Below are 72,089 nucleotides of genomic sequence, written 5' to 3' on the forward strand. Positions count from 1 at the left end.
ATTGGCCTACCCATGAGAGGGGAAGATTTTACCCAAGTCCCTGATGTCCCCCATGGGATTGTAGTAGAGAGCCGGATTGCCTATTCTTAGAGATATGTTGGGCATCATGTAGTCATTCCAACATATTTTCAGGTGTGCGGTGGACAACTACAAATTTCTTCTTTTGCTGCATAGGAGGTTAGGTGTCTCTCATTATTAGTGACCACCACTGCACACTTTACTAGTGATGGGAAGCACATTAGTTGCCCTCTTTTGTATTATGTCAATTCTTTGATTCAGGGACCACGATGTATCAGATGGTTTGCCATTTTTGAGGAAGTTTTGTATGGCTTTAGATAGATGTTGTGCGATGATACATGGGAGGATGAGCTTCTTCCTTTCTCTTTAGAGATTTTTTATTTATTTTTTGAGAGGTTTCTAGAGACGAGGCCTACATTTGACCGTTTCCCTCTTAGGCCAATGACTGAGATCCAGATGTGTATGTGAGGCCAAATGATTCCCAAGAGAGGCTTGTTGAAGTATCCGACCAAGGTTTTTTCCCAGGCACTGGCACTACTAGCCAGTGAGGATGACCATCTGTTTATCTTGTTTTCATTTATGTACATGGGTATTGATTGGAGACAGTGTCCCAACATTATCTTCACACTGGATGAGCCTGTAGATAATAAAGGTAATATTATTGTTTTCTTTAAACTAAATCTAGTTTCATTTTATTGTCTTAATTAATTAGAATACAATTTATTCTATCATGTTCTTTAACTTATTTTATTAAATTGTTTAATGAAATTGTCTAATTATTGTTGTGTACTATATATTTTGTAGACATTGGCACATTCCTTGGGGACATGCATCCTCCCCAACTGGAGGGAATAGATGAGGAGATGGGCGAGGCCCAAGAGGGTCAAGCACATCCTCAAGGGAGCATGGGCATCCTAGCCCGTAAGGCTGGTATGAGATTTGGGATGCAATACTAATGTCCTAAGTTTTGGTTGAGGATGGAGTTCGCCCTACTAGGGCTCGAGACATTAGCATAGATCCTTGGTTCATGGATCTTTATAAGTAATGTATGTGCGAGATGATGACTCTTATGCATCATATCGTCGGAGCTAGTAGGCTACTGGCAACGATGAAGGATTCAGGGCATGCAACGCAAGATATGTCAGATAAACCTTCATGCAATGCTACCCCGTCAGATCATGACGATGAGGGTGGTGATCATGCTTCTAGTAGTACTACCCCATTGGATCATGGTTGGGGTGTCGGTGATCCTTTTGGTAGTACACCTCCTCCTCATTCACCTGATGATCAGATGCCAGAGCTAGAGGATGTGCCTCATGTTTCTCTTAAGAGAGAAGACCAATCACCTCCCCCACCTCAGATTTTGACAGATGTTGAGGCAATAGTTGACCATCCATCCTCTTTTGTTGCAGACTAGCCACCTCCTCTCGCACCTCAGAGTTCATTAGACATTGAGGCAGTAGTTGACCATCTATCGTCTTCTGTTGCAAACCAAGCTGACACTACTATGTCTATTGTATCAGATATTTGATTACAATCATTTGACTTGATGTGTGTGTATATATATATATATATATATATATATATATATATATATATATATGGTGCAATTATTTTGTTCATGTTTATGTACTTAATTTATATGTTGGTGTTGATGTGTATATATTAGGTCATGTTAGATATGTTCATTTAATGTGCTTGCAGTTAGATGTGTATGTGATAGCAGTTATTGGACATGAGATGTATATTAATTTGAGGATGTGTGTGGTGAAGATGTTAGATTACAATGTTTTTTTTTTGTTAGATGTGATCATGATGATGGTTCCCTATTAGGTTATTAGATTTGTGTGCTAGCTAATGACGTTTCTATGTCCTATAGGTGTATATAATTAGATTATGGTAGTGAATTTGAATGTGTATCTTAGATGATGTTTATGTTTGTTAGATGGTTATCATCATGATGTTTATTTTTATGAAATAATATTTATTATAGATTATGTATTGGTGAACTTATATCAAAATTTTATATATGAAATTGCATGCAAAACAACTTGCTTAAAAAAAAAAAAATGCAAAGGTATTTTTATAAATTACAAAGTTTAGTATGGTTAAATCTATGATAATAAAATTATGATAAATATTTTTCTATTGCTTAGATAGTTCATTCATATTCATTCTAACTTAATTACTAAAATATTTCAATACTCACAAGGAAAAATAATTAAAGGTAAAATAATTTAGTTAGTTCTTAATAAGACGAAAATGTGTAACTCATTCAATTTTTAATATAAAATATTAATAATAATAAATTATTCAAAAATAAAATTTAACCAATGAAAATTTACACTATGGTCGATCTATATATAGAGATAGAAAATTAGTACTATAGATCCATTTTAATCATAGATTTATCAATCACCAAAAGAGACTAAATCTTTTAACATGTACATCTCTTTCAATTTTTACATTCTAAAAATAAATTTTCATATAATGAGATTTGATCCCTATCAGTTCTTGGTAGATCCGTTGCTAAGATGGATCTATATTGGTTTTAAATTATATCTATTGTTAAATTTAAAAAGCTTAAGTCATATTTTTTATATAATTAATTAGATTTTTTTTTTTTCTCGATAACACTGAGCTATTTATATTACAAAAAGTCAAAAATATTACAAAAATTACATCTGGGCCATAGCCCTGTACCTTCAGAGAAGATATCAGTCATTGCTACCTTGCATAGCAGAACGACACGTAACATACGGTAATTGACACGGTGGATTCATTACATGACACGGTGAGTATCCAAACTGACACGATGGATGCATTACTGGACAAAGTGAGCACAAATCGACACGCTGTGGATGGAAAACGACATGATGAACATGTTGAACGACGCGTGGGCTGAAACTATGGTGATATGGACGAAATTACAGACATGAACTCCATAATCGATATACAAAATTATGAAAATGAAAAGGTCAGAGAAATTCATTCCTTGCTGCCCAGACTTGGCGACTGCTGAGTTAATCGTCATCCGTGGTGTGAGGTTCATCAGATGCTGGACCCTTGAGCTTTTCCGCCGCATCCTTACCCGGCTCGAGCTCCCTTGAGCAGGTTCCTTACCCTGACGCGAGCTTTCTGAACAGGTTCGCTGGGGCCTGCTTCATCCGTCTGAACCGGACGCGTGAAGTCTACAGTGGGAGTCTCCATGTCGACCCGCGGGACAGTCACCGTATCCAAACGCCCACGAGCACTGCTACAATGCTCCACAGTAACCGACACTATCAGAGTGTTATCAGCAAAAGCACAGGGAATTCTATAACGAATGGCCGGATGTTCCGAGTGACCACACTCCGGATTGCCCCAATTGCCTCTGGCATTGCGGCCTGGAGGCCTGTATTGCTCAGAGGTAAATTCAACTGAGGACGATGGAGAAATCTCAGGCCTCTGAGAGGCAGAATGCCCTCTAGCCATTCCCCTGCGACTGCTCATCCTGAGCCTCTCCCTTGGCATTTGGCTGTAGCTTCCCTCACCTACAGTGCCTCCAGAAACCTTGTTCCAAGCAATAACCCACTCAAACGGCCTGGTTTGCGGCAGAGAGGTCAAGGAGGCAACCTTAATAGCTTCCATGCTCCTCGAATGTTGCAGCGCATTGAATGGCACCTGCAACCTCCTGTACATTCCCCCATCGTTCCTCTGCTCCAGACTAGACAGCCTAACTGCATTCCTCTCCTCGCAATGCATTGCGAAATAACTGATTGCCTCGCCTTCCGGCGAATTTAAGGAGCCTGCTCCTTGGCTTGGCGTGGCTTGTCCGGGCTGACAGAGGCCCATGTGACAAGCCACATGCCTCATTACTGCTCTAACACGCGGCATGGGCGGTGATGTCACCCGCATCCGGGATAATTAATTAGATTTTATGCATGCATAAGACCTCCTTTTAGTTTAAATAATGTTGCAAGAGCTATGATTTAAATATAGTAACCATGACTTTACCTCTCATGTCAAGAATTCAATCTTACATATTAATACATATTTTTTTCATTGTTAAAATCTTTATAGAGTTATCACTACGTGATTTATATTGATTTTGAATTGAACAAGAAGAAAAAGCATGTGAATTGATTAATAAACCAATAAGTATCTAAATCGAGAATAAATCTTCAACGTTGTTTCTAAATTCAGTATTTTCTCGTTTTGGTTATATTCTTCTCCTTTTCCTATTTGAGAATGATTGTGATATTGAATCCTTATTATCTTATATATATATATATATATATATATATATATATATATATATATATATATATATATATATATATATATATATATATATATATATATATATATATATATATATATATATTGTACACAAATGGAAATACTTAGTAAAGTGTAAAAATGTTTCTGCTATAAAAAAACGTGTAAAAACGTTTGTGAATATTACTGATTATATAAAATGGCAACAAGACGAATAAAAAAATAATATAATTAGCGTAATAAAGTAAACAATGACATACAACAATAGTATAAATCATGAAATAACACAAGTAAATATCACTCTCTGTTATCATCACCCTAATTATCTTCCTTGCTTGGCATGATAACATTATTGTTCTCAAAAATATGTTTTGATCTAGGGTCGTGTCTTAATACGAACCACCAATCCCTATCCAACACATATGGGTAAAAAAACACATGGTTGCAATGTTTTGGGAAAACATAAGGCTCCCTGGCTTCGTGCCACATCTTTCTAGAGTTGATAGATATCATCTCAATATCATCATATTCCTTTACATTATTTTGATCAAAGGTGTCCCACCACTTGCACCTAAAAATAACACATTGGAACGAAGATAAGTCCACTTGAATCATCTCTTGTATCTTTCCAACATAACCTAATGTCCCTTGTATTAGGTTTTGATCGTGGTGGCTAGCATGACTAGATTGGTCGAACTCGACTTCCACTCCACAGTCTTGTGTCATGCATCCATCATCGACATCCTCCATGCGAAAATGATGTCCATATGCTCACATAGAGGGGAACAAATGCACCAAGAAAAAGGTGAAAAAAAATCACAGTATCGTGTGTCTAATAACCCAAACATAATTAAAAATATAAAATATATATAGATGTTACAATTCAAAGGTGCAGTGTGAAGTTAAAAATGTACAGAAAGAGATTATAATTACCGAGTTGTTGCACCCAATCCCTATGTTTAGCGCATCCTCTTCAGCACGTGGGTAATAACCAAATGCACCATATTTCTCTCTGACTTGATCAACAACCCAACTGTTAGGGCATGTCATTGGCATATTTTCTTTTAAATGATCAGGATAAGAAACACTTCTACCATTCAACCATTTGAATTCTTTTGTCGCTATCACATTTCCTCCTCTTCTTCTCATACAATGTGATGCATGGTTGTTTCTCTTCCATATTGTAAAGAATGAATTTGTTGATGGCTTCAATTTATGAATTTGTTGATGAAATCAAACCAACATATATAGTACATATGAGATCAAAATATGCATTAGTATGAAGTTCAGTGTGAATAGTTACTGTGTAGAAATTTGACAAATGATAAGCCACTTACTCTTTATCATGCGCCTCTTTCCATTCGTTTCAGGAAGCTTCCCTTCTCTTTGTTGTAAAATCAGAAAGGCAATAAATATTTTCTCGATATTGATAATTACTTGTGATGTTTCTTATTATTACAATTATTTATATCTTTTTTCTTTAGTTCATCAAGCAATTACCAAAAGCAGCAACACATAAAACAATGAACACAAGATGTAGGCACATGCCAGGGAAAAACCCCCCTAGAGGGGAAAACCCAGTCAAAGTAATTATTCCTTTCAATAGTATTCTTTGAGACTCTTCACCCTAGACCTTGACCAGACCTTCCCTCCACACCAAGTCAGCCTCCAAAAGATTGACCTCTTCCCAGCAACTTCGACTATGCAGCAACTTGCAGCAGCCAGCAACTTCCGGCAATAATCCAACTTGGAAGACTTCATTCTCCCAATCCAGAGCATGAAATAGAGTGATACCACCACCAAAATTTCGATTTTTCTCTTCTCCTTAGACTCCCCCAAACTCGCATTCACTTTGGCTTCTCGACAATAGACTTTCCCAACTATCCACTTCACACTTCTTCCCAGCAACAAGATTTTCGTACTTCTTCCCAGTAGATGAGAATATGAGAAGTGATGCTCCAAATGAATTCATAGTCCTTCATTTTATAGGCTTCTTATGGGGTAGAATGGGTCCTTAGGCTGACTTGATCTTCTCTTAGGTCAACATGGTGTGGAGGTTACATAATTCATATTTGACTCAATACTTAACCAATTTACATGATTCAAAAGCCCAAGAAGGGTCTCTTTAAATGTACAATAATTCCATAGACCCAAAATAAATCCTAGAAGTCCTCAATGGGGACATTGACCTAAATCATGATGACCCAAGCATGAAACCCATGTTTTAATAAGTCACAATAATAATAATAATTATTATTTTTTTTATCCTTTTGACAAGTACATTAGATAATGACTCAAGTACAATATTGAGGACCGAACATAGTTACTTTTTCCAATACTCTTTTATCTTCATCCCTTTCGTCATCCCAAATCGCCACACCTAGTGTGTTGTTAATTTGCTTGATGTACTCACTGGCATAATAGAAAGACTCATATGATATATACCGCTCTTCCATAGACCCCTCAGGTTTTGCCTTTTGTCAAACAAAACCTTTCAATTTATTCATGTACCTCTCTAAGAAGAACATCCAACGACAAGAAACCACCCCAACTAATTCAACCTCATCTATTAGGTGAATTAGAAGATGAACCTGCAAGTTCATGAAACTCATCGACAGTTCCTTCTCAAACATACAAACAATCTCAGTTATCTCTTGATGCCACCATGGAATGCTAGCCATATGAATATCCTTTGATGTGATTCAACATACAAATGCAGATAATTTAGATATGGCACGCCGTAGGTCTTGGGGGAAGTCATAGCTCAGACACCCACGCATAAGCAGAGGATAATGAAAATGCATAGTAAATAGTACATTATACAAAAATTAATTATAAAATATCTCATTACATAATAATAATAATAATAATAAAATCATGTTTTTGGCATACGTACTCTTAGAAGGCTTAAATGGTCATGCAATTTCAACCCCAGCAAACGGTCTTCCATAGTGAAGTAGCATCGTGGTGAAAACCCATATAAAGAAGACACCCTCACACTCATATAACATCCTTTGCTAAAGAAAGATCATATTTTTTTAAAATCCATGGGACGTCACCTTCTTTGAAATACTAAGAGGGAACAACCTCTCCTCTATTTTCTTGTCTTGGCGAATGTTTCTTTTTAGTTTTTTAAGAAATAAGATCTCTTCTAACAACTAATGTGTCATTTTCTTTTGATAATATGTGCCTCCAAAAGTAAGATGAAACATTTTTAAATATATGCATGGGATATAGTAAGTGGGAAATCTTAAGATGCTCCCAATATGGGAGCTCATAAAAGATAGATTTCATTTTCATCCCAATGGGAAATTTTTCAACATAGGTGTCAGAGAATTCTATATCATCGAACATAGGCTCCCCATTTGAATTGAACATTTCTACAAACTCCTCCTTCTCTCTCTCATGTGCTCTAAGCCATTCAGATGGTGTCATTATTGCAAGCCTTTGGATTCTCTCTAGTTTACCATTGAAAGCGGATGTTGCTTTGTTGTAAGGGTGTTCTTATGGGAGGAATACCTGGGAGAATTCATACATTGTCTTTCGTAGGTGGCCAGACCACCTATCCTTTAAATAAGGTCCACAAAATTTACATCCATGATACCCTTTTGTTACAAGGCCTATGAAGTTATTATGTACAGTCCTACTAATTAGCAACCATGAATATTAGAACAATTGCAGGGAGTTAAATTAAATATATGCGAAACATTATTGTTACGTATATAAACAAATCAATAAAAATGTAGTTTACCAAAGGAAATTCCTAAGCCTGGATAATCATGTATGGTGTAATCACATATGTCATACAATGTAAAACTCCTCTCTGTTGTGATGGGTCTTGATACATCATACACATGTATCCCTTCCAATAATTTCTTCAATGTGTTTACCAATGGTTGTAAGTAGACATCCATATTCTTCACTTATCTTCTACTAGGTACTATGAAAGCCAACATAAGATATTCATTCTTCACAAACAACCATGGGGGGGTATTTTTATTGATCACTACTATAGTTGTTGTTTTGGAGGGAATATAAGTTGACACCATCCATGGATATGCTGAGTCGTAGACTTCATACTTCATCCTTGAATTTTTTAGGCCATGTATCCTCTATATGCTTCATGGATATTGAATCTATTAGGATTTGTATAACTCATGACTCACTTATGTTTGAGGCATGTCATCCCTACAACTTAACTAAGTATTTGCAATGAAAGATCCTTTGAATCCTTGGGATTATAGGCATGTGCCTCAATATCTTATGAGGACCATGTCATTTACCCCTTTTTTTTAATTACGGTACTTGTCATGCTTACATTTTGGACATATCTCTTTGTTTGCATATTCTCCTTTATATAGAATACAATCATTCATACATGCATGATATGATATGTACTCAACACCCAACATTGTTTTGCCTCTTCATAGCTAGCCGACAAGAAATTATCACTCAAAAGAACCTGATCTTTCAATAACCTACAGTTGGTGGGGAATATAATTGTACAATGTCAATATTTAACATTCATAAAATTGACCATTTTTAATGTTGATTGTGTGAAAATATTTCTTAAAATATAGCAGACTTGATCAGTCATGCAAGGGAATTATCTTGATATTGCCAAACTTTTCTTTCAAGTTGTACATAAACATCATTATCCCCAACTGATTTGACTTTACTTTTCCGCTAGGTCCAAAGAGAGGGGTGGTGGAAGTATATTTCAGGCTTTCAAATAAGGTATCAGTGATATGAGCATCATCCCCTAGCTCATCATTCTAGAATGCATCTAAAAACATTGCCTCTATGGTAGTCATATCGTATAAATAATCATCCATACCAACCTCTATTTGATTGCCTCCATTGCCAACTTGTGATGAAGAACTATTACTGTTGTAGTCATTCCTAATTGGTGAATCTGGACAAAGTGGGAATTGAATAGGTGGTTGATTCAATCATTATTTGTATGCTTCCTCTCCAATTATTGTTCTTAATGCAACCTTCTCTCATGTTGATGTTGTAGTGGGGTGCAGCAGAAGATGGCAAGTGGGTCACTCATCATCACTAGAATCCTAATTTCAGAAAATATTGAATGTCATTAGTACAATATCAATGATATTAGTAAGCACATCAATTCAATTGGTTTTTTGAAATTATTTTATACCAAACAATTATTACCATCATTGATCCAAGATTGTGGCTGGAAGATGCCATGTTCCAATCAGAAGGGTGAAAAGGTTATACATTTTCATCTACCAACTTCTTGCGATACGTTGCTTTTGATAAGAGCTTTCGATGTTTTTGAAATGGAGGAATTTTTTTGCATCTGAACTCGATTCTAAATGAGGATCCTGCAAATTTATATTATTTTTTATTCAAAATTATATGGATTAAAAATAATTTCAATTAAATAATCGAAATATAAATAAAATTTGAACTTACTAGAGATGGAAAGGTATAACTCCGCAAAGAAATTTGATCAGCAATATGGAATGCGCTACAATTTGAAGAATTGGTCATTTTATATTTTTGAGATTTTTTCTGCATTTGAGAAAAATTAGAATAAATTTTTTTGTGCATATCTAAAATTAATTTTGAGAACCATATAACCACAATCTGAATTTCAATATAGTTTTCAAACCATTTTTCAAGAATAAGGTGACTTTAAGTGGAAAATGTATACTATGAACTACTGTAATTCATGTGGATGTGTCTTAAAGGATAATTTGAGATTAATATGTCATTTTATGTGAAAATAAAATTTCAGATAGCTTTTAAACCCTATTGATGCGCTTATTAGAACAAATCACACTGATGCATTTAAATCATAACAGCATCGGGTCGTTCAAATAATACTCGCATTGGTTTCCCACGTTATGAAAAATATAAAATATGTTATCATATTGGTGCTCTTGTAAAAAACTACACCAATGTGTTTAAATAAAAACAACATCGATACACACCTATTTCTGGAATTTTGAAAATAAAAACGAATTCTACCATGTCGATGCTCTTATAACAATTACAATGCTGATACATTTAAATACAAACCACATTGTTGTGTTAAAATATTAATCGCACCATTTCGGGATTTCAAAAATTAATATATATAACATGTTGGGGCATTGAAAAAAAAATTGTGCCCCGACAATGTCGATGAGTTTTACTTGTCAACACGCTAGTGTTCTTTACTATCGAACGCACTAATGTTCGAAAAAAAAAACAAACAAACAAACACTCACACTTACATTTTTTTAAATTCAAAAATGAGCGGCAATTGATTTTTTTAAATCTAATTTCATAGTCTTTTAAATGCTAGAAATTTATTCACTATTTCGTTATTTTTCCTAAAATTTAAAGGGAGTGATTTGCAAGAGAAACATACCAGGAACATTGTGCAACAACAAATTATTTGGGAGCAGTGTAACTATTCAGAAGATCAAAAGTTGAAAGGTATGCTGATTCATTCAAAACACTACATAGTAAAAATATTAAATTTTACTGTTGATTTTACTAATAAAATTTGTTTACAATTTCTATTAGGATTTAATTAAAAGAGAAATCATTTACAAAATAAACATATTGGGAGCACTGTGGAGCAACAAAATATTTTGGAACCACAGGAAGATCAGAATTTGAAAAGTATGGTTATTCACTCAAAACGGTGCATAGAAAAAAATTTAAATTTTATTATTAAATTTTTTCACAATTTATGTTGGATTTATTCACAATTCATAATTAAAAAAAAACCGTGTATAACACAAAATTTATTATTGATTGTATTATTAAAAAAATTTACGATCTTTGTTAGTATTTAAATTTAATTAAAATTCAAAAAATAAAACAAACAAACAAAACAAATACTTAACTTAAACCCTTGTTTTTTCTTGCTTATGTGACTGCAAATTTTCACCTTAGGATTTAACTCCCTCTACCACTTCACAATCAGTGTTTTTCATTTTAGGCATTTTAGATTTAGTAGGTTTGTGTACTTACTATATATAATTTGTTTGTTATATAAAGTAGGGGGATCACTTATTGAATTAGATCCAATCCCTGTCGGCCTTGTTTATTTTTTTTAAATGACGTATGTTTCGCGGTGCGCTAATGTAATATAATGCATTGGTGTGCCATTTGTAATACAATGCATTGGTGTATTAGAACCCTGTCGGTTTTGTCCAATCTATTCATTGGTGCTCCTGGTGTAATATAACGCATCGACACACCTCTGCCAAACAGTATCGTTAAGTCATTGTGATGTGTTTATCATTACAAATCACACTATCATAATTTACAATTATTTTAAAATTTTAATTTCATTGATGGTGTTGAACAAATAAATGCCCAATGTGTCTATTCAAACAAATGCGGTGCATTTATTTAAACAAACGCGGTGGGTTTATTCAAATAAACGCATCGATTACCACAACTATTTTTGGCTTAAAATATATTTCATTTATTTATAAAATATATTTAATGGTTTTTGTATTGAATGGTACAAGTTGTAAATTGATAAAAAAATGTTTGAAAATGTGTCAAGTAATAAAGATATTGATCGACACAATAATAACACATCGAAAAAAACAGATAAGAAACTTTCTTTCTCAATTCTTTACAAAATTAATATGCTTGAACTATATGTAAGTTTACCTAACATGTATTGATTAGTGCGTGTCATGCATACCCACAAAATGAAGAAGGTCGATAAGATTATTTCTAATCTATGTGCAAAGAGCATAAAATCTTGATAGAAAAAATGTAGAAGGGTGAATAACGTGAATGAAAAAATATTATTCAATATGAGTTTTTTTTTTATTTTCATTAATAATATACTTAATAATATTAGATAACATGTTTCAAACAATATATTAATTCATATATATTTAATTTTCTATAGGGAGAAACAATGAAAGAAAATATCAATGTCATTCTAAGAAAAGAAAAATTATAGAACATGTAAATGACGATGAATTGGTCCTTAGCTCATCTAGAGTGGTGTTGGAGGTTAATGAAAGGGAAAACTTTTTTTTACAAAACTATGAGGGATCTAGTGGAACGAACGTATAGACGTACTTTCCACTTACAATACAAAAATCAATCCAATGATTACAAGAACTAAATTATATCTCTACTATAAAAAGTGTTTCCAAAGCAATGGTCAACCAGACACGTTAGACTTGCAATAACAAAAACATACAACAAGAAAAAAAAATCATTCAAAAGGTAATATTCCTAATTAAAATGATTTTCTAGAATTATATGTATATATTACTACAAACCATTCATTTATTAATATCAATTTTGTTATAATAGATTTTATATATAAATAAAAAATAGTTTATTACTTTTTTTAAGAAGATTATGAAATTTTCAAATGATCAACGAACTCGTATCGGAAACACGCCAGTAGGAATGTCCAAAAAAGTATATAATGAGATGGTCAAAGAAATGGACATAATTGCATCACAAGAGGAGCCATTTCAACAACAACGTGCTTCAATTGTATGTAATCATGATTGACTTTGTACATATAAAAAATAATTTAACATTAAATATTAATTTTCAGATATTTTCTTACAGAAAATAAAACAAAATGGAATTCATTCAGCACATAAACATGACGACAAGGAAGAAAATGGTTGATATCAAAGTTTTTGAGTAATTGTTAATATTTCCTTATAACAACTCAATATTAATAATGTAAACTATCAAACGGGGAGTATACCAAGTACTCGCTTTTTTGATGTAGCAAAAAATCATCCAATTTTGAAACGTGTTGATGCAATATCAACACCATTTTTAAGAAGACTTACTTTTGATACTTTAAATTTTCTAATGTATTAACTGTGGATAATTATTTTTTAAATTTAATAATTTTTGAAGTAGTCGTCATCTTTTTCTTCTTCTTCCCTAAGATATTTATTTTTTAAGTGTTTTCAGGTTTGTGTTTTTTGTTTTTCTTTTCTTTTCTTTTTTGTAGTGAGATCTTCATTTTTTTGCATAGTATATTTTAAAATTGTGATTTTCTATATATTTATATATTATTAATTAATATTTCAATGCACATCAAATGATTGTCACTAAAAAAACAACATTTTTTAACATTTGACATAAAAATGCACATTTTGAGAGTTTTTTGATAAAAATAACATGCCAAATAAATGATTTTTAAGGGAAAATTTTAACAAACAAACAAAAAATAAAAATAGCGATTTTTATGAATTTTATGTCAAAAAATAATAATAATCATGGTTTTTTTCAAAAACTAATGATTCACGTAAAATTAAAGTGAAAATCACATAATAAAAATATTAAACATATAACAACAATAAATGAATACTTATTCTTCTCATAAAATCTCAAAATCAAACTATTACAAGTATAGCTATTGAATAGTTCCAAAAAATGAGCTTGATTTGCAAGGATAACTTAAATTTAATCAATAATATCATATATTCCATGTTCATCATATTCTAGAGTTTCATTATTGTCTTCTTCCATAATATTTTGTGCTTCAATTTGGTCATTTCTCTCTTCTGATGAATCTTTGATGTCTGCAAATCTCCTAAATTTTCTTTTGATGGATATTTGATGTCTAAAAACCTCGTCCCCGCAACGCCCAGGGGAATTGCATGCCCAAGGTCGATTTCGGGCACTGGTCCTAGGCGCTTAGGGTCGTGAGCCTTGGAGGGGGTTCCTCAAATCAACCCTAGGCAATTGTTAGAATCAACCCTGACCTTGTGTACCTAGAGGCCATTCCCGAAATCGACCTTGGGCAATTCCTAGAATCAACCCTGGGCGATTCTTGGAATCGACCTAGGGTGATTCTCGAAATCGAGCCTAGGCAATTCTCGGAATAGACCCTTAGCGATTCTCGGAATCGACCTTGGGCAATTCTTGGAATCGAACCTGGCCATGGGTGCCCAGTGGGAATTCCCAAAATCGACCATGGGCAATTCCTAGACTCGACCCTAGGTTCTCAGGCGTGATCCCCAAAATCAACCTTAGGCGATTCCCAGAATCAGCCCTGGGTGATTCCTAGAATCAACTCTCGCCCTAGGTGACGAGGAATAATTCCCATATATGACCCTAGGTGATTCCTGGAGTCAACCCTAGCCTTGGGCCCAGAATCGACCCTAGTGACACCTTGGGCACTTCCTGGAATCGACCCTGGGTTGTTCTCGGAATCAAGCCTGGGCGGTTCGCGGAATAGACTATATGCAGTTCCTGGAATCAAACTTGGGAGATACCCATAATTGACCCTGGATGATTTTGGGAATCAACCCTAAGTGATTCTGGGAATCAACCCTGGATGATTTCCGAAATTGACCCAATGTGATTCCTCGAATCGACCCTAGATGATTCCTGGAATCGATACCCTCGAAGATACCCGGAATCAACCTTGGGCGATTCCCGGAATCAAACTTGGGCAACACCCTGGGCACCCAGGGATGATTCCTAGAATTGACCCTTGGAGATACCTGCAATCAACCCCAGAGATACCCAAAATCGACACTAGGCAATGTAGAAAATCTATTGTGTAGGTTAACTCAGTAATGCAATATAAATCAAAGCAGAATACTATAACCTACTTCTACTATCAATTTGTGGAAGCTTAAAGATCAAGCTGAACAATATAACTAGAAGAAGAAGAATCAATACACAATACACATGAAAATACTTTGGGGAAAGCCTTAGCTAAAAACCCCACTATTTGTATTATCATACAAGGTGGAAATACATAGGAATTATACAAAGCCTTAGCTCTCACAGCTAACTAGCTCTCAGTACAATCCTCACAGATGCTCACAGGCAATCCTGGCTTCTCTCAAGCCTTCCTCTCTACCCTCCAAGCTCCTATTTCCTTATGTTGTTCCTCTAAGATAATTCACCTTCAACCAAGTGGAACACTCTAATCTCACACATTGTCATAACTGCGCAATCCTCGAGGAATGATTCCTTGACTGCATGCATGAGTTTTTGATGAGGGAATCTTCAGTTAAATGGAGTACGCTAGTTGAGTGCATGCATGCATCAACTGATTGTTAACTCTGTATTAGTTCATCAAACAGTTTGGAACTAATTTAACTAGACTTAACTCAGTAAACTGAGTTAACTAATTACAAATCAAATATAACTCAATATTATCTCCTTAATTTAAGACTTATATCCTTAATATAAGGGATAACTCTTTCATGAATTCAGAAAGACTTCTAACTTGAATTTCTCCAACTAATTAAGTCAAAATAACTTAATTAATTATTTCCAAGTAGCTGTTGAGACTAAGGTTGATTTTAATTCACAATTTAATTCAAGGACAAATTAAATTGGAATATGCTTGTTGCCACATTTCAACACTCCTTCTCAACAAGAAATCGATTATCAGCCACCCCGATCCTGTCTTTATGGAACTTCAATTTACAATTTGACAATGCCTTTGTCAAAATGTCAGCATCTTGCTCCTCTGTCGAAATATACTGCAGCAACATGATCCTCCCATCATCAGCAGCTTGCTTTACCTTGTAAAGCCAACGGGAACTCACAACTAACTTATTCTTCGATCTAGGAACCACGTCCCAAACACTGTTACGAACTATGGAGTCATACTCCTCCACCATAGCATCAACTCAAATCGGTCTCAACACATTCCCTAGCAAGGGCCATGTATCATGTGTACCGCTCAGGTGACCTCCTCTATCTTCGCTGAAAAAATGGTGCTCCCACATTCTCTCTCGCACCCTCCAACAATTTTTCAGCTTCTCTTGTGCGCTTTCGTCCATCTTTGGAAGACTCTTCTTGAGTGGATGTCTCCACTCTTGGGACCTCTGCATGCGGCTGCTCCACTTCAGTCTGAGGCTCTTCCTCCTTAGGAACCAACAGTTCCTCCACAGCCTGTAGTTGGAGCTCGCTCTCAAGGGAAACTTGCATGCCCTTCTGCTCATCAAACTTGAAATCTTTGTGAACCATTGTCCTCTGACTGGTAGGCAAGTACACCTGATAGTTGTGAGGTGTATTAGTGTACCCCACAAGTATCCCCAACTCTGTTTTCAGCTCAAGATTCTTCGGTGCATCTTTTGTCACATGGAAATATACCGATGAGCCAAAGATCCCGAAGTGACCCACATCTGGTCTCTTACCAGAGAAAGATTCCTCTAGTGTCTTCATCCCCCTGTATGAAATGTGGGCTTCTATTCTGCAAATAGATCGTTGTGTTGCATGCCTCAGCCCACAAGTGAAGTGGTAGGCCTTGGTCATGTAGCATTGCCCATGTTGCCCCTACAATAGTTATGTTCTTCCTCTCGGCCACCCCATTCTGTTGTGAGTTATGAGGTGTCATCAACTCTCGTTTAATTCTTTCCGGTGCACAAAAGTCCTTAGACTCTTGAGAGACATATTCTCCACCGTTGTCGCTTCTCAAGGCCTTGATCTTCTTCCCTGACTCTTTCTCAACCAAGTCTTTGAACTCACAAAACTTTGTAAAGGTTTGGTCCTTCTTCTGCATGAAATAAATCTAGCATTTACGAAAATAATCATCAATGAAAATCACATAATACCTTTACTTTGTTGTGGAGCCGTCGAGAATAGTCGACACATATCAGTATGAACTCGCTCTAAGATAGCCTTTGCTCAACTGTCTCGATCATGAAAGGAAGAATTGGTGTACTTTCCAAGGTACAACCTTTGCATGTGTCAACTTGCTCAAGTTTACCTTTGGGAAGTCTTGTAGATATTTGTTACATTATCTTCAAAGCCCCATGATGCAAATGGCTCAACCACCTGTGCCACAACTCGCCAATTTCTTGGCTTTGCACCAATTATGCTTTCATACTCAATGCTACATAATAATCTACCTCTAGTCTATAGATATTCTTCACTCGAATCCCTATCCTCTTAGTCTGACCCATGGCTATGTGTCTTAAGAACACCTTTCCTTTACTAAAGACAACATCGTAGCCTTTGTCCTCCAACATCACGGCCGATACCAAGTTTTTCTTCAGTGCCGGCACATACATCACATCAGTCAAGGTGAGAGAAGCTCCATTCTCCCTCTCAAAAGAAACCGTGCCCACTCCTGAAACACTATACCTTATGTCGTCACCCATCTCTATGCACATCTTGAGGTCTTTCTCCTCCAAGGCACTGAATAAATTTTTATCACCGGTCATGTGGAATGAAGCTCCACTATCAAGATACCAAACATAACCCATCATCGATGACACCATGCATGTAATGAGGGTAAAGTCCATTTCGAACTGAGAGGCTAATGCCTCACCTTCCAATCCTACCGAGGATCCCTTCTTAGACTTCTTCGATGGGAAATTAGTCGCATAATGTCCCATCTCGTGACAATTAAAGCATCTCACTTTAGACTTGTCACCCTTCTTCCCTCCATGAGAAGAATTCGATTTGGAATGGGAATCCTTCCCCTTCCCTTTCCTTGCCTTACTTGCTAAGGCTAGATTTTCTTCATCATCATCCATGAATGAAGAACCATCTCGTGTGCTCCTCCTAATCTCCTCCTGCATAAGATTCGACCATAGTCGTTCCCAATCTGATAGTTTCTCCCTTCCATTCATAGAGTGTTGGTAGTTATTCCAACTCTTTGGAATGCCAAGGAAAGCAAGGCTTACCATATCCTCATCGGCAATAGTTATTCCCACACTGCCAAGCTCATCTCTACAGGTGGTGAGCTTGTTCAGATATATGGAAATAGTATCGCCCTTCTCCATCTTGATTCTTCGAAGCTTGTCCTTGAGCGTCAATTTCCTCTGGTCGCTATTGTTCTGGTAGAGGTCCTTCGATGTCTTCCACATTGAAAATGGAGTATCCTTCCCATGGGGACTCAAGACAATATGGTCTCGAACCCCCTCAAGGATAATCCGTCTCGCCTTCGCCACACACTTCTTCCACTCAGCCAACTCTTGTGCATTAGTTGAAGCTGGCTTTTCGATTTCTTGATCAATGAATTCTTTCACGCCATTATCTTCTAATATAGCCTCCATTCTATCTTTCCATGCTATGTAATTTGAACTACCTTCCAAGGCATACTCGAGTCTCAAGCCATAGAACACCATTGGCCAACCTTGAAGTATGATATGAATTCGATTTGTACCTGCAACCCCGAACTTCAAAATTCGAATTCTCTTCTTAGTATATTGTTCACAGCGTCGTTACCCTGTAGAAAATTTCTACAAATCTCGCTCTGATACCATGTAGAAAATATGTTGTGTAGGTTAACCCGATAATGCAATATAAATCAAAGAAGAATACTATAACCTACTTCTACTACGAATTTGTGGAAGCTTAAAGATCAAGCTGAACAATATAACCACAAGAAGAAGAATCAATGCACAATACACATGAAAATACTTTGGGGAAAGCCTTAGCTAAAAACCCCACTATCTGTATTATCATACAAGGTGGAAATACATAGGAATTATACAAAGCCTTAACTCTCACAGCTAGCCAACGCCCAGTACAATCCTCACAGAAGCTCACAGGAAATCTTGGCTTCTCTCAAGTCTTCCTCTCTACCCTCCAAGATCCTATTTCCTTGCGTTGTTCCTTTGGGATGATTCACCTTCAACCAAGTGGAACACTCTAATCTCACACACTGTCAGAACTACGCATCCTCAAGGAATGATTCCTTGACTGCATGCATGAGTTTTCTTTATAATAAAACACATGCCACTGATAGTACACTATCCTTGACTTTAATCTCAATTGGGTATTTCTCATAATAGACATGCATGAGTTTCTAATGAGGGAATATTTAGTTAACTGGTGTACACTAGTGAAAATACTTTGGGGAAAGCCTTAGCTAAAAACCCCACTATCTGTATTATCATACAAGGTGGAAATACATAGGAATTATACAAAGCCTTAACTCTCACAGCTAGCCAGCTCTCAGTACAATCCTCACAGATGCTCACAGGAAATCTTGGCTTCTCTCAAGCCTTCCTCTCTACCCTCCAAGCTCCTATTTCCTTGCGTTGTTCCTCTGGGATGATTCACCTTCAACCAAGTGGAACACTCTGATCTCACACACTGTCAGAACTACGCAATCCTCAAGGAATGATTCCTTGACTACATGCATGAGTTTTCTTTATAATAAAACACATGCAACTGATATTACACTATCCTTGACTTTAATCTCAACTGGGTATTTCTCATAATAAACATGCATGAGTTTCTGATGAGGGAATATTTAGTTAACTGGTGTACACTAGTTGAATGCATACATGCATCAACTAACTGTTAACTCTCTATTAGTTCCTCAAACAATTTGGAACTAATTTAACTGAACTTAACTCAGTAAACTAAGTTAACTAATTACAACTCAAATATAGCTCAATCTTATCTCCTTAATTTAAGACTTATCTCCTTAATTTAAGGGATAACTCTCCTTAATTTAAGGGATAACTCTTACATGACTTCAGAAAGACTTCTAACTTGAATTTCTCCAACTAATTAAGTAAAAATAACTTAATTAATTATTTCCAAGTAGTTGTTAAGACTAAATTCGAGAGAGCTGCGCGGCGATAGGGTTTCTGGCCCTGCTTCCGTCATTTGGGTTGTGGCGGCCGGGCCGCCCCTGGTCTGGCGACCCTTCCTTCGCTCTCGTTTTGACATCGACGCCATACCCTTCTGCAGGTCTGCTGCTATCTGTTGGGGTTTTTGCGCGTTGAATCGTCTGAGGTGGCGCTTCAATCGGTACCTGCTCCCTCCTTTCGACTCTGTGGTACCTGTCTCGGCGGCCCACTGTCTTGTGCTCTGATCAGCTGTGATCCGGGGCCCTCCATCGCACCTATCGGGTGGCTGCGAAGCACCTTATAGGTTTCGGCGGTCCTTTCTTCCGGGCGGCTCTTCTGGGCGGATTTGCTCTGTTTCCTTTGGGTTCTTGACAGCGCGGCGGATCGGGGGAGATTTTTGGACTTGGGCGTTCTTGAGCTGAGCCGCGGAGTGGGTGCGAGGGTTTTGTTGGGTTTCTCGATACTCTTCGTGGGGGCGAGGTGGCTGCCCTAGCCGCCTCTGCCCCCGGAATCGATCCGTCTCTGCTTTGTTGGGACCTGATGGGTTCCCTTGCTGAGGCTTTGGGTCCTTTTTTGGCAGCTTGCTGGTTTTCCTCTGCAGTTTATATGGAGCGTTGAGGGATCTGAGGTGTGGAGTCTGTCTCTGCATCGATTCGTGCCGCTTTCATCATGGCTGTACCTGGATGTTTTCTTCTGGTTTCTGAGGATGTATGGGTGGTATCTTCCCTTGGTTTCTTCGGTTTCAGGAGCAGAGTTTGAGGGGGTGGAGGAGGTCTCCTCCATTTCGTGCCTCTCCTCCTTATCATGGCGGCCATTTCGAATTTTCTGCTCATTACTCAGGAGCTATGTGGTTTTTTTTCTGTTATTTTTGTTTGGGGATGGGTTGGGGTATCCTCCTGTTGGGGTTTACACACCCATTTACTTGCTGCCCTCTCTGAGGGCTCTTCTGCATACTTCTCTTGAAGTATTGCTTTTGTAAGTGGTTTACCCACACTACAGCATATGCGTTCAGCATCTACAACATGTAATTTTCTGATTTAATTAAAATTACGAATTCTCTTCTTCGGAAAAAAAAATACTAAATTCGATTTTAATTCACAATTTAATTAAAGGACAAATTAAACTAGAATATTCTTGATGCCACATTTCTACAAGCATCACCTGCAATCGACCCTGGTTGATACCCATAATCAACCCTAGGCGATACCCAGAATAGACTCTGGGTGATCCCTGGAATTGACCCTAGGCGATTCCTAGAATTGGCCCTAAGTGATACTCGGAATCGATACCTTAGGTGATACCCATAATTTTTACCCTGCGCGATACCCATAATCAATCGTTAATGATACCTTGGGCAATTCCTGGAATTGACCCTCGATGATACCTTGGGTGCCCAAGGGCGATTCCCAAAATCAGTCTTGGGAGATACCCTAGGTGCCTAGGGGCGATTCAAAGAATCGACCCTGGGCGATTCTAAGAATTGACCCTGGGCGATTCTAAGAATCGACCCAGGGCGATTCTAAGAATCGACCATGGGATATTTGAAAAATAGACCCTGGCCCTAGGCCCAGAATTGACCCTAGGCGCTTCTTAGAATTGACCATGTGTGATTCCCAAAATCAACCTTGGCCCTGGGTGCCCAAGGGTGATTCCCAAAATCGACCCTGATCAATACTTGGAATCAACCCTCGGTGATTTCTGCAATCGACCCTGGACGATTCCCCAAATCGGTACCCTAGGCGATACCCGGGATAGACCTTGGGCGATTCTCAGAATCAACCCTAAGCGATACCCTCAGTGTCGAGAGGTGATTCCAGGACTCGACCCTAGGTGATACACAGAATCAACCCTAGGCAATTATCAAAATCGACCTTGGGCGATTCCCGGAATCGACCCTAGCTCTGGGCACCAAGGGGCGATTCTCATAATCAACCCAAGGCAATCCTTAGAATCAACCACAAGTGATTCCCGGAATCGACCCTAGGCAATTCCCGAAGTCGACCCTCCGCGATTCCCGGAATCAACCCTGGCCCTGGGCACTCAAGAGCGATTCTTGGAATCAGCCCTAACTGATTCCTAGAATTGACCCTGGGTAACTCTCGGAATTGGTCTGGGGCACCCAAGGGTGATTCCCAGAATCGACCCTAGGCGATTCCTAGAATTGACTCTGGGTGACTCCCGGAATCAGCCTGGGGCACCCATTGCCTATACTTCGTAGCCCTAGGTGGGGGTGCTCGCAGCGCAAGGGCCCTAAGCACCAAGTTCGATTCCGGGAATCGGCCCAGGGCCAATTCCACGAATCAACCCTCGGTAGCCCGAGCCCCTAGGCTGCGAGCTTAGATAGGGACACCTCACCCTCCCCTACCCAAGCTCGTTGCCCAGGGACCCTAGGCACTTAAGGGTGATTCCTTGAATTGACCCTAGGCTGCAGGCCTGGGAAAGGGCGCCTCACTCGCCCGCACTCAAGCTCGCAACCCAGGGGCCCTAGGCGCCTAGTTCCCTTAGGCCACAGGGGTGGATGGGAGCGCCTTGCTCGACCCCACCTATGCCCACGACCCAGACGCCCTAAAGAAGAGCCATCAGAAGCACTGATTGATATTGATTTAAATATGGGTTTTGAGTATATGTTGTCATATCACAAATTAATTGTAAAATTTGTAAGTATCTACGTTGTTTTACTTCCCTGGATTTATAATTAATAGAACAAAAAATTGTTTTGTATTAAATCTATGATTTATAATGGGATTTAAAACATGTAGGAAACGAAGTATGGAACTACCCCAGCAGAAAACTTGTTGCAACAAGACATGAGACTTGATTTTGAAACCATGTGTACAGTTTATGAGTCACTTATTGCCATGGTACATTGCTATTCGATTTACATTGATGTATATTATTTATTTCAATTTTTCATTATTCTCACCACTGTAGATATACTCATTACACTTTATTTTTATGTTTGCAAATGAAACAAGATCAAGAAGACGAAACAATCAATGCAATCAACAAAGCATTCATCCAAATAACCCAAGTCATGGAAGTAGCTCGAGCACTAACATCATTTCCAACGAAGAATGATTATTTGTTTGGATATAATGCAACCTATTGTATTTTTTGAAATAATTTTCTGTGAAAATTAGATGTTTTGTTTAATGTAATGGACATAGTGTCCTAATTGAAAGACAAGGGGTTACCAATAACAATCCCACTGTGTATGCTAAAGAGTCTCTTATTGATATATAATAAGATAATTTTTTAATATTTTCTATTGTGTTACCCAACGTCGCTGTGAAATGTTACACCACTGATTAAATATTATAATGAAGTGATGTAAAATCTGATAATATAACAAATTAATCCAAACATCATATACAAATGCACTAATCAATTTTTTATTTAAATTTATATTTTTATAAGATATATGTTGATTGTTTTATGAAAATGGATTTTAAAAATTACAATAGTTGCACTGTCACGGGTCGATGTTTCCAAGAAAAAGAAAGTATCATACAAAACATTGAGGCAACCATAACATAAAGACGCACTGGTGTGTTATGTTATATAAAATCACCGTGACGACATCCTTTTTGCATGATTGGTTCCTTTTCAAAAAATGACAACATCGGGGTGTTTAGTTCTTCAAGCACTAATAATGTTTGCAAATAACGCCCTGGTGCATTTCAATTCTTGAAGCACGAGTGCTTTCATAGAACTAATACCACGGTCCTACAAAATATTATTTCTAGCCCTGGTGCATTACTAAAGTTAATAACAACAGTTATTTTATAATTTTAGCACACCGGTGCATTTATACAAACAAAACACATCGGCACTTAGTTTAAATAAAAGCACCGAGTCTGCGATATTTTTTTGCATGCCCCGGTGTCGTTCCTTAAAATAACGCCCTAGAGCATTTTTTTATGTATATGCACCAAGGCAATAAACATTTCAGGGATCGATGTTTGATGTTCTTTTCATTCAATACCTTGGTGCTTTTAGTTATGTATGCAACGTCAGTGATTTTGATATATGTAGCGCACCAGTGTTACTTTTTCCATTAAGCGCACCGCAAAAAAAAACATCCGCTAAACCCTCCAGTGGTCTAGATTTTTTAGTTGTGATCAAGTTTCATTCTAAACTCTGCTAAAACATCCACTATCACAAACAGATGTTTTAGCGGATGTGTTTTTGACAATTTTCGTCAATTTTATAGCACTAAAAACTTCTATTATAACCTTCGCTAGAAAGTATTTTCCTTGTAGTGTATGATCCTTGTAGGCTCTACTATATCTAAATATTCCAATGATGGATCTATTCTCCACCTTTGTAAAGGTGGACCTTCCCGTTTTGGAGGAAGATTCTAATGTCTACAAGAACGATAAAGAATTTGGTTGGCCATAGTGAATTAAAGTGTTTGAAAATGAAACAAAACATCCTATTGAAAACTAGACTCAATCCAAAGAGCACACCTCTCGGAAACTAAAGTTACACAACCAAAAAACAAGTGGATATAGAAGCCTTTTGTAGATCAACCTAGGACGACCAGTGCCTAGATCGAACAAATGAAGGTGAGAGAAATTGTTCTACCAACCTCCAAATACAAACCTTTATTGGCACAATTGTCCCCACAAGTTGCACAAAGAAACATGACCTACGAGCACCAGTATGATGATATAATGTTTATCTCAGGTACTGCAAGCGCTTCCCACATATAGTCACCTAGGTAAATTTGCCGTAAAGAATGGTCACTACGGTACCACCTTGCAATCGAAAAACTAGGGGAAATAGTCATGTGTGAATACCATATGCATGGACAAGGAATTAACTATGCCCAAAACCTCACCAAGGGATTGTTCACGGAGAACTATGCCCCTTGAGAGATCCTTGTATTCATAGTGGTCCAATGGACAACAAAAACAAATGGAGTCGAGAGATCACTCCCTGTGTCGTCAATGCGACCTTATGCTTAACTGATGTGTTATAGTAGCTTCTTGGTTAGTGATATTTACTATGAATGGATTTGGTCACTCGCTAGTAATAGATAGTTCTGGTTTTGTGACCTTGGAGAGTTTACTCTCCAATCTTATTCAAAGGCCCTACACCCTAACTAATGTTGGTTTGCAACAAATACAAGATTGTTTAATACATTTTAATTAACACTTGTATTTTATGTTTTTGTTACCCAAGGGTATATAGTGAAACTTAATGAAATTCTATGACCCTTCACAACGCTAGTGTATGCAACAATGTACGACAAGTGCAAATGTTATAATTTGATAAATTCTAAACATGGGAGGAAAGAAATATTCTTCACTTTTTCAACAAAAAACTTGAATCCTCACACACACTTAATATTCAATTTGAACAACAAAGTACTTAACAACAAAAAATTGATCCAACACACTCATGCCCAAACAATATTCCATCGAAACTTTACAAGGAAAAAATAGTCAAAAGCAACAAACAATTTTTTGCACGGAAATGTCAAATTTCACCTATGTAATGAGGTAAAGAAAGCACCTATGTAGTTAGGTAAAGAAACACACACACTTAGCTAGGAAGATGGAGTTCAAGTTTGCTAAAAAACAGTGGTAGACCATGAACTAGAAACCCCAATGTATCCATAAGGAAACAAACCCAAACCTAAAGTGAGATCTAGCCAAGCAATGCAATTTTTCCAATTTCACTTTGAAAATAAATGAAACAATTAGCAATAACTTAGCCAAATCCTGGATCAAAAACTTAAGCCCTCTCAAGGTCATCGTTCACTAGCCAATACACTTAAGCCAACAAGATAAGGAAAATGCACCCAAATTGCATGCTTAAAACACATTCTAATTCACAAATCCTTTTGAGATCTAAGAAGAAGAAGGTGTTACAAGTTAATAACAGAGGTATATAACCCTATATGGGCTCTAAAATCTAGATATCGACCAAAATAGAGAGAAAACTATAATTTTTACTCAAAACCCCCACCCATAGGCTTCATTCCTCTTTCTAGGAGAATAATGACCAATTCATCACCTTATTTACACCAACAATAAGCAATGATTAGGTTTCCATCACTTTGTTCAAGCCAATGAGGAGCGATAAAAGGAAAAAATGATTTTTTTTCTCATATTGAGATCACATCCGACAAATCTAGGAGTTAACTACCCCAACTAGAGTTAGAAAAGGACAATAAGCTATAAACAAAACTAATAAAGATAAAATAACAAAGAAATTACACAAAATGATAAAGAACCAATAGATTCTTCTACAATGGAGTCACCACTTCTAAGACTCTGTGATAGATAAGAAAAGAGAGAAGGTTGATGATTGCATACTTTGTCTCTGAAGTCTAGTAATGTCCCTAACCGATGTTGCTATAGAGGGTCCCGCTCCAACTCCCAGAGATATTTTCTTCGCTACTAACACTTATATCTTGCACATAAGACAACAAGAGAAACTCGATCTACTCTCATAACATAAATTCATTAAATATCTACACAAGATGTATTCCAGATTATTCAAGCTAATTAATATCCAATTAGATTCATATATTGACAACAAGAATTGGCTGAAACCATGAAATCTATATTAACAAAGAAAGGATCAACATATAGATATACCTTGGATGTACAGACCCCTCTCAGGTTCTTGGTCCAAACACCTCCTTGGTTAACAATTACTAGTAAGGCTACCTATTGAATGCAAGGAGTCTCTCTCGGAAATTTTGTATCATTTCATTACATAATTGTGTCTCCTCCTCCCTGCTAAGAATACCCTCCTTACATAGATTTGATAAGGGGATGAGAGGATGAAAATACAAACCTAGGTCTTAGTGAGATTAGATTCTACTACAAACTCCTAGGCCATTTGACAAGGCATCCCGTCATCCTTCTTAAATAGATCTCCTCGGGAAAATGAGCAAAACTAGAAGGTTTACAAAGTCATCGGCTATTGCTAGTTTATTTGGGGTCATCATCAATCTTTGTAAGTGAGCAATGAACAATGCATCACTTTCTACTAGTGTGGCAGGAGTGATGGAGCTCTAAAATTGGCCTTTTAAAGGTTTGAAATCCATGTCTCAACGTTCTAAGTAAGTAGGTCTCTCACATAATATAAGGGTGGACAAATAAGGTTATAACGATGGAAGCCCCTAATTTTTTCTCAAGATTGAAAAGCATTCTCTTGTTTGCCATTAACTCTACTTGACTATTGAGATAACAGAGAATATGATAGTACTCAACCAAGTCAAAATACATTACAATTCCTTGGATTATTGCGATTACTCTAGCTAGACATAACAACTTTGAGGAGGACAAATCTCTAATTTGAAAAATAATAATTGAAAGAATCCCCAATGACAATGAGGTTCCTAACTTGCCTTGCTCTAAAAATTTTGATTCCTTGATAATAAGCCAACACTTCTACCTCATTGTTGGAGGTTACTCCCAAACTCTATGAATAGATTAATTTACATTCTCCCTCAAGGTTGTCAACAAACCCCCCTACACTAGGCTCCCCCAGTGCCCACCACCCCACCTCCCTTCATTGTGGCCCATCCAACATCTTCCACCCTAACACTACACTACCCCTAAGCATGCAATCTAATTATTATTGTCTTTGCAATAATTAAACTATATTCTTTGCAGTAATTAAACTATATTGACTACCAAAAGTAGTAACAAAAATATTGCTAATGCTAGGGAGGATGAAAGTTAAAACAATTTTCCACTCATCTCTCGACTCGGATGTTAAGTTGCAAGTTCTGCTAGCAAAGCATATGAAACTTATTAAGAGCAAGCTAATCTTGTAGTAAATGGGTCTCCTTTCCTGTGCCAAACCTCCTATGACAAAAATTTTAGGTGATCGTATAACTCTACCATGATCTAAGGCTCATAAAAAATTAACAAAAATATTGCTAACCAAGGAAATTTTATGGGCAAAATTTTTCCAATTGGTTATTTTTTGGATATTTTCTAAAAAAATATATTTGTCCATTTAGTTAAACATTCACCTCAAAAGACTAAGAGTTAATACTAAATTACATGTTTTTAATTGAATATTGCTCTACATATATATGCGTGGATTTTCAAACAAGCATACATAGGCATAATATTTGAATACCTAAAAAATAGCCTATTGCTAATGCTAATGCTAATGAGGACGGAATTTGAAACCTTTGTCCAATGATGTCCCAACTTAGGTGTTAAACTACAAGTTTATACTAGCAAGCATATGAAAAAATTAAGAATAAACTAATATTGTAACAAAGGGATCCTCTTTCTTGTAACAAACCTGATAAGAATCTAACAAAAAAATTAGGCAAGGGTCTACCATGCCCTGAGCCTTATGCATGGTGAAACAAATTACAGTGTTCCTAGGAGGTTTTACGAAATTTTGAATCAACCTAAACTGTTAAGTTGATAGGAATTCTATAGCACTAAACCCTCGTAACGAAAAAAATATCTCGAAAAAGTACTCAATTATATGCACTTTCTAAACAAAAACAAAACCTTTATTAATTTATCATTGAAAAATCCTAAAGCATAAAGACATTGTCCAAAGCATTATCATTGTGTAACTCCAAAATAGTGACAATCAAGTTAAAGCAACAGATATATACAATGCTATAAGGTCATTGATGTATGAAGCAATGCATCCACCCTCTTTGAAACCTTTGTCCAATGATCTCTCAACTTAGGTGTTAAACTACAAGTTTTTACTAGCAAGCATATAAACAAATTAAGAATAAACTAATCTTGTAGCAAAGGGATCCTCTTTCTTGTAAAAAACATGATAAGAATCTAACAAAAAATTTAGGCAAGAGCCATAGGAATTCTATAACACTAAACCCTCCTAACTAAAAAATGCCTCGATACAAGTGCTAACTTTATATGCATTTTCTAGACAAAAACAAAACATTTATTAATTTATCATTAAAAAATCCTAAAACATAAAGACATTGTCAAAAGCATTATCACTATCACTATGTGACTCCAAAATAGTGAATTTATCAAAAATAAATAAATAAATACACAAAAATATTAAAACTATTAATATAAAAAAATGGTGATATAACTTACAAATATATTAATAATATTCTTATTTTTACTTTCACTTTTTAAATAAAATAGGTTATTAAGTTATAAACTTTTATTTTTAATTATTTTCCATTTTCATAAATAATCTAAATAAGTTTAATTTATTTTTTTCCATCTTCATACGTAATCCAAATATTTTTGTCCATTTTCATAAATAACCCAAATAAAATAGATTATTAATGTTATTAACTTTTACATTCTCTTCATTTTTCATATACAATAAAAATCAAGAAAATAATTTTTTTTTATTATATAATTTTATTTTGTTTTACTATTAAAAAAATAAAAAATTATCTATTCAAACGATCAAATTAAGGCCACATATATATACAATGTTATTGCTCGCCATTAATATATGGAGCAGTACACCGACCCACTCGTTAGATTTAAGCAACTATATTATACTACCCCAGCATTAATGATCCTATAGCATTGTATTTGAAATTTTTTACCTGCATATTTTATGTGAGAAAAGTTGAGACATTCGAGCGCTAGATCATGTGTATTTGGAACTCTAAATGTTATTTTATTTTATTTTATTCAAATCAACTTTGAGCAACTTCGTTCGGATAGGGTTGCATGTCGTGCACAGAGCGGCGATAAACAATGCGTTAATAGTTCTCTCATCTTCCTGGCTGTATATAATTCGTTCTATTATCTCAGGAGCAGCATATAGCCAGAAGGAAGAACAACTAAAGAATAGTGTTTTATGTCGTCCTTTGGAAAAGCGTAAGGATTCCTGTAAGCATCCCATAAGTAATTGAAAAAAAAAAAAATTATGGGTTATTTGTAAATTGATTTTAAACACTAAAATTTAGATGTTTGAGTTGGCCATGAACTTACTTTAATAATATTTGTATTTTTTTATAGTATTGATATCTTCTTATACTACAGTGGTATGGGTAAGGCTTCTAAAAATTTGAAAACAGTAAAACTACTTGCAAATCAATTACAAACACCAAAAACTCAAGAAGCCAGAATTGGTAATAAATCTTGCTTTCATATTACTTGTAAGCTAACCTTTAAAACTTAAAACCAAACCAACCATTACAAGGTGTAAAACATTATTGCTATTTACCACCTTTGCTTTACCTTTCATTTTTTAAACTTTATAAACGATCCAAACATTTTAACAAAATGACCCAAGAACCCAAAAAAAAAAAAAATAACATTTCATTTTATAAATCTTATAAAAGAGTATCGCAAAACGAAGCAATCATGTTATTTATTTAAATATTTCCCGCAATTATCTTTCATCTCTTAATCCAAACACCCTCTTTGAAAGTTTTCTTTAAAAGAGCAGCATCTATTTTGCAATTGAAATCATTGTTACCACGAGTGAAGATAATATCTTGGAAATCACTTCTGAATACCTGAAAGCTGTTCATAAGAAACCTAAAAACCAGATTTGTGATACCGCTCTTGCCATTTTACTAATCAAACGGTAAGACTGTTATAATTATTTTATTAATGTGATAAACCTAAAAACCATATTAGTGATACTGTTATAGTTATTTTATTGAATACAAGTTAAGAAATTCTAAAAAAAAATATGATTGACTTCACAACGGATTCACAGGTTCTCACCAATTTATACCAAAATTCCCTTTCTGATATTCCAAGTTTACTCACAGACCAACCATTTCAAAGGCACTGCTTTTTTTCAATACATTTAAACCACTTTTTAAAAGATTTAACTCCTTGCCTAATCCATGCTATTGGATCCCTGGAGTCCAATTAGTTAGATCTCCATTACCTTCCCCACAATCTTTTGTTAAATCACACTAATATTTTAATAGGATATTTTAATAGGAAAATAAAACTTTGGGTAATTTTTAAAAATTTATGTTATTTTTTTTGTTAAGAACTGATAAATAAAAATTTGAATTATAAAATATAATTCGATAATTCTTTTACCATTTTTAATATGATTTAGATTATCAAATTTTTAAAAATACATCACAAAAAACAAAATTCTCCACAATATTCCCCAAAAAATCACTTCAAATTTTTAAATTTAGGAATGTGTTTACTCTCACCAGATAATTTTAATTAGTCCCACTGGCTATTATTGGTGGGTGAATAAACTTTTCACAATAAACTTTTCATTATTAATTTCCACTCAAAGTATGAATTTTTCAACATATACATCTTCGGAAAGTAGTAGATGTACAAGTATGGGTTCGATATTAATTCAAACATCTACAAACTTCAATTTTTATAAACAATAAATGAAAAAAATATGAAAAAAATATGTTTATGAGTTTTGGATAAATGGTGATGGAGTCTGATGTTACAATATTTATTCTTAAATTTTTATAGTATTATTTTTGACCCTTTTAAATATAAAAAAAATTACATAACTAAGATATAGTTTCACCTATACAAAACTTTAAAATAATAATAATAATAAATAAATATTATTTCAATTTATTAAATAATAACCTGTAAATTCAAATTCTAAAATTTCTTAAAATTACAGGATCAGTAGGATGACTATATCTATCAATGTTAATTTGTTAACTCATTAATAAAAAAAGGATCAATGGCTTACCACATTATGGTAGAAGGTAAGCCATTGATCCTTCCAAGTTTTAACACCCTATCTAGAACAATTTTCCTCGCAACAAAGCTCCCACACTAACTATATAGGCTATGCATAAAAATATGTTTGTTTAACACTCGAGGCGATTTTGTCAAGCAGGTATTTCGAACTGCCAAAGAAAAGTTGAAAACCCTGCCTGTGACCTATGATTTCCAAAACATAAAATGTTTTGGCCCTTATGATCTGGGAGCCTGAAGAATAGTTTTCCACAACGGCATTCAAAAATCAGAAGGCTTTTCCCATATTTGTTGCAGGTTAGACACAACATTCTACTCTTTTGGTCTATCAGCCCTCAGGAATTCTGCAGCTGATAATCTCAAAGCATAAGTGGCCCATAATTTTTGGTTAGATGTTTTACCTGATCAACTTTGAATTGATCACAAGAAGCCAGGCCATATTTAATCCCCCAAGGCTCCTGGCAGCATTAACCCAGCTTTCCAGACTGGTCACCTTTAACCAGAGAACCTTTGGGTGAGAAAGAAATCTCCCAAATCTATTACAAAAAGTTTAAGTATGCAAATCTACAAATTTGCTCACAAGGAGCAAATCAGGATTCCTGTTGGTTTCCAGGATATATTAAAACAAGAGTTAAAAAGGAGAGCATTAATCTCCATGCAATGAGTATAACTTGTAAATCAAAATTATGTACAAGTAATCAAGCTGTGCAAACTTGGCCCAAGCTGGCTGGCATCATACATATATATATTTATATAAAATTCTGTTAGAGAAACATCAACCATCCATCAATTTCTTTTTTAGTTTCAGGTCTGTGGCTTCTCTTTTCTCAAGTCCACCACCACCACAGTGATGTTGTCAGAGCTACCACGCTGAAAAGCCATCCTGGAAAGATGCTCCGCTACTGCTTGCATGCATGGATCCATTTCTTCTGCCCTTCTATCTCTCCATGACTTCGATTTAGAAGATGATGAGCTAGTTGCAGCATTATTATTATTATGCAGCCACTTGGCAAGGCATCTGCGAGTTATTTCGCAAACCTCTTCATTGGAGAGTACATCCCATAATCCATCACTGGCCAATATCAAGCATTCATCTTCATCGGTTCTCTGAGTAAATGTAATCTCTGGCTCAGATGTGAGGTATGGCTTCAGGTAGTGGTCACCTGTATGACGTAACAATTCGTATCAGTAACTTTCATCTGGTCATGACATCTCTGGGAAAACGAGCACAGCAGAACTACTGCATGCAATGCAACAAAAACAGTAATGCTTGATGGCGTATTAAAATTACTTTCAAATTGGTAGCAAAGATTTTGGGATTAACAGCATCCATTTTTATTGTTGGACGTTATAGACCAACAACTGAGGCTCTTTTCGGATTAACTTTGACTCAGGCATGAATATGATAGTCTATAGCTCGTGATTTTGGGCAGTTATATTTAGTGCTAAAGAAACCAAATACAATTAACTTAATACTATGAGCCACAAAACTATATGGCAAGAATCACTAGCTATAAACTATCATTCCCCGGTCAAAATTAATCCTAACAAGTCCACCAAACTTTTCCTCCTTATAATAAATTTCATTGATTAATCCAAATATCACTTAACTCTTTTTTAATATTAATCCAAGTCTCACTAAACCTTTTTTTAATGATAAATTTTAGTGATTGATCCAAAACATTCATCAATAAAAATGGATGCAGTAAATCAAAAAGTCTTTACTAACAACATTATTTAAACTCTTTTTTAATAATAAACTTTACTTGTTGGTTCTAAACTCTTTTTTAATAATAAACTTTACTTGTTGGTTCAAAGCATTGGATACAGTAAATCCAAAAATCTTTACTACCAACCTTATTTTTAGCAAAAGTCTCAAATTGTTTTAACTTTTCTAATTATATTTTTGATGTTAAATACCATGCAAGCAATACCAAAACAGAACCAAAACAAGCAAAACCAAAACAGTATTCTCAAATAATAAATCACTTTTGAACTGTTGTGGAAATTTTAGCTTTATAATTTGGTGTGCTCCTCAACATATTCACTGGTTATGGAAATCTTTATTCTACAATTGGATGTGCTCCTCAACATATGTACTGATCGTGAGAAATTTCATTTTATATTCGAGTGTGCTCTTGAAAACCTGCACTGGTTATTTTATGTTTATAATTTGGTTTGCTCATCAACATATGCGCTCGGTATGGAAATTTCTATATAATGTGGTGTGTTCCTCAACATTCACGAAATTTCATTTTATATTCGAGTGTGCTCTTGAAAACCTGCACTGGTTATTTTATGTTTATAATTTGGTTTGCTCATCAACATATGCGCTCGGTATGGAAATTTCTATATAATGTGGTGTGTTCCTCAACATATGCGCTCGGTATGGAAATTTCTATATAATGTGGTGTGTTCCTCAACATATGCATTGGCTGTGGAAATCTCATTTTATAATTGGGTGTACTTTTGAAAACATGCAGTGGTTATTTTATGTTTTTATGTTTGGGTTGGTGGAGAAATTTTCATTTTACAAGTAGTTGTGTTCTTGAAAATGTGCACTTTGTTGTGCTATTAGCATTTTCCTTTCCCACAAAAATAACTTCAAATTGGCAAAATGCCCAGTATTTGAAACTGGTAATATTTGAAACTGGTAAGTAAGCAATGCTTAATTAAAGAAATAATGAACACAATTTTCCATTTTGGAAAATGTTTTCCTACATTTAGCCAAAAACAAATACGTACTGAATTCAACTAACCTAGCATGAGAGGAAACAAAATTTTCGGACCCTAGTAAAATATATAAACCCTATGTGTGAAAAGAGTAAGCAGAGTAAGCAGCATACCAATGGCCCTCGACATAGCAAGCACTCCAAACACACGATATCCGTTCCACTGTATGACTTTCCCTCCCGCAGCCTCAATCCTTGTCATTTCGTCCTCCCGTTCAGGCTGCATTAATGAAACCAGTTCCCAAGATTAGTAACTCAGAGGTTTAAACACAGTTGGGAAAAAATAGAATGAAAGAAGTCAATGTCAATTGGGTTTATATTGAGTGGTTAGTGGTTAGAGAAATAATTGTGATGCTTCTATATTGAGTGGTTAGTGGTTAGAGAAATAATTGTGATGCTTCTAATTTAGTAGGAATAATTGTCATCTTTTCCACTCAAACAAATAGTATAATCTGAAATAATGGTCCTTCTTCCCACTCAAATACGGTTCCAACCAATAACATAATCACACAAATACAATTCCAACAAATGACATAATAATAACACAAATGACATATAAAAATTATCAATAAATGTTCAACCATAAAGTACTTAATAATCTAAAATATATAATATTAATATAAAAATATTTCTCATTAGGAATAATTTAACGAGTTCACAATTTTTGCCAGAAAATAGTCGAAACTCGTGTAGAAAAGTCCTATCAAGTTTCAAGATTTTAGGTGTCCATGAGATTTTTAATAGTGAAAAGTTTCAAGATTTTAGGTGTCCATGAGATTTTTAATAGTGAAAAATTTCAGGATTTTAAGTATCCATGAGGGTTTTTAATGGTGATAGTGCTAATCTATTTCTACCCTTAAAAATTGAATCTATTTCTCCCATTAAAAATTGAATCTATTTCTACACTTAAAAATTCAAACATTCCTATAGCTAATTCAAACATTCCTATAACTAAATTTTTTCATTTTTTTGGGAAAAAATTGACCAAATTACCACCCAAAAAAATGAAATTGTGGCTTGTAACCTGGATAGAAAAGGTCTTTTTCATTAAGAAAAAAATATATGTAGAATATTTTCATATTATACCATAGTAATTTCCCTTTATGTCAAATATATCCATAATAAGCCATACATATTTCAATTTATATAGCATTAATTATTACTTTAATGCATAATCCTTAATAATAATAATTGCAGGAATTAAATATTCTTATCCTACTTTATGGTCGACCGAAAGCGCAGTAGCATGGCCACCTCTCGACAGAACCACTCTCGAATCCCCACAATTTGACACGATTATCTGAGATGACCCGACCACAGCAACAACAGCTGTCGATCCAACAGCGTCCGCAGGGGCAGCTTCAGGGGCAGCACGGGCAGACGACTCATCGTTTCCTCTTCCACCCACTTCTTGCTCTCCATTTTCACATCTCAGATTTCTGGGTTCCACTCCTCCGATCTCAGCATCCACTTTGTTGAAACAGGCAACAAAAGCCCTTTCCCATTGCCTCTGCCAGCTGCATTCACCCTCACCTCTGTCACCCTCTCTCATTTCTGCCTCCAACTCCTCAATTAGAGCTCCATGGAGGCGCTCTTTGCAGAAATTTGCTACCTGCCCATACAATTTCCATTCCAGCAAAATACTATTAATTCAAGAACAGAAAACTATGGATACACCATTTTGGTCAAATATTACTGGGTTACTCACACTGAGAAGTTGTAACTCTAAAATCATGACCAGTCCTCTAAACTTGCAAATAAAGAACAAAAAAGACCAAGCATACTAACCTGAGAGCCCCCATGTCCATCATAAACTCCAAACAGATGTAGGGCTGATTTCCCAGTAGAACTTTCCAAGTCCCCCACAGTTTCAGACGCCACAGACAGAAATCCTGGCAGTGCTGTAACGGCATCCTCCATTTCCCGCCTCCTACCACAAATGGAAGCATAACCCCAACGAATAACATGCTCTTCTAACCCAAAACTGCTTTTGCTACACAACCCATCATCCAAACCGCTGGTATTGTCTCCAGTACTGCCACTCCCAACCAACCCAATGCCAGAGCATGCAATGGCCGTTTGAGAATCCACTGTTTCTATGCTCCCATCATTTTTCTCACAAACACTCTTAATCCCACATGTCAAAGAACAAGTACCTTGAGAAGAAGCAGCAAAAACATGAGCATCATCCAATGTTAGTGCTGTGCTAGCAATGGCAAGGTGTCTGGGACGTTTGCAATAACGCTCTCCACTGGTAGCAGCAGCAGCAGCATGTGCTATTTCTTTCAGTTTTCTGATTTCCATTCTTCTTCTCCTTGCTTCTCTTGCTGGATTGTCCAAACCACCTTTCACTGTGCCTGGTTTATCACAAACTGCTGCTTCCATTTCCTCCATGCCTGCACACAATCTTTCACTATTGTTATGCCAATCCTTTTTCACCACAACTGAAAATTCCCACCTTTCCTCTCTCACCCTTGTTACTGCTTCTTCCCTATATGTTGTTGCATAATGAAGACACAGTGGTTTCTCCGTAGAGGCACCTGGGGGAGAAGCAACAGTGAGGGTCTTTGCGTTGAACGGTGTGTGTTGGGGGTGAGCAAGAATTAGTAAAAGATGGTACCGAAATCACTTACATACCGTCTGCACGTACGGCATTTCTCTCTCTCTTACTTTGAGTCTGCAGTGTGGCGTCGTCTCAGGTTTGTACGAAACCGCCATGTGACCGCCAGCTCACGATACTTCAAACGTCCTTTTCAAAGAATCTGAGCGCTTGCCGTTTGATGGTAAACCGAGCTGTAAACATCCTCGCCACTCCGCTGTCCTTTTCTCTCTTAAATTTTGGTATGTGTATGGCGGTCATTACCCCTACCTCTTACCCTAAACAGAGAAGAGTTGACTAAGACTGCTTCACTTCCTAGTTCCCAGTTCCCACCCCAGTCTCGTCACCCCTCACCCCCACCGGGTACCTTTTTAAGCGTGGCTTTGTGTGCATGAGTGCTACACCTCATTCCATTCTGGTTTTTACCCCCGTGGATGAAGATCTGTGAGGACACGGAGATGATTCGTGGGGAAATACTGAGGTCGAGAAGCAATGATGCAAGGAAAAAGTAAATTGCCGAGAGGATCGAGGGAGATTTATTACTAGATTTGGTTAGGAAAATAATATCAAATGAAAAAAGTATATGGCTGAGGATAGATTTAATGATTTTATCATTATTTTACAAAATATAAATATATAGCATTATTTTACAAAAATATAAATATATAGCATTATTTTACTTATCTGTTTATAAATGGGAAAATCTAACATAATAGAATGGCTTAGTCAGTCTTTGAGACAAGCATATGAAAACTAGTATGGCTTAGTCAGTCTTTGAGACAAGCATATGAAAACTGGTAGGAGTATATATATTAAGAGTTATATAGGTATATAATTTTAGGATTTTTAAATTTTTTTTAATTGTAAATATTTAATTCTGTCTCCAAGGTTTAGTATAGTAGAGATATTGATATTTTATTGTTGGGGAGTTAAGATGGATCTAGGCATGTTTAAATAAATTTAAAGTTAAAATGAAATTATGCTTAACATTTTGACTAGGTCAAGATTAAAATTAAAATTAAATGGTGATTCTCATTGTACTCTTCTCTCATGGAGCCTATTTTTCGCATGGTATTATTAAACCATGTTTTTCCCCATGGTATTTTTCTCTAATGTGCATTATTTAAAGGCTAATGTAACACCCCTCCATACTAAGTAAAACAAAAATTTACTTTATAGAATAGTACATTCCACAAAATTTAATGCCACACCCTTTACATCAAGGCAACACCATTATTTCTCATTAAAAATTGGGTTAGTAGCTTTACAACTCAAAATTGTTTAAATAATTAATTTGACATACAAATATTATTCGATCCAAATAACATTATATCCAATAAATGATTTGTGTTACTCACAGCCACATCAAGCACTCACAGATTTGGTCCTAACCTAAGGTGTTATGAAACCAGCTCACAAAAGATAGAAAAGAAATATAAACGCCTTAGAATTCAACCTCTTCGAGGGGACAACCTCCTTTACATTACACAAATGAATAATTTTTTAATGCTACAAATGACAAGACCTCCTTTCTATATATAGGAGTCTAAGGGGTCATAATATAATGAGAGCCAACATAACAATAATAATATAAGGGCACAACAATAACAATAGTGGACTTCTATGGGGCACAATAATAACAATATGGAGACTACATATGTACAACAATATAATAAGGGGGTTGAACTAATAACAATAGGGGTTACTCTACTAATATAGGGACCTAACATAAGGTTTAAACATTACAAGTTTAATCTCTCGGTTGAATATTACATTGGAGATGTTATTATGTTTCATTCGAATTATTGGGAAACTTCTCGAACCCTCACCTGGTTGCCCGTGTGATGGACACTTGGGTTTTGATACACCATTGATTTGTCGATGATCGAACGACTCTGGTGAGGGAGAAGGTGGTTAGGGTATTACCCCCTCCTAAACCCTCGTTCTGATTTTCATTTGTCGTCATTCCGAAGGATGGTGCTGCTCTGCACTCATGACATGTCCGTTCACTTAACACCTGCAACACTACATCACCAGCGTGATCTGCGAGAGATTGAGGAATTCCCTTGTTTCTGGTTTGTCTCTGTACCCATTTTACACCTTGGACAGGTCTCAGTGATCCGCCGCTAGCTACCATGGAGTTGTGACATAATCTTCTACAAGTAATGAGTAAAGTGGGTTTCCTGCATTTTTTTTACATTGTTTAACAGAGAAACTAAGAGGGTTTTGCCCCACAGGTTCTGGTTAGGTCAGTTGTCGCTCCACCTGCTAAAGGTATATCGACTCTGTCAAATTACAAATATTTCCTTTTGAATTGTTTGGGTTCATCGATTGTTTACATATACGCATATCTGATTTGTTCTTCCATTGATTCAATTGTTACAGGTATAGCATACAAACCATGTTTTTTTGTTTGGTCTCAACACAAATCCCTTGTGCAGAGGAGAGGGATTAACTATTGGCTCCTATTCTGGGTATTCTCGGAACTCGTGAGGGTTTGACATCGCCTTTAAAATCTTCTCGCGTTCACCTACCTCTCTGGTTGCTAGACCGACATTTGAATTGGGGCTTTTTGTCCCATAGAGTTCCTGAAATTTAATGGTTTCATAGCCCGCGACTTCCTGTGTAAAGGGATATAATTTCCTCATTCTCTAGAATACCCATATTAACTTAAGACGAATATTTAAACATTCTGATTGCTCTATTATTTACGGAGTTGTCTATAATGCGGCGGAAGAAATTGAGATGAAATCATGATTTGTTGCAGTTAAAATGGTTTTTTAACTGCATATTCGGATTCAGCACCCTGAAAAACCCCACGGTTTCATTGTGCAGAAATTAGCTATCAAACTTGGATTCCGATAAATTACTGCCGGATTTTCACCGGAAAAAATCGCCGGAAAGGCTTTCAAAAAGTCGCGTTAAAGAATACTGCATTATTTACAATTATGCTCTTTGTTTCTGTGGAGTTATAATCGCGATGAGTATTATTGAATGTAATGTCTTAGTTTTATAGTTTACATTCTCATAGTTTTTATGGGTTCTAAGATTCATTTATGCTAGTGCTTGTAGCAACAGTCCTTATCGAATTTTCTTAAATATTATGGTAACGGTTGTGTCAAGAACTCGAATTTCTGGGAGTGTAATAATGGTTAGCTATATTTTGTTTTCGTGATATTCTTTTTAAATTTCTATGATGTTTCATCCCAAAAAGGGGTTTACCATTACGGTGTTGAATTCGACTCTTATTTCAGCTTTTCTTGCGAGGCATCAACATTACATAGAATATTGGTTTCCTACTCAGTGTAACTTCTGAATTTGTTTATATTACGCATTCCATACATAACCTCATGTTAAGTGATAATTCTGTTTTGATTATTATCTGTTGTAGATATTAAATATTCCCCAATAGGGTTTACTATTATTTTTCCTTCCACATTTTCTACCTATTTTACAGTTTCTGTCAAGGGTATTTGATTGTCTGGCTTCAGATCTCAACCTCATGATTAGACTAAGTAGTACTGACATCAAGGTCCTATCGCATTTATCATATTTTATTCTTGTAATGTAACTAGGTCAATTTCCCCATGGGCACCAAATCTAATAGTCTTTATCGGACAATACCTATTGTATAGTCCTACTACAAGTTTGATACATCAATATTCATTCAGCTGAAATGTATACCTCTACTATTCTTTTCATCTATAAGCAATTACATAATTTCATACCAAAACCACAACCCATACAAGTAATACAGTAAACGAACATCAATACTTATAGTCATAAAAGAAGACTAATTATGTAAAAAATTTGTAAAGTATTTTTCTGCATGATAATAATCTAGAAAACTCAATCAGAAGAGCACCCTCCACCCTTCCAATGAGATCGGCAATGACATCTGAATCTGCCCCCGAGCTTTCCAACTACCAATACAGTTTCCCAATCCGGGTCAACTTTGTAGACCTTAAGACCCCTTTTTGCGTCCAATCCAAAGTTATTTATATGAGGTATTCCACTGGGTCCAACCCAACTTAGGAAATTCCCTCCACCTGTAGTATACAATTGCGCTTTCTTGGTTGAATATTATTTACCTCCTCTCCTCTCAAAGAAAAGTTGGAAAAAAGAAAGAACCCCCTTCCTCTCCACCGAGATCCATTTATCTCCAAAGAGAGGAAAACTAAGAATCATAATAGTTTAATTGTTTGGTAGTTAGATAACTTTGTTTAGGGTCTCTCCCTTTTGAGTTTCTAGTCATATATATATATATATATAACTTCAACAAGTATAATTACGTACATATGTAAATATATTCATGAGTAATTAAATAGTTTTATTTTCTTTCAATCTCATAGGCTTTCCTCCTAAGCCAAGTATTAAAATCTCATAAACAAAATAATTAACCAGAGTTATAGTAACCAAAACAAACAATTACCAAATACTCATGTATCGTGGTGTGACATATTCCCCCTCTTGTTTGAAACACAATCCCCGATGTTTTAAGTTTGTCCACAAAACAGGTCAAGGTACACCTGTCGCATTAATTCCTGATCCTCCCAAGTAGCCTCCTTCGGGCTAAATTTCTTCCACTACACTTTAACTTGGGTGATAACTCGCCTCCGCAACATTGTTTCTCTCCGTTCTAAAATACGTAAGGGCTCTACCAAAAACTCTCCGTCTTGTTCGACCTGCATATCATGTATAATATAGTTTTTAGTTCCATCAAGTTATTAACTTAAAAAGAACAAGCATACATCATGAGACTTACTCAAATACATGTACATCTTGCCAATTTATGATGTGTTTGGTGTTGGAAATAATACTGAGAGAGGGGGTGAATCAATATTATCAGATCAAGAATTTTTCTTTTTCATAATTAGATTTATATATGCTACTTCAGAGACGGGAACTAGCATGTACACGCAACTGTCTTTGAGGCAACTAACGTTTATGCAGTAAACTAATGATTCAGTTAATTCATCATATGTTGATTTATAATCAGTGCATCAGTACTTCATCAATCATTAAACAGTAACCATGTGCAGTATAAACATAATAAACCATTATACATAAGCAACACACATGAACACCAAGATTTAAGATGGAAACCCAATGTGGGTGAAAACCACCTGTTGTTATCGTCTCTGTCTTCTTTTAATAATAAGAAAATCTATTTACAATCTTGTATTGGTGAAAACTCATACCAGTACGCAGGCTTCTACCTGCAGAAGGTTACAACCTTCTCTCATCCTCCAGCTTCTACTGGAAGGGAGCTACAACCCCCTAGCTCTTGTACTAGCCAATATGTTTACTAGTACGTAGGTGCCAGCCTATAGAAAACTCCACTCTTCCACCAGGGACCATGTTTCATGAATTTTCAGGCTGGATGCTCCTGGCACATATCAAGACATATGAAGACCTTGACTCATCAATAACCCATCAGAAATTTAGAAACTCAAACTTCATCAACCAACATGCAGTGAATCTGAAACAATCAGATCACTACCATCAAAACACTATGCTAAACCCAGAAACCTATATCAACATTCATAACCAACTGAAACCTCAAAAATTCATGTGTTAGATTGTATACGCTACTTCAATGAAGTAAACTTGCGTGTATACGCTACTTCCTTCAACCCAACCTGTGTATACCTCTAAAGATTCTGAATCATAAAATCTCTGAATCACAAACTGTACAAACCAGCAGTGTACTGAACATCTAGAAATTTACACAGATAGGCAACATAAAATACTTCTTATCACTTATACAATCAGTCAAATATCAACCTCATTATGCATTCAAATTTACATTCAAATCTAAGAAGACTTCATTGACAGGCAACAGTAAAATAGCAGCAACAATAAATCAGCAATATTGATCTAATAGATTAGTCATCTCTGAACATCAAGCCTTTCTTTTGTATACGCTACTTGAAAGAACAGAACTTGCATGTATACGCTCTTTTTCCAAGATGAACCTGCGTACATATCTGCAAATATTGACTTAGAACTTTGCTTCAATTCCAGACTTCAGAAAAACCTAGATCATGAAAGATAACGAATAAAACAGACGCAAAACATCATATCTAGCCTCAACCTCAGATCATTCAAGAATAAGTCATTTCAGGTCTCATGATCCTGATCTAATATTAAACTCAAGGTGCACATAAATATTACAGATCTAGTCCCAAACATAACCCTGCAACATAAAATATACTTCAGATAGAAGTATTCCTTAGAATCTTATTCACTTGCTCATTTGGTCTTATGATCCTCTCTTCTTTATATAGTTTTTGGTCTTTCTCAATACCATGGACCGAATCCACTTAGGACCAATACCTTGGATCAAATACCATGGACCAAATACCTCAGACTAAATACCTAGGGTCAATATCATGGTCCAAAGATACCTTGGACCAAATACCTCAGACCAAAACCATGGTTTTCAACATGTACGCGCTTTGCCTTCTGTGGGAGTGCATGTGTACGTTATACGCTATTTCTGTTCTGAGTACCTGCATGTATACGCTGCTTGGACTAAGTGAACCTGTGTGTATCTCTTAAACTACTCTTACATCATCTTCTTCCTTCAACTTCTTTATTATGATCAATAGACCTTAGTTCCATCTTCATGATCCTCTGCACCACTACCCTATTCCCTCTGAATATTCTTGTTAGCCTCTTATGAAAACTGAGTTGACCTGTAGAGTTGCCATCAAGGACAATACTTGTATCATAATGCCAACAATCTCCCCATTTGGACTCGATGGAAACCATGATGGTGTTGACTACTGCAAGCTGTAAAGACTATTAGAGATACCATACAACACCAAAATACCAAAATACTCTCCCCCTTTGACATTAAGGGAAAAGGACGGATCACTCTACTCTCCTCCTTTACATGATGCCATCCATACTTCCCCTTAGTACATGCCGAGTCTGTAGAGAGATGATTCAATATAATAACATGACACTATAACTAAACAAAGTGAGTATGACCTCCCTATGACCACGAAGTCATACATACATCCATCACCCAACCAAGTGGGGATACACCATATTTGACTCATCTGCCCAACCAAGTGGGGATATACCAAAGTTTATACATGACAGAAATACAACAATTATTACATCATCCATCCCAAGGATATTGGGGAAATAAATTACATCATATGACCAATAGAACTCATTGAAATATAGACCATGAAAGAAGAAGTTATATCACACTAATGACTGATGCAACTAAGAAATAGTTGAGTTCAACAACTATAATGCCAACAATGTGGAATGGAACACTCCCCCTGAACCTATGCTAACACTATTTTTTTTTTGTTAGAAAAAAATATACGCACTTTTAGTGAAGGCAACCCGTGTGTACTCGCGCATATACTTCATGAAACCAACGTGTAGTAAACTTCCTCTAAAAAACTGGATTTAACAGCATGATGATGCAGCAACAACTCCCAACTTTTGTTTGAGATATTCAAATGTTTATTTGGGCAGTGGTTTAGTGAATATATCAGCAACCTGTTCTTTGGAGGGGACATACTCCAATTTGACCTTTTGTTCAAGCACTTGTTCTCATAGAAAATGGTACTTGATGGGTATGTGCTTGGTCTTGGAGTGCATGACTGGATTCTTTGAAATACTGATGGCACTTGTATTATCACATAGAATGGAGATGGGTGGAGTACATGTGATCTAAATGTCTTGCAAAGTTTGCATCATCCAAAGTAGTTGTGTGCAGCAAGATGCAGCAGCCACATATTCTGCTTCAGCTGTAGATAAAGCAATTGAACTTTGTTTCTTGCTGAACCAAGACACTAACTTGGAACCCATATAGAATGCACCACCACTAGTGCTTTTTCTATCATCAACACTTCCTGCCCAATCTGCATCTATATATGCATGAAGAGTAAGATCTGCATCTCTAGGATACCATAGTCCAAATTCCTGAGTTCCTTGAAGATATTTGAAAATTATTTTGACTACCTGAAGGTGTGATTCCTTTGGATTTGCTTGGAATCTTCCAACTATTCCTACTGCATGCATGATGTCAGGTCGGGTACCTGTTAGATAAAGCAGACTGCCAATCATGGATCTGTAAGTTGGTTGATGTACTGCTGTTGATTCATCATTTGAGCTGAGATTGCATCCATCTTTAGTTTACTGAACTTGTAGACCAAGAATATAGGTAAGTTCACCAAGCAAGGACATTTCAAATTCTTGTTGCATTACTGAAGCAAAATTCTGACTCATGGATTCTTCATTGCTACCAAAAATGATATCATCAACATAAACGATAATAATTAGCAATTTATCATTTTCAATATTTGTATATAATTTGCTATCTGCAAAACCTTTTGTAAAACCTTGTTGGTGTAGATATTTGTCAAGGTGATAATACCAAGCCCTTGCAGATTGTTTCAGACCATAGAGAGCCTTTTTGAGTCTCCATACAGGTTTTGCATCATTTCCAAGAATGAATCCTTCTTGTTGTTCAATATAAACTTATTCTTCTAAATCTCCATTAAGGAAGGTTGATTTTACATCCATTTGGTATACTTTGAATTTTCGAAAACTAGAAAGAGTAAGAAATATTCTTATGGCTTCAAGTCTGGCAACAGGTGCAAAAGTTTATTCAAAATCTATACCTTCTTGTTGAGCATACCCTTTACAAACAAGTCTGGCCTTGTTTCTAATGACTTCTCCATTTTCATTTGGCTTGTTCTTGAATATCCATTTAGTTCCTATAATATTTTTATCATGAGGTCTAGGAACTAATTCCCAAGTGTCATTCTTTTCAATTTTCTCAAGTTCTTCATCCATGGCCTTGACTCAACATTCATCTTTGCATGCTTCATTTACATTTATATCCTTTACTTTTGGAATAATAACCAAGAAGAATCCCTTCATCTGCTCTGGGTTCAAACTTACCAAGTTTTTCATCTGTCCTTTTGATAAAACATTTTCTTCCAAAAACTTTAAAGTATTTTACAGTAGGAGTCTTACCATACCAAAGTTCATGTGGAGTTTGAGTGCTATTTACCCGAACATTTGCTTTGTTGAGAATAGTCACGACAGCGAATGCAGCTTCACCCCAGAAGGTTGCAGGAGTTCCAGATTCATCTAGCATGGCTCGAGCCATTTGTTGAACTATTTTTTTCATCCTTTCTACTACACCATTTTGCTGAGGCATTCTTGCAGTGGAGAATTCCCTTTTTATTCCATGTTTTTCACAAAAGTCAAAGAATTCATCTTATATAAATTCCCCTCCTCGATCAGATCTGAGGCATTTGATTTTTCGATCTAATTCATTTTCAACCAAAGCTTTGAAGGCTTGGATCTTTTTCAAATGCTTCATCTTTATGCTTTAGAAGAACAATCCAACACATTTTGGAAAAATCATCAATGAACAAACTAAAGTATTCTTCTCCACGAGGTGACTTTTTCCTTGATGGTCCACATAAATCAGTATGGATAAGTTCAAGAGGCTTACTAGCTGACCCTTCTTTTTCCATGAAGTGAACTCTGGTTTGCTTACCGATTTGACATGGTTTGAATATTGTATTTTTTGGGATGCTAATATCTGGAAGATCACGAACAACCTTGAGTCTGCGTGCTTTTCTTATTTGAGAAAAGCTTAGCTGTCCCAATCTTCTATGCCACAACTAGGTTTCATCTTAGATAGCACTATTGTTGTCGTCCTTTGAGTATGTATAAGTTGTTTGGAGTTCTTGTACCTTTGATCACGGTCTCTCCTATATCAAGCTCACGAACAACACATCCGTTTGATCGAAACACCACTTCATTTCCTTGATCACACATTTGACTGACACTCAACAGGTTATGCTTTAAACCATCTACATACATAAAATTTCCATCTTGAACCTTTTGTTTCAAGAAAACAGAACCTTTACCTTTTATGACAGCTAGAGTGTCATTTCCAAATGAGACATTCTTTTTCTTTTCTAAGGCATTATATGAGTGAAGTTTCTCTTTGTCACCTGTCATATGTTTAGAGCATCCATTGTCGATGTACCATTAATTTTCTTGTGCTTCTACATACAAGGCTATACCACATCTTTCTATTTGAGATTCTTTCCTTCTCCATATCTTGGGATTTAATGGTGTTTGCTCCTTTTGAATTGTTTGCTAAAATTTGCTCCTGCACTCAGTTTCTTCATAACCAAAGTTGTTACAAATTGAGCATTCTATTTTATTTTCAAGAGGAGAAAAGTTATTATAGGAACTTCTCTTGATCCCTGTTACATTCCTTTGATTTCGTGATTCTCTAGTCATGATGGTTTTGTAAGCAACTCATTGAGCTTCTTTGTGCCCAAAATTATGACATGAAAAACATTACCCATTAAAGAAGTTTCTGCGACTATCGAATCTATTTACCTGTTGATTGTAGTTTCTATTGATATTCATCTTTGGAGAAAATTGAGTATGATTTGCCTGAGGTTGGTTATGGCTTCTATTGATATTCATCCTTGGAGCAAATTGAGTATGATTTACCTGGTGATCAGCTTTATGCCTTTGCTGATGATTGTCATATTGTTCACTGGTCTTTGCTGCATCAAGATAGCTTTTGGTGGAGGTTGACGGCTTCTGTGATTGAGATGCTTCTTCAGTATATCCAAGACTTGTCTTTATCAAAGGAGAATGCTAAACTTTGATAATTTCATTTAAAGTTTCTGATCCTTTAGCAAATCTAAGATTGAGAGATTTTGTTTTCTCAAGATCTTTTCTTAGACCCACAATTTCACATTCTAGTTTTTCATTGTGTTTTTCTTTTTCAGCAAGTTGGTATGTCAAGGTATCTATGATCATATTATTTTCTTCTAAACAGATTTTGAGTTTAGAGATTTCTTCATGAAATTTTTCCTCTTCTAAAGCATCCCAAAAATCATCATTGTCATAAGCCATGAGAAGTTTATAATCTTGACCAGTTTCATCTTCATCACTATTAGATAAACCATCACTATCTTCATGAGTATAGTAACTCCTTCACATTTATCTTTATGAGGATATCTAGCAACATAATGATCGACTCTACCATAAGAAAAGCATTTGAAAGGTAGCTTACCTCTAAACCTTCCAGAACCCCGTTGAAGCTTCTTGACAAAATTTACCTCATCTTCTTCTTCTTAAATGTGTCCTAATTCAATGTGTTCTTCCTTTTCTTTTCCTTTTGCTGAAGCTTTAAATGCGGCTTCTCTCATATCTGATGGACCTCATTTTCTCATCCCAAAAGCAGTTAGGATTCCGTGAAGTTGTGTGGTGGGCTCCAGTATTGTAGCAATAATGCTACAACTCCTGGGACTCCCTTCTTTAATCTTATCAACCCGGTAGTTCGTAACAAACTTGGAAGCGACGGTGCTATATGCACAAGTACTAGCTCTTGCCGCAGCTGTCACTTGGTCAGCTGGCACAAGTCCACTAGGAGCTTAAGCCAACTTCTATGAGCTCTTAGAAGAAGCTTTTTAATTGATGGATGAGAGCTAACTCGAAGGAAGCTAATCTAATTGCAAAAAGGAAACTGAAAGTCAAAAAGAAACGCAAACCCTAGCAAACCCTAATTCTATCAGCTAGTCCTACTGACGCAAAGGAGAGCATGCAAACTACTGAAAGAGATGCCATTACTTCTATGAAGGTAAAATACATGTGTCTAGACTACCTCTATCTGAAGAAAACGTCTTTTTTTATATTTTTGATTAAGTTGTTGGGATTATCATGCATGTGCTTTCAACTATTTTTGACTGTGCAGAGGTGGATAAAGGAGGAAGAAGGCTTGGAAAAGGTTGGGAAGGTTCAGAGGGGGTCTAAGGAGTCCCTAACACCCTTCTAGAGAATTTCACAACATTTGGCTATCAAGGAACCTCATTTGTGAGCTTCTACAGGAAGTCTGCAGGGGTTCTATAGGATGTTTCAGAATTTCTACAGGATGTTCAGAAATTCCTATAGGATGTCCTACGATTGGATTTTGGGTGATGGATGAGTGGAAGAGGATGCATGGATGGATAGGGAGGTAGGATAGGGGTTTGTAATGACTTAGTGACAAAGAGATGAAGTGATGAGAGGGTGTGGAAAGCTAGCTTGTCTTAAAGAGGGCAGGGGAAATGGAAGGCCAGGAAGGTAGGGTGACGTGGGCAAAAGAGTAGTTGTGAGACAAGGGATCTAACTTGGAGATGAGCAGTTGGCCTGGACGAAGCTTAGATGGACTAGAGAGTGATGGAGATGCGCTGCACAGTGTAAACTTAACCAAATCAACCACGTCCTGCACATAATCAAAATATTAACTGATCTATCCTAACTGTTAATGAAACCAATGAACAACACGTTATTTCTAAAGAGAACCATGTACAGTACTGAAGCAAAGAAACATTCCAAGAGGTCTGAGCACATGAACAACTCCTACAAATGAAAACATTGCACCAAAGATTGCATGAGTAAGCAAACTAGTGTTTTTGTTGGGTAGCACTGTCTGCAATTCCAGCCCCTAGAGAGAGGTGAAAATGAGAGTGTAGGCAACCCTTTTCTAGAACTCTTATCAATTCTTATCTCATTACTCTATTCTAGACATCTGAAGCAACTCTATCTTTCAACAATGACCTACTTAACCACACAACGAAATCTAACTCAACAAACTGCGTTTCAAATGCATGTAAAGAAAATCATAATGCTGAAAGGAAAGATATCAATACAAAGAAGGAGGCCCTAGGCTCTCAGGTTGGGCCCAACCCCGAGAGCTATGGCTCCTCTAGAAACTCAGAGCTGAGATCAAATCTGACTGCTTCTCATTAAAAAATAATAATCATAAGTCAAGAGGTATGCTAATGATGGCTACAAAAGAACAAAAACAGAGCTGGCAGCTCGTAGTGCAGAATGTGCAACAGTTTTTCAAAAGTCCTTTTCGAAGGCTGAAGCCTTATCATTTATACATCACGAGGCCCAAGCTGGCCTCCTAAATCTATGGGACTTGGCTGACCAAACTGGGAGTGAACAGCTGCTTCCACAAAATCTGTTTGGCTGCCTTCTAGATCCGGTTTTGGTGGCTTTTGGAGCTCGGAGTTGGGGGTGAAGATCCCGAGGAAGGCTATTTAATGCCGTGGACAACCCCCCTACGAATCCTCAACCCCATCTTGGCTGTCTCCTAGCCCTTGTCTGCTCGTTTTTGCTCCAACATGTGCGAAAAAACCTGAAATGAGCACGTGTTAGCCACGTAGGAATAGTGACTACCCTTATTCGTACAAATGACATAAACATACTAAAAAATGATGCATAAGTTATGAAAAATGAAGGATTGAGCAAGGGTAGTTAGGCCAAATGAGCCCAAAATGTTACCAAATTTAGGGCTCATCATCACCCCCCAGCTAAAATGATTGCTCATCCCTGAGCAACTAATCCAGCTCCTCGTCCTTCATTGCTTTCACCGCCACTCTCACATCCCAGGCTTCTGAAGTAGTATCCTCCTCACTGGCATGGAACCCAGCCTTCCTTTCCACCTCTTCCCACTGCTTATGCTCTTCTTTTTCTGTGCTGCCTTCCATCAATCCTAAAAGCAAAGGTGGGCTTAGCTTGAGGCCAATTCAGCTGGCTTGGAGGTTCTGTATGGACTTCTTGTAGAGGGGCACCTGTACTAGAGCTTCCCTCATTTGAGTTGGAGTGTGATGTCCCCTGATTTTGAGGCTGTGGGACAATGTGTTCCATCGGCGAGTGCAAGCATGAACACAATTGTCCCCTAATAGTCGCTCCATATCCTTGAAATGTGCTATAGCCTGAGGCTGCTGATCCATGTATTTCAATAAAGCTTGAGAGTCGGTTGCTAAGTGTTGGTGGGCCGATATCAATGCAGTGGGGTCCCCTGGCTCTGCTCTAATCAGCAGTGGCTCATATAACTCTCGGTTCATGACCTCTTTGACCTCTGTTGCTCTCTTTTCTTCATGGTTCAACCATGAGGCAAATGCCATCAACTGCATATCTCCTACGACTGTGTTGGGATCCCATGAAGTCACATTAGGAAGGGCCAAATTATGGAGATAGAACTCCGATAGCTTGGCCTTGTCCTCTGATGAACTGTTATTGCATAACTCTGTGAACTGCTGGGGGTCTTGGATTTGGGAGATACCCCTCTGTGCTAATGCATTAATTTGGAATTGCAGCCACTGTTCCCGTATGTATAGGCTATAATATTTGGCCGGTTGTCTACATTGTATAGCATCCATGGCCCAACTAGCCATGCAGACCAGTTGTGCCTCTTTTTGTTGTAACTGTTGTTTGAGAGCTTGTATCTCGATTTGTGCTTGCAATTCCCTTTCCTGTAGGTGCTGGTTTAGCTCCCCAAGACCAACTTGCAGTCCTTCTTTGCCTTGAGGTTCTGCTGTAGTGTCCCCTGATGCTGTGCCCCTTTCTTTCCTCTGTTCCCGTAGCTGCAGTTTGAGTTTCTCATTCTCTTCCTGTAGGAATACCCGCTGGCAGTTTCCCACGTGTTTGGCCATAACTAATTCTCTTCGTGCCTCCTTGAGTTGTTCCTCCAAGGGGCCTATATCTGCCACTCCTTTAGATTTAGCTATCCTCATCCACGTGTGGGTTCTCACTCTTTCTTCCTCCAACGCAAAGAAAAGCGACACTGTGAATTTCTGTGGAATAATTTTTCCAGCCTCCAAAAAGTTATAATACGAGCTCAAGCTTGGCTGGGGACTAGGTTCTGGAATGTGCTCTACCTCTTCCTCCCTCGGTGGCTCTACTCCGTCTTCCCTTGGTGGTGATGTGGCTGCCTCTCCCTCCATTTTTTCGGTCTCCTTGAGCCTGGCCAATGTTTCCTGTAGAACGGCCTCAGCATCCTGTAGAGGGGTTTTTGAAGTCAACCTTTCCATCCTCTCCTTCCAGGCAGTCGTCTTCGGGCTCCCCCGCTCATAAGTGACTGATATTTTTGAGGGGGACCTCTCCCTTGGCGAGGTAGGGGTGTCTTCTATGGTAATTGGGTCGCTGGATGGAGGTTGGGGCCTGCCTGTTTTGATTCTGACACTTCTCCTTGCTTTGAAATACAGAGGGATCTCCCTCTTTCGTTTTTCCTTCGGCTTGGGAGGGGTACTAAGGGTGGTCAGCATAGCTGCTACCTCCCTTGCAAGGATTTCAGCTGTCTTCCCCTTCTGTTTTCCTTTCTCAGGACTTCCTGTAGAAAGCCCTGTAGCGACTGATTTCTGGCTTCCTGTAGAAGCCGTTCTTGATTTTCCTGTAGAAACAGGTGGCACCGTTTTAGCCTGTTTGGCTGAGGGTGCTTTGTCTTTTGACTTTGTTGAGGCTGCCTTAGAGGTGCCTTCACTGACGTGGACTTGTTCAGTCCTTTCCACCCTGCTCTGTAACCTTTTCTCCCTGGGTGTCAATGTGGGTTTGTCATCCTCTGTTTTGGCAACCTGGTGTTTCTCTTGTTTCCCCTTTTGTTCTTTCTTTGGTGCTGTGGCCATGGTTTCTTGGCCTTTTCCTTTCTTCTCTGTTTGAATTGGTTCCTTCTCCTCGCTGCTGGAGGAGGTGAGCTCCTTAGCCAACATTTTGATGTCACCATCCTTAGTCAAATTTCGAAAGGCTTCCCACGAGAGAGGGACGGTGTATGTGTGGAGCACATCCTCCACGAGGAGGTTAATGAGCCCATGATGGGCTACCTGGTCTGGCGTTCCCTCTCGTAATTTGGTGGCACATTCAGTCATGGACTGCAGGAGGAAGTAAGGAATACTTAACTTGTTTTCTGAGGGTAGGTCCATTTGGTGCCTAAGTTCTGTGAGCAGCCGGAAATGGTACCCATACATGATGCTGAATCGTCCCTCGCACGTGATATATTTCATAATTTGGAGGTTGACCTCACTCTAGAGCGGCTGTAGGCTAGCTCTTCGAACTCCGTTCTTGTCCTCTGAGAATTGCTCCTCCGGCAGAAAGAACTCCTTCATAGCCTTCTGGCCTAGTTTTCTCTCCTCCTTATCCCATGGTACCCCCATTGGGAGATCAGTGACTCTGCTGATGAACTGTGGGGTGAGTCTGAGATTCAAACCTCTGAAATTGAAAACGGCCAGCGTTTTTGATTTTGGCTTCAAAGCTCGCAGGAATTCCTCTGCCACCTCGTCATCGTAACCTTGAAGCTTGTCGCAGAACGACATCCACCATGCACGAGAAAATAAGTCTACCACCTCAAGGTTTTCCCGTAGCTTCTTTGAGTCTGTCGGTTCTTTCCTAGTGAACCCACCCGGCATGGTGAAAGCTTGCTGTGTTAGCCGGAGCTGGCTGGCGCGTATCAAAAGATGGACCTTTGGGATTTCCTTAGACAGAGCGCAGAATTACGCCTCTGTCAAGCACATAGTTTGTGAATTCACGGCTATCTACAGGTGAGCCTTGATAGTGGCTCAATTATGAACCAAATCCTGTAGAAAACCTCGCATATCCACTACGATGACAATTCTCATGCAGAGGTAAAACGACGCTTGCAAATTCATGCGCAGACTACAATTCTACTTTTTTAGGACGTCGACTTCGCCACCCTTCGAACCAAATGCATGGGAGGACTAGGTTCAGGCTTACCTCATTCCAACTTGCCAGCTTTTACGTGAATAGATTAATTTCCTCCGTAGTGGTGAGATTCCTGTAGCGCAACTTCTTGTAGCGCAGCTTCCTGTAGAAGTCGTGCATGGGTTCTGGAGAGCGCGTCAGTGGTTTTGGGCCTTCTGTGCAACCACCGGACGTTTGAACAGGCCGAGGACTCGGAGTAACAGTCTTCAGGAAATTCCGGGTGCTTACTCGACTGCAAAGCGGTTGATGATAAATGAGTGGAGTGCCATACGCGATCTAGCCGGTGGATTTGAATCCCTGCGGAACTCGTGGCGCGGGGGTGAGCTGTCTCTGCCGGACCGTTGGACGACGTCACCTGTTATCATTCCACTGTAAGTCTGCCTAACCGCCGAATCATTCCCTGCATATCTACCGCCGCCATTTCTGTTAGATCGCCGCTTCTCCCCGACTGGACGCTTCCCACGTGTCCATTTCCTGTCTTGTTTGACACAACCAACGCTTTCCGAATCGGACGAGACCATCGGACTGGTCATGGTGGCCAGTTGAATGGCTACCCGACTGGCTCAACCCATTCATTTCCATACTCGCACACATTTTAGAGCATTGTTCATGTAATTTGACAAAAGAGGGTGAGGCACTTACCTGTGCGGCCGCGACGTTATTTTCAGGCTTCAGGACGAGGGTGACGGATCCGCTTGCTGCTGCTTCATGCACAGGCACGGGAGTTCCTTCTTGCTGCTGCTGGTTACGAGACCGGTTACCTGGCTGTGGATGGTGCATGTGCCCACTCTCTGAGTTGTAGGTGCCTTCATGGTGTATGTTCTAGCCGGATCAACTGCTACAGGATTCCTGTAGGATATCCTGTAGTCGTTTCTCCTCTTAGGGTGCATGCCAAAACGGTGGAATCACGATCACAGTCGCAGGGTCCTCAGATGACTTTGATAAGTAGCGCATGGGGCCTCTGCATACTTTATTCCATTTGAGAATTGTTTCTTCTGAGAATCCAACGTTCTGATTTGATTGTGCAGGTATTTCCATTGTATGGCAGCAGGGGTGGTAGAAGGAGGTGACAGCAGTGGGTGATGGAGAAAAAAATTGGTTGCATGCCTCATTGTTGGACTTCGGGCTTCACATTCTTCCACCCAGTCGGTCCTGGGCCATCCAAAGATTCTACAGGAAGCTTCCTGTAGAAATACAAAACTTCCTGTAGAAAGTCCTGTAGCTTTCTGTAGAAGGATAAACTGTGACCAACTCGTGCCCAGACCTTGGAAGAGATGAGTGTTTCTGGAGGAAGTGCTGGTGAGGTCACCTGGTAGCATAGTAGGAACCCTTGTCCTGGAGTAGAGAGACCTCCTTTTCTGCATGGAATGCCTGCAACCTGCATGAATTGTCAAATCTTGAGCCTGGTTTCCTGTTTCTGCTTCCTTCTTTTCTGTCTTCTTTTTCTTTGCTTGTTTTTTCTTTCTTCTTTTCCTTTTTTTTTTTTTTTTGAGAGACAGCAGGGGCGCCTCAGTGAGGTTTTCACCCCTACCATCTGCCTTGAGCGCCTCAGAGAGGTTTTCACCCAAGGGTCTTTTTTTATTCAAAAATTTTCAGAAAGACAGCAGGGGCGCCTCAATGAGGTTTTCACCCCTACCATCTCCCTTGGGAGCCTCATAAAGGTTTTCACCCAAGGATCTTTATTATATATATATATATATTTTTTTTTTTTTCATTTGATGTTCAGGGTATGCCCAAAACAGAGGCAGAACCCTTCTCTATGACCAACACTGATTTTTCCATTGTTTTGATGAATTCTTGCCTCGAAAGAGGTTTCTTGTAGATCTTTAGTCGATGCCCATTGACGAGCATGGGGATGGCTTCCTCATCAATGGTCCGAATAAGAACAGACCCATTGTCATTACACTTTTCCACTGCATATGGTCCCAGCCATCTTGTTCTTAGCTTCCCCTTGAAATCCTTATGTCTGGAATCGTACAACAGCGCCCAATCTCCTAGCTGGAATTGCTTGTCATTGAGGTGTTGGTCATGCCATACCTTCTTCTGAAGTTGAACCACTTCTGAGTGGAGAAGGGCTTGCATTCGGTGCTCGTCCAACCCATTCAGCTACAATAACCTTTCTTGTTGGGCATGGCTGAGATCTAGGTCCAGCTGAGCTGCCATCCTCAAGGTGTTGTACTCGAACTCAATTGACAGCAAAGCTCTCTTCCCATAGACCAGCTCATAAGGTGTGAAGCCGGTTGTGGTCTTCCAAGTGGTGTTGTAAGCCCAAGTGGCCTCAACCAGGCGATCTGCCCAATCTTTTCTACTGCCGCTCACCACCTTAGTTAATATCCCTTCCAATGCTCTATTGGTGACTTCCACCTGCCCATTTGCTTGAGGATGATAGGGGGTGGAAGTCCTATGCTTTATTTTGTGATGAGCGAGTAGGTATTCAATTAAGTTGGAGGTGAACTGGCTTCCTTAATCGGTGACTAGCTCTCTTGGGTAGCCACATTTGTAGAAGATGTTTTCTCTTAATAACTCGGCCACCTTTTCTTCTGTCGCTGCTTTGATTGCCTTGGTTTCTGCCCACTTTGTCAGGTAGTCTGTGCACACAATGATGTAAGACCTTTGCCTCGAAGGAGGATTGATTGGACCCAAAAAATCCATACCCCACTTCTCAAATGGCTCAAGAGTCACTTGAGGTTGGAGAGGCATTTCGTCCCTTGGAGTTGGTTTCCCCATCCTTTGTAATCGGTCACATTGGCTGATATACCTTCTGACATCTTGATGAAGCGTGGGCCAATAGTAGCCTGCCTGTAGGATTTTGAAGGCAGTTCTTTTGGCTGCAAAATGTCCTCCACAAGGCCCGTCATGACAGGTTAGGAGGATATCAAAGACTTCCTCCTCCCTTACATAACACCTTAAGATCTGATCGGGGCCAAGCTTGAACAGGTTGCCCTCGATCCAAGTGAATGAGGCACTCTTCCTTATGATTCTGCTCTTCTCTCTTGAGGATAGGTGCGGAGGGAACTGTGTTGAGACAAGGTAGTTTGCTATATCAGCAAACCATGGAGAGAGTACTGAGATAACAAACAGATGTTCATCTGGCATCTGTTCATCCACTGTTCCATCCTCACCTGCAGGTAAATCCAATCTAGACAAGAAGTCAACAACAACATTTTCTTTACCTGGTTTGTCAACGATAGTCAAATCAAACTGCTGCAACAAAAGTAACCATCTAATAATACGAGCATTCACATCTGGTTTATTCATTAAATATCTAATTGCAGCATGATCAATATGTACAAATGTTTGATAGCCAGTGATGTAGTGTCGGAACCTGTTCAGAGCATGGACCACGGCCAAGAATTCTTTCTCAGTTACAGTATAATTCAGTTCTGCCTTGGATAAGTTTTTTCTAACAAAGTATATGGCGTATGGAAGTTTTTGTTCAACTTGTCCTAAGGCTGCCCCTATGCCTTTGTTCGAGGCATCAGTGTGGATGTGGAAAGGTAGGGCCCAATTTGGACCTCTCAAGATTGGGGCAGACACCAACTTATCCTTTAATTCATTCAGAGCCTTCTGACAATCGTCAGTCCATTTAAACTCAACATCTTTTGCTAAGAGGCCAAACAATGGCGAAGCTAGCTTACTGAAGTCTTTAATGAATCTTCTATAATATCCTGCCAAGCCTAAGAAACTTCGAACGTCTCTTACCTTCTGAGGGGGTGGAACCTTTTTGATGAGAGCAATTTTGTTAGGATCCACCTGTAACCCTTGGCGAGAAATGGTATGTCCTAGCACGGTCCCTTCAGTCATCAAGAATTCACACTTTTCAGGACTGAGGGACAGGTTCATCTCAATGCACTTGGTTAGGACTTTTCCCAGATTGGACAATGCTTCCTGGAAGTTGGACCCATAAGGAGTGAAGTCATCCATATAGATTTCCACCGAATCATGGACCAGCTCAGAAAAGATGCTCAAGACGGCTCTCTGGAAGGTGGCAGGAGCGTTGCATAGTCCAAAGGGAAGAACTCGGTAAGCAAAGGTACCCCAAGGACAAGTGAAGGTGGTATTATCTTGGTCTTCCGGGCTGATTTGGATATGATTATACCCGCTAAACCCATCTAGGAAAGAGAAAAACTTCTTTCCGGCCAGTCCATCCAACACTTGATCTATGAAGGGTAGAGGAAAGTGGTCTTTCTTGGTGGCTTTGTTCAGTTCTCGGTAGTCCACACAGATTCTCCACTTCCCGTTTTTATTGGGAACCAACACCAGAGGGGACACCCACTCGCTATCCGAGATGGGGTAAATGAATCCTGCATCCAACAGTTTTTGCAATTCTTCCTTGACAATGTCCTTAAGGGCTGGATTCATTCTCCTTTGGGGTGCCTAACCAGTTTACAATCTTCTTTGATGTAGATGTGATGGGTACAGACCGAAGGATGGACTCCTTTCATCTCCTTATAGCTCCAAGCAAAAGCATCTAGATGACTGGCCAACAGACTACACAGCTCCTTTTCCTGGGAAGGAGATAGGGAGGAGCTGATCTTTAACGTTCTCTCGGGGCCAAACTCCACATTTTTGACTCTGGGAGTGACTGGATTGGTCACACAAAGGTCCACTAAGGTGCTGGCTTGGGCATCCTCCACCAATTTTTCTAAGGACAATGCACTTGGAGGTGGATTCTGAATCAAGGTCTCAATCAAATCATCCTCAGTTGGGGGACCTCCCCTAGTGGTGTCTAGGGTGCACAAGGGTGCAGAGTACACCTCATCCTCTTCTCCTTCCTCCAACCAAAGTGGTAAGTCATTCTCTAATAAGGGTTGGGCAGGAGGGTATAGGAATAGCTGCTTGGACATAGGACCATTTTTGATGGTCATGTTTCCTGCACGAAAGCTTATGTAAGCATCCGCAGTGGCTAACCAAGGCCTTCCCAAAATAAGGGGGTGTTACACAGTAATTTGTCACCATCCCTGTTACTCCTCTTTTCGTACCTTGGAGGACCCATCCCGGGAGTTATAAGAAGTGACAAAGTCTAAAAACACCTGCATTATGTTCCCCTGAGTATGTACTCCATGTTCCCTGAAGACACCTTCTGCAGATCATCCCTAAAAAATGCTCTTTTTCCATTGGCGCAAGTCCACAGTATCCTACCCGCGCCAATGATGGAGATCCTCAAAAGGGGGCGCGACCATTGGCGCTCTATCTTAGAGCAACAGTCGCGCCAACCAAATTTAGTCGTGCTTTTTGCCTTAATGCACGTCCGACTGTTGTTTCCTTCATTACATGGAGCTTTTCTGAGGATAGAAAATCAGTTTTTTGTCGAGCTTTATCCATCTTTATGGCTTTTGCTAATTCCACAAAAGGTGTCCCGGTTCATCGCATCCTCCTCCCTTCTCCATCTATATAAGCTTGTCATTATGCATTGGACAAGCTAGGGCTAGTGCTAGAGAGAGTGTTGGTGTTAGTGTTATGCTAGTGATTTGGTAATTGAGTTATAGTAGTGATGATTATTGGTCATGGAGAGAATGCTAATGAGTGCTAGAGAGGTTATGCTGCCGGAGAGGAGATGCATGTCAAGACACATATAGTTACTCACCCAGCCAGGAAAAGGGTCGACGTCAGAACAATGGTTGTAACTTTTCCTGTTTATTAATTGATGAGCGACTGCTATTATAGTTCCAATCTCATTATCTGTCATGGTGATATGTTGATTTATTTCCTTTCTGACTGAAATATAGTTGTGCCTTGGTAGTTTTTATGTTGGTATCTGTCTCTTCCTTTGTATGTGCAGGTATTCGTTATGATCTGTTGGAGCAAGGGAGCGAGGATATCAACTCTGCTTCAATCATAGCGTTGGACTCCAGGTTAGTCTTCTTGATTCACCTTTGAGGCATAACTAGGAACTTGCGTAGCAGCGTGGTTTGTTTGTGGCTAGTTCTGTCATAGGCTAGTGGGATCGCCTCTGTCCGCAGAGGGGATTTACCTTACCAACAAATTGGCGACTCCGCTGGGGAGTAACTCTTTGTTTTCTGTCTTGCATGTTAATTTTCTTCTGCTTGCTTGAGTGCATGAGCTTCCTGAGTCAGTTCTGAGTTGATTCTTTACTGTTTGACCCATCTGAGCACTGTCAACCCGACCTGAGGTCGTATCATTTATCTTTTTAGTTGGCAAGCTTAATTGGCGCTGTTATTTCTCTGACAGTCGCGCCAGTTGGAGCACGTTGCTCAAAAGCAACTCGCGCCAATTCTGTGGTAGCGCAAGTTGCAGGCTGACAGTCGCGCCAACTCTGTAAATTTTGCCTGTGTGTGGGTGGAAAGCTCATTCAGTCTCTTTATATATCTCTTTCAGCCTCCGGAACTGTGTTGAACCTCTGCTTGACTGGTTTTAGCCTGTATCCCTCAGCTGTTTGCTTATTTCCAGTGACTTTGCATGTCTAGCCTTCTGTGGGAAGTTTTGGTCGCTTGATCATCCAGTCAGCTTGTTGATTGTTCTACACCTATCCAGTGCTTTGTTAAAGCTTGATCTTCTATACTCTGAATACTTCACTTCTAGCCTCTTTGAAGTTCACTAGTTTTTGTGTTTTTCCTTGCTTGCATGGTTCATTTTGTGTTTTAGAATTGGTTCTATTTCATTGACTGAACTTGGATTGTGCATATCTCTTGGAATTTGTTTACATGCATCATGCTATCCTAAAGGAAAGGAAAAACAAAAAATCTCTTGCATTATAGTAGTTAGCATTTATTGTTATTTGTTGCTATTAAAAGGAAAAAGACAAAATTTTGTTTCTTGTTATTAGCTGCATTAGGATCTTTGTTCTTTGTTGAAGTGATCATTTCGTTTGTGAAAAAAGATCTCAACCCTCCTGTAGATAGGATTCATCGAATCAAATGATTTAATTTCGGCATATAGTTTGCATGTAAGAAGTTTTCGAGATATCACATACGGTAGGACCAAAAAACTGAAACATAATCAAAGATAAACTTTAAAATGAACTCAATGAACATAACAACGCATTGGAACCTAACGCAAACACTCTAGAGGTCTAGGTTAGAGACGTGTTCCGGCGTCGTTAAACCTGGTAGTTTATCGTCGAGTGGTTGGGTGATTCCTCCACGGTGAAACGGTAGCTGCCAATATGGACTGTGCTCCCACGTACCGTCGAGTATATATTGGGAGACCCCTATAGGAATAAAGCCTTTATCCATAGGAAGCCGTGTCAGCCGCCCTACGATTCGCAATGCAGTGAACACAACATTCACGAAGATCGACCACCCGTACCCTAAAAAGTATTCTGTGGTTTTGCGAAAAGTTTGGCACACCCTCTACCTAGAATTCCAGAGCAGTCACTTTTGATCCTTTTCGGACTCCCTAAACGAAAAGGTGCCTATGAGCGTCTTGTCACTTCGTGCTCATTAAATATTCGAAGGAGACTAGAGTCATCTTTTACCCTTTTCTCGACTCTTAAAAAATGAAAAGGTTAAGTTCAGTGTCTTAAAATTATTGGCCACGATAACATCTACCCAATTAGATTTTGCGTGCGTTAGCTTGAGTAGGGTTAATTCTCGTTCAATGGCAGCCTTTCCGGTGCCCACCGGCCAAGGCATTCCTCCTGATGGGTACCCTCGCCCATTTCCTTCTGTTGGAAATGTTGGTGTTCAGTATATCGCAACATTGTCTTTGCCTGGGTTGACCATTGGTTTACTCGTATGGTTGTTTTCAAACTCGGTGGTCTCAAGTGTGATGAATCCTGTCCCACCACCACCTCCTCCACCCGAACAACACCATGTTGATTCTAAGGTGGACCCCTTCCCTTCTTCGCCTATTGCTGCGTCCTCATCTTCTACTTCGCCTGGTGAAACCTTGGATTTCGCTAACCAGGTGGCTAAGAAGAAGAAGAAGAAGATCAAAAAGAAGAAGTCTCCTAAGGGAAAGGTCGTATCTACCACGAAGCTATCAGAAGTGGAACCACCTTCTGCTCCTCCGCGGAAGCTTCGGTCTCCTTGTCGATTATGCAAAGGGGATCATTTTCTTTCTGATTGTCCTGGCATTCCCAGGATCCTAGATATATGGTCCCGTGACCCGACTCGCCCCTTGCTGTCGCAAATTGACGATACCTTACTAGTTGGTAACAGGAAAGGGAAGGTTCGTTTCCCTTGTCGACTTTGTGAAGGTAATCATCTCCTTCGACTTTGTCCACTGATGGATGAAGCTTCCCGTCTTTTGGCAAGTCTGTCGGATTCCTTACCCCAACTACCTGCTGGATATCAGCGTCTTGTTACACCTGCAGAGTGTCTCTCCTCTTTGGTCCAGCTTTCTCTTCCTGAACCTACCTGTGCTCAGCCTTTTCCAGACCAGTACCTGGTCGGAAAGAGTTTTGCTCAGCCTATTCCAGACTAGTACCTGGTCGGAAAGAATGTTGCTCAGCCTGTTCCAAACCAGTACCTGGTCGGAACAAGTGATTTATGTTCATCATCTACGCACTACTTGATCATCAAAGATGAACCTCCTGAGTCCAAACCGACCGAAAGTCCACAGTTCAAGCTTACAAGTAACCCGGTCTTTCAAAAGGTCCAGCTTACAAGTGACCCGGTTTTGCCTACAGAAGTTCCATCTTTAGCTGCTCTTACATCTGAATCTAAACCAGACGAAAGTCAAAAGGTCCGGCTTACAAGTGACCTGGTTTTGCTTTCAGAACTTCCACCCCTAGATGATCCTACATCTGAATCCAAACCAGACAACAGTCAAACGGTCCGGATTACAAGTGACCCGGTTTCGCCTTCAGAAATTACCTCCTCAGATGATGTTATCACTGCCAAGAATGACGAACCCACCGTCCAAATTCTATTCATTGACATAGACGTTAATGATCAAGTGAGCATCCCTCTCATTTCTTCACAACAGGAAGAAAGTCCATTAGAGGCATATCCGGCTGTTTATCCAGTCCCACCTCCGAGCAACCTAGTTATTTCCTTTAATTGGGATCAACTGGTCAATCCTCGGTTACCAGCCTCCATACCATTTCCAATTATAGTTCAAGTCTATCGCATGGTTATGGCTGGTACAATTATTGATGAAGGATCTCCTGTTAGTATCCTTTCTTCAACAGCTTGGGAAGCACTTGGTTCCCCACTGCTTCTGCCTGAGATGAGAAGCCTTGTAGGTTTCCATCGAGAAATCACTCGACCTTTAGGAATTCTTCCCAATGTACCTATCACGTTAGAAGGGAAGACTATCCAAATGGGTCTCATGGTAGTCCAAGGTCCGTTAGATTACAATTTACTCCTTGGACGAGATTATATTTATCGCATACGTGCTATTGTGTCCTCACTCTTCAGAGTGATGTGTTTTCTGCATGAAGGAAGAACGATCAAAGTCGTAGACCAACTTTCATTCCCCGGTTCACACTTCACATATAGCCATTTGCCATTCCTAAATGGTCTTATTTCCACAGGAAATGCCCCAGCACCCACCCCGTCATTCTGATGACGGCAGCTCACCCGGGCGCGTGACTGAAGCCCGGGGGGCATCCTCCAATCGAGTCTTTCCAAGTAAACCTTCATTCCATCCACTCCGTGAATGCCATGAAGCTTGGGGGGCATGTATCTCGATTGGTATAATCATGCTGGGGGCATGCAACAATTTTTTTTTTTAACAAGCATAGTTTTTCGTTTCAAGCTTGTGTAAACATGAAACCGAACCCAAGCATAGTTTTTCGTTTCAAGCTTGTGTAAACATGAAACCGAACCCAAGCATAGTTTTTCGTTTCAAGCTTGTGTAAACATGAAACCGAACCCAAGCATAGTTTTTCGTTTCAAGCTTGTGTAAACATGAAACCGAACCCAAGCATAGTTTTTCGTTTCAAGCTTGTGTAAACATGAAACCGAACCCAAGCATAGTTTTTTCGTTTCAAGCTTGTGTAAAAATGAAACTGAATCCAAGCAAAGTTCTTCATGGTTCAAGCTTGTGTAAAAATGAACCCAGTTACATCCCGTGATTGCCTTTTATCCGCTAAAATTCTGCTAGATGAGCCTTGGTTGTTTCATTCCATCGCCACCATCTTTTTGGCCGATCATGTGCTTTCACTTGGTTGTTTCTCCTTTCCTGAGGAACCGCAGCGATGAGTGGTCTTGTTAGCCAGCCTCTTAACCTTTACGTGTTTCAAGTAAAGTTCCACCATTACCGGAACCAGTTGCTATCCCTTATACCACTCGTTCCTTCAGGACGAGTCGCCTTTACGCTCTTTTCTGACTCGTAAAATATGAAAAGATTGCCGAGTATTTTCCCTTTTTTACTCGTTAAAGAAAATAAAAATGAAGGTCCGCTTTCAGCTCTTTTCTGACCATTTAAAGAGGAAAAGATTGCCGAGTCGCTCCTCTTGACTCGTTAAATGGTGATAAGGGGCGGTCGTGTTAAGTTCTTTTTGTCGACCGTTAAAACATAAAAAGATTACCGGGTTTTTGTCGTTTCAAACTCGTTAGTGGTTACGAAACGACGTGGTTTTGACCGCTTTTTTACTTTTTCAGGTCGAAATCACTAATCATGAAAAGTACTCCTCGATCGTAATGATCGGGCGGTTCTTTCGGGTATTATTTTATACTTTTTCGGGCCCGAGAGACACAACTTTATGAAAAAGGACATCCCTGGAGTTTCCTTTTCCGCTGTCTTTTCAAACTCTCTAAACAAGAAAAGACGCCGAGTTCTTCCTTTGTCAGACTCGTTAAAACTTAATGACATCGGATTTTGTCACAACGCAAGCATATGCTATCCCCATCAAGCTTGTTAAAAATAACTGGGGTACTCGCCAGAAATGGTGGGGGAAAATAAAATTTTTTGAACCATAATTATTACCGTAACGGCAGTATGTCGCTCTTGAACATGGCACTTTTTGCTTTCGTGTCCAGGGTGGGGATATTTCATCTCATATCTTTCACTTGCTTCCATGGATTTGGGTACCCTATTTGACCTCTCATTCACTCATTGCCTCATCATAATGACCTTTGATACATTGATGTCAAATACTGCCAATTCCGTTAATGTGCCGCCGATATGTTCAAGAGAAGTTGACCTCTGCAAATAAACAACCTCCCTCTGATAGTTCGCACAATCTTGATTCACAACATTATCTCTCTATCTCGTGTCGATGATGTGGGAAACATTATGGCCCACCTTCGATCAAGGTCACTCCCTGTCGACTTCAGCTCATTATCTAGGAAGTTGACCTAGAGACTCCCTTCCGGTGCCTTGGAGCCTGCATGCCTCAATGGCAGGTTCTTCGTGTTCGACGTGAGGTTTTCATCATTGGCCTCCGATCGAATGATTCTATGGGTGTTCAACTTCAGTGCATTGATTCACACGCCGTAGATTGTACCTATAGTACCTTGAGGGCCATTGTCATTATTGGTGGTACCTCTCGCGTCTGTTAACAGTTTCCATTATTGGCTGGTAATCAGGCGATGTTCATGCATGTTCGACTTCAGCTCATATATTCACATGCTTGGACTTGTACTCTTGTTCGGGTCGAGATGGAGCGCAAGACCCTGGATTGTGTCTGTTGTAATCCAGGCGTGTTTCTTGATACTTGACTCATTCACTGGATGGCTGCGACCATACCTGAGTCAAATCATTGATCCTAACCAGATGGCTGCGTCCATACTATGGATCTAGATTATTTATGTACTCTCTTATGGATGGCTGCGACCATACCACGTACATCTTGTAATTGAACTATCAGTCATGTCTCTTAATACAGCTCCTTGGCGGCAGTAACTATATGTGCTCTTGTGTGCTCTTATGTGTGTGTTCTTGTAAAGCATTTCACCCCTCTCCACCTCTCGGACTTCATGCTTTAGGGGGCATCTGTTACACAGTAATTTGTCACCATCCCTGTTACTCCTCTTGTCGTACCTTGGAGGACCCATCCCGGGAGTTATAAGAAGTGACAAAGTCTAAAAACACCTGCATTATGTTCCCCTGAGTATGTACTCCATGTTCCCTGAAGACACCTTCTGCAGATCATCCCTAAAAAATGCTCTTTTTCCATTGGCGCAAGTCCACAGTATCCTACCCGCGCCAATGATGGAGATCCTCAAAAGGGGGCGCGACCATTGGCGCTCTATCTTAGAGCAACAGTCGCGCCAACCAAATTTAGTCGTGCTTTTTGCCTTAATGCACGTCCGACTGTTGTTTCCTTCATTACATGGAGCTTTTCTGAGGATAGAAAATCAGTTTTTTGTCGAGCTTTATCCATCTTTATGGCTTTTGCTAATTCCACAAAAGGTGTCCCGGTTCATCGCATCCTCCTCCCTTCTCCATCTATATAAGCTTGTCATTATGCATTGGACAAGCTAGGGCTAGTGCTAGAGAGAGTGTTGGTGTTAGTGTTATGCTAGTGATTTGGTAATTGAGTTATAGTAGTGATGATTATTGGTCATGGAGAGAATGCTAATGAGTGCTAGAGAGGTTATGTTGCCGGAGAGGAGATGCATGTCAAGACACATATAGTTACTCACCCAGCCAGGAGAAGGGTCGACGTCAGAACAATGGTTGTAACTTTTCCTGTTTATTAATTGATGAGCGACTGCTATTATAGTTCCAATCTCATTATCTGTCATGGTGATATGTTGATTTATTTCCTTTCTGACTGAAATATAGTTGTGCCTTGGTAGTTTTTATGTTGGTATCTGTCTCTTCCTTTGTATGTGCAGGTATTCGTTATGATCTGTTGGAGCAAGGGAGCGAGGATATCAACTCTGCTTCAATCATAGCGTTGGACTCCAGGTTAGTCTTCTTGATTCACCTTTGAGGCATAACTAGGAACTTGCGTAGCAGCGTGGTTTGTTTGTGGCTAGTTCTGTCATAGGCTAGTGGGATTGCCTCTGTCCGTAGAGGGGATTTACCTTACCACCTTACCAACAGGGGGTATCCAGTAAGCTTTGCCTTTGGTTGCAAAACCAAGAAGTCTGCAGGGTACTCCCAAGAGTCAATAGAGACCAAGACATCCTCCACAATCCCTTCGGGAGTCACGGTGGAGCGATCTGCTAGCTGCAGGACTGTCGAGGTTTTTCTTAAGGAACCCTGAAGGTTGAGTTTGAGCATAGTATCTCTGGTCATCACATTAATGGCAGCCCCTAAATCAATCAAAGTGTGGGGTATGATGGTGCCATTGATGTGGACATCAACTACAGGACTCCCAGGATCCAAATACTTTGGGCAGATTACTTGCCCCAACATAAGATCAGACAGTTGTCCTATGACATTGATGGTTGAGGCGTCTCTTTTTCGCCTGCCTGGGTGTCTGAAACACTTTTCCTTAACCAGTCTGTTGTATATCGGTACATCCTTGATGGCCTGGAGAAGGGGTATTTTCACACACAACTGTTTGAGTTCTCCCAGAAGCTCATCCTCCTCTGGGTTGGGTTGTGTGGTTGCTGTTAGTCTCTCAGGAAAGGGTGGAATGGCTTTTGGTTCACTTTCCTATTTATCTTCCTCGTCCTCTGGGGGAGGAGGTTGGCGATCCAGAAGAGTCTTTCCAGATCGCAGGTTGATCTCCTGGATCTCCACAACATAGGTAGGGCATGATGTTTCCCCAGTATATACCTGCTGGGCCTGTCGGTTGTTGGGGTTCGGGTTCGGTTGAGTAGGCATTTGGGGTTTTCTTGGAGGAGTAGGAGGTAATGGTTTTGGTTGAGCTGGTGGCGGAGGCAAAATTGCGGGAGGAGTATTGTACTGGGGCCTCCACCCTGGTTGAGGTGCATTCCACTGAGGCTGTGGCTGGGCATGTGAGTGAAACGAATGAGTAGTGGGCTGAGTATGGTACTGAGGTGGGTAAGACCATGGAGGAGGCACAGACCAAGAAGGATGAGCAGGGGGACCCCAGGAAGGCATAGGAGCAGATTGGTTGGGGCTATAATAAGCTTGGGATGTCCCTTGCATCCCCTGTTGGTAAGGTCTAGGTCCATGTGGCCTCCTTTGGTTGAGGAAGTAGAGAGGTTTAGTGGGTGCCTCCGTTCCTTGGTACATGGCTTTAAGCCCAGGTAAGGTTGGGCATTGGTTTGTGGGGTGGTCCTCCTCACAAACGAAACATACCTCAACTGAATGTAATGGGCACTCATTCTTAGGGTGCTTCCTTGTACACCTAGGGTAGAAGATAGCCAAGGCCCTCTCAGCTTCCTCTTTCTTCTGCTGGATTCGGAATGTATCAAGTTGCATGGCAATGGTCTGTCTCACCTCTCTCTTGAGGTCCTCTAATTGATTTTCAAACTCATGTTTGGAGAAAGGAATACTAGCTGAGAGGGGGTTTCCTCTACCTCTTTTCCGGGCTGCCCTAGAGTGGTTTCTAAACACAGTCTTTATATCTTCATAAGGTAGTTGGTAAATATCTCCTCCAACTAGCATGTGAAGGGTATCTAAAAGGTCTTCAGGGACTCCTCAGAGCAAGACCAACTTGAGAGATTCAGAGTCAAGTGTGCACCTGGCCCGTTTATAGCTAAGTTGGAACCTTTCCTCGTAATCTTCTAAAGACTCATCATTTCCCATGGTCATCCGAAAGATTTCTCCCTTGGCCTCCTTGGACCTACAGTAGTCCCGATATTTGGTATTGAAAGCTTGTTGCATCTGAGCCCAAGTGGTGATACTGTTCCCAGGTAAACCCATGAACCAGCGTAATGCTGCATCCTTGAGGGTAGAAGGAAAGAGTTTTAGTTTTTGCTCATCTTCGGTGTAGTCATAGGTTCGACAAAGGACAACAAACTCAAATAGGAAGGTATCAGGGTCTTCAGTAGTCAGTCCATGGAAGTGAGGCAAAGCGGAGGGGCTTATGTTTTTCATTTTCATGTCTCCATTGGTCTCTCGGATGGGAAAGGCACCTTCTATTCTATCATCTTCTCTTCTATTGTCAGCCATGGCTTCAGATGGAGTGTTCTCTAACTCTTCTTCTGTTATAGGATCTTCGTATATCTTAGGAGGCTCGCCTATAGGTTCTTCTGGATCACTGTCACCAAAGAAGAGAGAAGGGTGACTTAGTGAAGTGGTGGGGGTGTTGGGTAAGAATTTGCCTGTTTTATCTCGATTTCTACGAGGCATGAAATGGAAAGACTTTTGATTGCTTTTGTTGTTTTCTCTGGTACCTGCAAAACTAAAATAGATTGAACTGCAACTAACTATCTTGCTGAAATGGAAATGCGGAATTGAAATGAAAGCATGAAAGAACTAATCTATTTTGCTCAAATGAAATTGCAGGAATGAAATGCTAGGCTACGCTTGCGGAATTGAAATGCTAATCTACGCTTGCAGAAATGAAATTGCGGAATTGAAATGCTAATCTATGAAAGCAGGAAATGTCTACGCTACTTTTGCGGAGAGGAAATTGCAGAATGGAAATGAAATAAACTACTTAGCAGAAGGTGAGAGTAGGGAAATAGAAGAAAAGCAACAATCACCAATACTCTGACGCTTCCCCGGCAACGGCGCCAAAAAGATGGTGGGCTCCAGTATTGTAGCAATAATGCTACAACTCCTGGGACTCCCTTCTTTAATCTTATCAACCCGGTAGTTCATAACAAACTTGGAAGCGACGGTGCTGTATGCACAAGTACTAGCTCTTGCCACAACTGTCACTTGGTCGGCTGGCACAAGTCCGCTAGGAGCTTAAGCCAACTTCTATGAGATCTTAGAAGAAGCTTTTTAATTGATGGATGAGAGCTAACTCGAAGGAAGCTAATCTAATTGCAAAAAGGAAACTGAAAGTCAAAAAGAAACGCAAACCCTAGCAAACCCTAATTCTACCAGCTAGTCCTACTGACGCAAAGGAGAGCATGCAAACTACTGAAAGAGATGCCATTACTTCTATGAAGGTAAAATATATGTGTCTAGACTACCTCTATCTGAAGAAAACGTCTTTTTTGTATTTTTGATTAAGTTGTTGGGATTATCATGCATGTGCTTTCAACTATTTTTGACTGTGCAGAGGTGGATCAAGGAGGAAGAAGGCTTGGAAAAGGTTGGGAAGGTTCAGAGGGGGTCTAAGGAGTCCCTAACACCCTTCCAGAGAGTTTCACAACATTTGGCTATCAAGGAACCTCATTTATGAGCTTCTACAGGAAGTCTGCAGGGGTTCTATAGGATGTTTCAGAATTTCTATAGGATGTTCAGAAATTCCTACAGGATGTCCTACGATTGGATTTTGGGTGATGGATGAGTGGAAGAGGATGCATGGATGGATAGGGAGGTAGGATAGGGGTTTGTAATGACTTAGTGACAAAGAGATGAAGTGATGAGAGGGTGTGGAAAGCTAGCTTGTCTTAAAGAGGGCAGAGGAAATGGAAGGCCAGGAAGGTAGGGTGATGTGGGAAAAAGAGTAGTTGTGAGACAAGGGATCTAACTTGGAGATGAGCAGTTGGCCTGGACGAAGATTAGATGGACGAGAGAGTGATGGAGATGCGTTGCACAGTGTAAACTTAACCAAATTAACCACGTCCTGCACATAATCAAAATATTAACTGATCTATCCTAACTGTTAATGAAACCAATGAACAACACGTTATTTCTAAAGAGAACCATGTACAATACTTAAACAAAGAAACATTCCAAGAGGTTTGAGCGCATGAACAACTCCTACAAATGAAAACGTTGCACCAAAGATTGCATGAGTAAGCAAACTAGTGTTTTTGTTGGGTAGCACTATCTGCAATTCCAGCCCCTAGAGAGAGGTGAAAATGAGAGTGTAGGCAACTCTTTTCTGGAACTCTTATCAATTCTTATCTCATTACTCTATTCTAGACATCTGAAGCAACTCTATCTTTCAACAATGACCTACTTAACCACACAATGAAATCTAACTCAACAAACTGCGTTTCAAATGCATGTAAAGAAAATCATAATGCTGAAAGGAAAGATATCAATACAAAGAAGGAGGCCCTAGGCTCTCAGGTTGGGCCCAACCCCGAGAGCTATGGCTCCTCTAGAAACTCAGAGCTGAGATCAAATCTGACTGCTTCTCATTAAAAAATAATAATCATAAGTCAAGAGGTATGCCAATGATGGCTACAAAAGAACAAAAACAGACCTGGCAGCTCGTAGTGCAGAATGTGCAACAATTTTTCAAAAGTCCTTTTCGAAGGCTGAAGCCTTATCATTTATAAATCATGAGGCCCAAGCTGGCCTCCTAAATCTTTGGGACTTGGCTGACCAAACTGGGAGTGAACAGCTGCTTCCACAAAATCTGTTTGGCTGCCTTCTAGATCCGGTTTTGGTGGCTTTTGGAGCTCGGAGTTGGGGGGTGAAGATCCCGAGGAAGGCTATTTAATGTCGTGGAGAACCCCCCTACGAATCCTCAACCCCATCTTGGCTATCTCCTAGCCCTTGTCTGCTCGGTTTTGCTCCAACAAGTGTCAAAAAACCTGAAATGAGCACGTGTTAGCCACCTAGGAATAGTGACTACCCTTATTCGTACAAATGACATAAACATACTAAAAAATGATGCATAAGTTATGAAAAATGAAGGATTGAGCAAGGGTAGTTAGGCCAAAAGAGCCCAAAATGTTACCAAATTTGGGGCTCATCACTGTGTCATAGTGATATTCTGCAGATCTTGTTTTTCTTCTATGGCAGACACTTTTGATTCAAATTTAGCAGACAAGGATCTCAAAATTCTCTCAACTAAGGTAACTTCCTTTATTTCTTCACCCATATTTTTCATACAATTAACAACCTCATCTATACATAAGAAGTAACTAGCTATATTCTCATCACTATGCATCTTAAGAGTTTCATACTGAATTCTGAGAGTTTGAAGCTTATCATGTTTTACCTGAGAGTCTCCTTCATAGCTCTGAACGATTTTGTCCCATATCTCTTTGGCTAATTTGAGCTGCATGACTTTGACAAACTCTGATTGTGACAAACTTCCCAATAAAGTATTGACAGCTTTGGCATTGGTTTCATATTGCTTTTTACCTGCCATGTCTGTAGGAATTGTTGTTGGAAATTTATATCCTCCTTCCACAATTTCCCAGACATCTGTTCCAAGAGATTGTAGATAGGTTGTGGTTCTTATTTTCCAATAAACAAAGTTGCTTCCATCGAAGATTGGTGGTCTGATGGATCCCATGCTTTCGTGATTATTCATCTTGATGGATCTTCCTTCAAGCGATCAAGCTTCTTCTAAAGAACTTGGCTCTGATACCAATTGTTGGAAATAATATGAGAGGGGGGGTGAATCAATATTATCAGATCAAGAATTTTTCTTTTTCATATTCAATTTTATATATGCTAATTCAGAGAGGGGAACTAGCGTGTACACGTAACTGTCTTTAAGGCAACCCGCGTTTATGCAGTAAACTAATGATTTAGTTAATTCATTGAATATGTTGATCTTTAATCGGTGCATCAGTACTTCATCAATAATTAAACAGTAACCATGTGCAGTATACACATAATAAACCATTACACATAAGAAACACACATGAACACCAAGATTTAAGGTGGAAACCCAATGTGGGTGAAAACCACCTACTGCTGTCGTCTCTGTCTTCTTTTAATAATAAGAAAATTTGTTTACAATCTTGTACTGGTGTAGACTCATACCAATACACAAGCTTCTACCTGCAGAAGGTTACAACCTTCTTTCGTTCTCCAGCTTCTACTGGAAGGGAGATACAACCCCCTATCTCTTGTACTAGCCAATATGTTTACTAGTATGTAGGTGCCAACCTACAAAAAACTCCACTCTTCCACCAGGGACCACGTT

General features: G+C 38.8%; 1 protein-coding gene and 1 long non-coding RNA gene across 2 annotated transcripts; one reads left to right on the plus strand and one right to left on the minus strand.

Moving 5' to 3' along the window:
* Window positions 1-31,974: 31,974 nt before the first annotated feature.
* On the minus strand, window positions 31,975-36,807 carry LOC149168918 (protein phosphatase 2C 50-like). Its single transcript, XM_089428476.1, has 4 exons — window positions 35,980-36,807; window positions 35,411-35,803; window positions 34,306-34,411; window positions 31,975-32,622 (listed from the first exon to the last, which is right to left on the minus strand). Exons 1-4 carry the CDS (start codon window positions 36,583-36,585, stop codon window positions 32,264-32,266), a joined length of 1,464 nt encoding a protein of 487 aa, XP_089284602.1. The 5' UTR covers window positions 36,586-36,807; the 3' UTR covers window positions 31,975-32,263.
* A 1,757-nt stretch (window positions 36,808-38,564) lies between these two features.
* Window positions 38,565-39,502, plus strand: LOC149168919 (uncharacterized). The gene is made up of 2 exons (XR_016259352.1): window positions 38,565-39,064; window positions 39,176-39,502. It is a non-coding gene; the product is annotated as an uncharacterized LOC149168919 (long non-coding RNA).
* Window positions 39,503-72,089: the final 32,587 nt, after the last annotated feature.

This window comes from Pinus tabuliformis, chromosome 4_2 (genome assembly GCF_031772625.1).
Source record: "Pinus tabuliformis cultivar Carrire ecotype Pingquan chromosome 4_2, CPIR1, whole genome shotgun sequence".
NCBI classification, from domain to species: Eukaryota; Viridiplantae; Streptophyta; class Pinopsida; order Pinales; family Pinaceae; genus Pinus; species Pinus tabuliformis.

Excerpts from the sequence above, each read along its gene's own strand:
- LOC149168918 (XM_089428476.1), bottom strand. The coding sequence starts at position 36,585 with ATGGAGGAAATGGAAGCAGCAGTTTGTGATAAACCAGGCACAGTGAAA. Across the intron at positions 34,412-35,410 it reads CGCTTTCGGTCGACCATAAA|CCTGAACGGGAGGACGAAAT; the intron begins GTAGGATAAGAA and ends TCATTAATGCAG. Across the intron at positions 32,623-34,305 it reads TGCTATGTCGAGGGCCATTG|GTGACCACTACCTGAAGCCA; the intron begins GTATGCTGCTTA and ends TACGTCATACAG.